We start from the raw sequence: 72,089 nt of genomic DNA, 5'->3' as shown, positions 1-72,089 counted from the left end.
GTTATTGTAGAACGTTTGACTGGGGAGTTCATTATTATTTCAAATGGTGACCGTGGATTTGTTTGATTGGCCTGGGACTCTGTAATGTTTTATACTGAAAAAAAAATGTTAAAACCGTTTTTTATATAAAAAAAAAAAAACTTGTGTTGTGGTTATTTTCTTGAAGTTAGAATATTTACTATAATACAAGTTTTTAAGGAGTTTTTTTGGTCCACTAATAAGGTAAAAACAGCTAAATGTGACATGGTGCTTTTTCCCTTTTTGACGTACTGTACTATTTTGAACTGCACACAGATAGTGATGTATTAAAAGTTGATTTTTTTTACATCGAAATGAAAACTCATCTGCTACAGTGTTTTGTGTTTATAGTACTTTAAGAAATGTGTTTACCTTGAAAAACCTAGTGATGAAGCAGTTTTTGCCTCATTATGAAGCACATATCTGTCACTCACTACTTTACATGTGGGAGACATGGCTTACTTTAAAAATGTATCATCCTTACCTAAATGTATGCACAAACTGAACTGTCCCGACCTTAAGTCCATTGAGTTTTTTTTTTTAGTAAAGAAGTCAGAGTTTTTAAAAAGAAGCTGTGTTCAGGGAAATTGCGTATTTTATCTTTAATAAATACCCGTTGCATGTTCTCCTTGGCTTGGTTTGAAACAACTACTTGAAATTATTTTTGCAGTTATGGTTCTAAGTCTTGTATGTAAGGTGCTACAACTGTCCAATAATACATTAACAGAACTGCAATATGTTTTGTTTTTTCTTCTTTGGAATATCACATTTTAAATATTTTAAGAAATGGTTCAGCCAGAGTTGCTGATTTTAATAATTTACAATGATTGCACCAAGTATTGTTGAAAAAGAAAAGTGCAGAATGAAGAATTTAGTTTTTTATGGAGTTTGTGTTTGACAGTATGCTTTATGTAGTTTGACCAAGTTTAAAAAAGACACAAAATGACAAAAAAAAAGACACAAAATAACTAAAAAAGACACAAAATGACCAAAAAAAAAGACACAAAATGACAAAAAACCCATAGAAGACAAAATTACTTTAAAAAGACTTGATTAAAAGACACAAAATGACAAAAAACCCACAGAAGACACAAAATGCCAAAAAAAAAAAGACAAAATTACTAAAAAAAAAAAGATTCAATGACTAAAAAAAGACACAAAATTACTTTTTTTTAAAAAAAAGACAAAATGACACACAAAAAAAGGCAAAATAGCTTAAAAAGACACAACAAAAGACAAAATGACCAAAATAAAATGTCAAAAAACTGAACTGTCCCGACCTTAAGTCCATTGAGTTTTTTTTTTTAGTAAAGAAGTCAGAGTTTTTAAAAAGAAGCTGTGTTCAGGGAAATTGCGTATTTTATCTTTAATAAATACCCGTTGCATGTTCTCCTTGGCTTGGTTTGAAACAACTACTTGAAATTATTTTTGCAGTTATGGTTCTAAGTCTTGTATGTAAGGTGCTACAACTGTCCAATAATACATTAACAGAACTGCAATATGTTTTGTTTTTTCTTCTTTGGAATATCACATTTTAAATATTTTAAGAAATGGTTCAGCCAGAGGAGGAGCTGGTGGTTTTAATAATTTACAATGATTGCACCAAGTATTGTTGAAAAAGAAAAGAATGCAGAATGAAGAATTTAGTTTTTTATGGAGTTTCTGTTTGACAGTATGCTTTATGTAGTTTGACCAAGTTTCTCCTGCACAACAAACATGAGCAATAAGAGGTTCAAGGTGCAATGCATACATCCTGGTGCAAAAAAAAAGATTCAAAATCACATTTTATTTTGGACTAAAGGACTAAAAAAGACACAAAATGACCAAAAAAAACAAGACAAAATGACCAAAAGACACAAAATTACTAAAAAAAAAAAACCAACAAAATTACTAAAAAAAACATCAAACGAATCGAAATGACCAAAAAAGACACAAAATTACTTTAAAAAGACACAAAATTACCAAAAAACCCACAGAAGACACAAAATTACCAAAAAAAGACAACAAAATTACTAAAAAAAACAACAAAATTACTAAAAAAAGACATCAAATGAATCGAAATGACCAAAAAAGACACAAAATAACTTTAAAAAGACACAAAATTACCAAAAAAAGACACAAAATGACAAAAAAAGACAAAATTACAAAAAAAAAAAGACTCAATGACTAAAAAAAGACACAAAATTACTTTTTTTTTTTTTTTTAAAGACAAAATGACACAAAAAAAGAGGCATAATAGCTTAAAAAGACACAACAAAATGACCAAAATAAAATGACAAATAAAATAGAGTCCCACTAGAATAAAAACCAGAGTTGATGACACGATCACACACAATCACAAGATCACATTTATGTTGGTTTTTCTTTGTTTCTTTTTTCAGAACTGCAATATGTTTATTTTTTTCTTTGGAATATCACATTTTAAATATTTTAAGAAATGGTTCAGCCAGAGGAGAGCTGGTGGTTTTAATCATTTAGAAGGATTGCACCAAGTGTTGTTGAAAAAGAAAACAATGCAAATGTAGTTTTTTGTGGAGTTTCTGTTTGAGAGGAAGCTTTATGTAACAAATTTAACCATCATTTACATGTTGGGCTGATTTCTAATGCACGTCAGAAAACCTTATGAATATTATGTCAAACGCCCCAAAATCAGAATCTGCTGCACAACATCCATGAGCAATAAGAGGTTCAAGGTGAAATCTAATGACTAAATGTACCAATTACATACATCCTGGTGCAACAGTAGATACTTAGTGAGGCCACAGAGATCAAACATCAGCAATCTGACATTTCAGCAGTCTGTCCTGCAGGTCTGCTGCCTGCCAGCAGAGGGAGACACTGGAAAATAAGACAATAACTAAAAAGACACAAAATAACTAAAAGACACAACAGAAGACACAAAATGACCAAAAAAGATTCAATATGACCAAAAAAAGACACAAATTGACTAAAAAAGACACAAAATTACCAAAAAAAGACACAAAATGATTTTAAAAAAGACACAAAATTACCAAAAAAAGACACAAAATTACCAAAAAAAAACACAAAATGAATTTAAAAAAAAGACACAAAATGAATATAAAAAGACACAAAATGAATAAAAAAGACACAAAATGAATAAAAAATGACTTCCAAAGACACAAAATAACCAAAAAAGACACAAAATAGCTTAAAAAAAAAGAAAAAAAAAAGACTGCAGGTCTGCTGCCTACCAGCAGAGGGAGCCACTGAAAAATAAGACAATAACTAAAAAGACACAAAATTACCAAAAAAAAGACACAAAATGACTTACAAAGACACAAAATAACCAAAAAAGACACAAAATAGCTAAGTAAGACACAACAAATGACACAAAATGACCAAAAAAAGATACAAAATGAACAAAAAAGACACAAAATGACTAAAGTTGTTACACTAAACACACAAGAGCCAAATCAAATAGAGTCCCACTAGAATAAAAACCAGAGTTGATGACAGGAGGACACACAATCACAAGATCACATGTATGTTGTGTTTCTACCAGCAGGGGGCGCCACTGACATTCACAATGGCCTCTTCCCTTCCCTCAATGATCAATCATTTCTATTTGTATTTATTTATTTGCACCATAGGAAAGGACAACTAGAAAATTTCCTCTGGGGAAATTTTGAAAGGGCCACGGGGGCTACTACCGGTGTGTGTACACTATGATGAGATTCTTCAGAGATTTATAACTATGCCCTTTAACCTCAAAATGTGTGTGTGTGTGTGTGTGTGTGTGTGTGTGTGTGTGTAGCGAAAATTGTATAAAGTTACCTGTGTGTGTGTGTGTGTGTGTGTGTGTGTGTGTGTGTGTGTAGCGAAAATCGCATAAAGTTACCTGTGTGTGTGTTTGTGTGTGTGTGTGTGTGTGTGTGTGTGTGTGTGTGTGTTTGTCTGTGTAATTAAAATCACATAAAGTTACCTGTGTGTGTGTGTGTGTGTGTGTGTGTGTGTGCGTGCGTGCGCGTGTTTGAAGCATGTGTATGCATGTGTGAGGAGTGTGAGCGCTTACGCACATGTGTGTGTGTATCTGTAACTGTAATCACATCAGATCAAAGGCAATCAACAGAAATAACTGACACCTGTGACAGCAGCCGGTGGACAGAGGTCCAGAGTTGGACTGAAATTTCTGGCCTCGAACAGAAAGCATTTTTGGCAAAACCATAATACCTATCATTGATCCGACTTCACTTTGAGCGTCCAAAGTTCTTCCTGAACGTCTACATATGTTTTTTTTTTAAGAAAAATGAAAAAATAGCTTTGTTAGAGCGATCTAAAAAAACAGTTAAATGTCAGACAGCTCAGAAATCTTCCTGCGTTTTTAATATGGGACCCAATGAGGCTGTTGGTGGTGGTGCCGCATCTGTGCGTCCTACGCCCAAACTATAACTCTGACAGCTTTACCAGAGGATTGTGAGGGAGAAGACTAATTTTCCTACGTTTCTATGTATAAATTATTTCTGTAGAGTGGAATTTGCGGCCTGGAGCGCAGTTTTCAAATTTATTTTTTGACAGTTTTTTCTCTCCCTCTACACTCTGGCGATGATGTCACACACTGTGACACGAACATTCCGTGCAATACACACCCATTATAATCTCAGAATTTCTCCAAAAATATCATGGTCATTGAACAGGGATTGATAAAAAACTATATGACCTATCGAAACGTGGATTAATACACCGATACACAAGACTTGTGTCTACTGTTTAAAGTTTAAATGGAGTCTCTAGGTGAAATTATGCCGGAGAAGTAGGCGTTTAAAAATCTCCAATTATTGTTCTTTTTCGCTCAGTTTTTTTTGGCCGTCCCATTCATTTCAATGCAAAATTTTGGGCAGTTTTTCGCGAAAATTCGTATGCTGTAGAGAAAAGTAATAGCACACCGATCCCGATCAAACCGCACGTTTTGATATATAATTTGTCCTGCAACTCTTCAAGTTGTAGGACTAGTAGCGGGACGAAATTGCGTCCGGAAGAGGAAGAAGAAGAAATCCACAGTATAACAGTAGTGCAGCACTGGTCCCTACAGATATTGCTGTATGGGACCAGTGCTGGGGAGATCGCCCCGAGGCCCTAATAATTCTCAGTAATTCAGTCACTAAGGCTAAACCCTCACAAACACAAGTTAGATTATGATTGTTTGAGTGTGAGGCCTTCAGGCTGTGTGTGTGTGTGTGTGTGTGTTATCTGGTTATATATCACATATTGATCGATGCTCTACTGAGCTTTGACGCTCTAACAGCCTCATATATAACATTGATCACATTCATCTGTACAAACTGTACATTCCCATGATGTGTATCAGAGTTATCAGAGAACAAGGACAGTTCACTCTCTGCTTCATCTATAATAATCTGTGTGTGTGTGTGTGTGACTCAAGGCTGGACCGTGTCAGTGGTGTTGTTGTTCTCTTATCGTTTCTTCTGCTGCCTCCCTGTCACATTTTATATATTTTATTTTGAAGGGCTCTGGTGCTGCTGCTGATGCTGTCATGTGTTTGTGGAAACACTTTGTTCTCCAACCTTTAATCCTCTTGAGTCAGTTTGTTTAATGATGATAACCAAAGTAAAACAGAGATAAGGTCAGACTTATTAAGTATAAGAATATAGAACTTATATGTTATATTTGCAACCTGTAAACACATTTGCAACATTTAAAAGTCATTGAGCGTTATTGTTTCAAAAAGGGGGGAAAAAAAACATGATTTTTTAAAATCAGATTTTAATGTTTGTTGTTTTTTGGTTTCCTTTGGGTTCAAATTGTTAATCCAGTAGGTCAAAGTGAAAAAAATAATTATCAGGTTGGTGTTTTTTGGTCATTTTGTGTCTTTTTTTTGGTTATTTTGTATCTTTTTTAGTCATTTTGTGTCCTTTTTTGGTAATTTTGTGTCTTTTTTTGTCATTTTGTGTCTTTTTTTGTCATTTTGTGTCTTTTTGTGTCTTTTTTTGTCATTTTGTGTCTTTTTTTGGTTATTTTGTATCTTTTTTAGTCATTTTGTGTCCTTTTTTGGTAATTTTGTGTCTTTTTTTGTCATTTTGTGTCTTTTTTTGTCATTTTGTGTCTTTTTTGGTAATTTTGTGTCTTTTGTTGTGTCTTTTTTAGTTATTTTTTGTAATTTTTTTTGGTCATTTTGTTTCTTTTTTTAGCCATTTTTTGTCTTTTTTTGGTCATTTTGTGTCTTTTTTAGTCCTTTAGTCCAACATAAAATGTGATTTTGAATCTTTTATTTTACTTTCAAAACACTATCATGCTCAATAAAGAATTTTAAATGAGTATGTTTTTTTAAAAAAAAGTATGTTATATATTATGTTAAATATGACTATTACACTTTTTTCCCAAGTGGCAGAATGAAAAGTATTTTAAAAAATGCACAAAATAGCCCAAGACTCCAAAGGGTTAAGATGCTTCACTCATAAAAATAAAATAAAAAATGACATTTAGGTTAATATTTGAGAAGGAAACAGTCGTGGAAGATGCATTGACATCCTTCACTCTGTGTTGTAGGAAAACTATTGATCTATTGACTCTTTATCTTGGCCGAGGTTGAAATATTTTATGAATACTTGTAGGAGGAGAATTAACAATCCAAGAGAAGAGAGAGCAGGCGAGATGTCCCTTCTGAAGACATTTCCATGGGTTTACAGAATGGTATTTAGGATAATGCTAAAAACATATTGTGAGGAGAGAGGCAGGCTGCAGCCAAGGTATAAAAACATTGATATTATGAGCAGGAACAGCCTTGGTTTGACTCTATTAGAGAAAGCTGGAAACAAACAGTGAATCCCTCAGTTAACCGGGTCAAAGGTCGACTATTAGATGCAAACACTTTGCAGTTTAACCCACTGGGGTCTGAGCCTATTTCGAATACTTTTGATTTTGCCCTTCATTTTAGTCATTTGTGGTCATTTTGTGTCTTTTTTGGTCATTTTGTGTCTTTTTTTTTGTTATTTTGTGTTTTTTTTAAGTAATTTTGTGTCCTTTTTTTGGTCATTTTGTGTCTTTTTTGGTCTTTTGTGTCTTTTTTGGTCATTTTGTGTATTTTTTTCGGTCATTTTGTGTCTTTTTTTGGTTATTTTGTATCTTTTTTAGTCATTTTGTGTCCTTTTTTGGTCATTTTGTGTCGTTATTTTGTATCTTTTTTAGTCATTTTGTGTTCTTTTTTAATCATTTTGTGTTCTTTTTTAATCATTTTGTGTCCTTTTTTGGTCATTTTGTGTATATTCTTGGTCTTTTTGTGTCTTTTTTTGGTCATTTTGTGTCTTTTTTGGTCTTTTGTGTCTTTTTTGGTCATTTTGTGTCATCTTGTGTCTTTTTTTGGTTATTTTGTATCTTTTTTAGTCATTTTGTGTCCTTTTTTGGTCATTTTTTGGTCTTTTGTGTCTTTTTTTGTCTTTTTTTGTCATTTTGTGTCATTTTGTGTCATTTTGTGTCTTTTCGGTCATTTTGTGTCTTTTTTTGGTTATTTTGTATCTTTTTTTAGTCATTTTGTGTCCTTTTTTGGTCATTTTGTGTATTTTTTGGGTCTTTTTGTGTCTTTTTTTTGTAATTTTGTGTCTTGTTTTGGTTATTTTGTGTCTTTTTTAGTCCTTTAGTCCAACACAAAATGTGATTTTGAATCTTTTATTTTACTTTCAAAACACTATCATGCTCAATAAAGAATTTTAAATGTTGCAAATGTGACCAAAGGTGTCAAATCTACCATATAAGAGGGTTCCATCCAGTTCTATCATTTGATACTAAATCTATTTGAGCTTGTCTCCAGTTTTACTTGGTATATCATCATCAAACTGAAACTGGCCTCATGGAGTTTACAGCCAGAACTTTAGAGGTAAATGTACAGTAGGGCTCCACGCTGCTTTGTTTTCTAGTCTGATGGAGGCAACAAGTCTGGATTATTTGGAGCTTTAGAGACTCCACAGGGTTAAAGAAATCTTCATGTTTTAATGGATTCACAAGAGGCCAAATTAACTTTTGTTCCCTCACAGAAACTTCCCAACAACACCTCGACGTCTCACTCATCTCATTATTTCTTTTGCAGTTACAACTGGCTGAAGTGTCAGAAAAACTCTTTATGTTATGAGCTGAGAATGATGACGAGTGAAGAACAAGCAGCTCTGAGGGCGAGAGGAACAGAAAACTGCTTTATTAGAGTTTTATTTCCTGCTGTGTGACTCAGAGGTGTGATGACTAAATGAAATGATAAAACATTCTGTTTCTGACAGACAGGAACTTATTACCACCTTTAACTCTATGGAGTCTTGGACTATTCTGTCCATTTTTAAATCCTTTTTGTGTCTTTTTTGTCTTTTTTGGTCATGTTGTGTCTTTTTTTAGTTATTTTGTGTCTTTTTTGTCATTTTGCCTCTTTTTGTGTCTTTTTTGGTCATTTTGTGTATTTTTGGTCATTTTGTGTATTTTTTGTGTCTTTTTGGTCATTTTGTGTTTGTTGTTGTGTCTTTTTTGTCGTTTTGTGTATTTTTTTAGTCATTTTGTGTCTTTTTTGGTCATTTTGTGTATTTTTTGTGTCTTTTTGGTCATTTTGTGTTTGTTGTTGTGTCTTTTTTGTCATTTTGTGTATTTTTTTAGTTATTTTGTGTCTTTTTTGTCATTTTGCCTCTTTTTTGGTCATTTTGTGTCTGTTGTGTCTTTTTTTGGTCATTTTGTGTTTATTGTTGTGTTTTTTTTTTGTCATTTTGTGTCTTTTTGTGCCTTTTTTGGTCATTTTTGTGTCTTTTTTTCTAGTCATTTTGTGTCCTTTTTTAGTAATTTTGTGTCTTTTTGTGTCTTTTTTGGTCATTTTTGGTCATTTTTGTGTCTTTTTTCTAGTCATTTTGTGTCTTTTTGTGTCTTTTTTGGTCATTTTTGTGTCTTATTTTTCATTTTCATGAAGAAGTTGTGCTCCGGCGCTTTCGTGGACTCCAGAGGGTTAACAGCAGTAATAACTCCAGTCGTCCCACTCTTCTTCTTTAAATGAGAAAAACTCAAATCTGAGTCACAGTGATATATTATTAAGGTTTTGTCCATTTATCATCCATTGCTGCATGTTTGTGTTTGCATTTGTAAATTTACAGCTGTTTGACTAAAAGTCGACAGATGAGCCTGCAAGGCACAACGCTGCTTTAACCTATCGATTAAAATGTATGTTTTCTTTAAAAGATCGCCAAAAATACAACGTTTATGGTAGAAAGAAACTGTAAAAACAGGCATCATCGTTGGAATTTGGACATTTCCGACAGTCCTTGAAATTTAATATCTTTTAGCTAAATATTCTGCCATTTGTTTATGCATAATGTTTTGCTTGACTTTGAACACAAGTTTTGTAAGTTATGTGATAACAAATATTCAGTGCAAACTGAAAATAAATATATTTAAATTCATATTGCACCGCCGGCGTCGCTCACTGCAAAAAAGCCAACTTGTATTTTTTGGCCTAAAACAGTGATTTAATTTGGTAAAACTTGGAAACATAAATTACTGATATTTAGGGCAATAATGTAAGTTAGCACAACAAAGGAAGCCAGTTGTCTGCTCAAAAACAAGTTGGTGAGTTGTTGTTACTTATATCTTTAAGTTGGGGTTCAAAACAAGGGACAATAGTTCTGATAACTCTTATTTCTTTGTTGGGAAATGCGGGAAAGTGGTGAAATTTGGCCATTAGCGAAAGCTAGAGGCTAACTGATGCTAGTGGCTAATTGATGCTAGCGGCTAACTGATGCTAGCGACTAACTGATGCTAGCAGCTAACTGATGCTAGCGGCTAACTGATGCTAGCGGCGCTGCTTGTTACAGCTACAAGAGTAGCCATTAGCGTATCAATGCTAACTCAAAATTGTGGTCGCAACATTAGCTGACATTTCATAGCGGCGTTACAATCGTGCCAATTCAGCACATTGCAGAAGTTAGCAGAAGTAAGGATTAAAAGTTATTACAATGTAAAATTATAAGTTAGTACAATTTACAGTTAATTTGACAAAAATCTGAATTTTGAGCAAACTCCAAAACAAAACTTAAAATATTTAGTTTAATTGTCCAACGAAATTTTGAGTTCACCCAACTTTTCTTTTTTTTTGCAGTGCTGTTTCTTCGCTCGCCATTTTTAAAACCTCCCGGTAAATCGGAGTGTGCAAGGCATTATGGCAACATGGTCTCACAGGAATCCGTGAAATAGCCACAGATTTCGCTTAACTCAAAATCTGTGGAATAGCCACGGAATCGCTCAAATTTCTGCGAAACTGACACGGATTTCGCTACAATGCAAGTTAATGACAGTCATATTTTTCTGGCGAGATCTTCACCACAAAGTGATTATGTACATTCATTGAGTGAATATTTAGAAAATAAAACATATATTTCTCGCTAGAAATGTGATCAAAATCCATTTTTATGCAGAAACAAAGTAAAAATATTAATTTTTTCACTAAAAATGAGAGAACTGTCCGCCATGTTTTTTGTTCTGACTGCCGAAACGTTGAAAGTCACGTGACTTGGAACAAACCAATAGCCACGGGATATGTCATTAACTTGCATTGTAGCGAAATCCGTGGCTATTTCACGGATTTCTGTGAGACCATGTTGCATTATGGGTAACAAAAGAAGGACTCTGTCCTCTGGATGATCCTGGACGTTGGGACAGTCCTCCGACGGATGTTGATGATGTAGAATCCTTCAAATCCAGCTGTTTGAGGATCCTTCCTTGACTTTAGGATCCAGCTGCTGTTTGACTGAGAGTGCAGCAGAAACACCATAAAACGTGACACCAACACAGAATCCTGCAGATTAATCTGAGAATGACTCCGAGACAGAAGTTGGTTCTGAAACTGCAGCAAAGTGAAGAAGCGACACATGAAGGAAGACGTCTCTGATTAAATGGGACATCAGGAGATGTTTTGTCCACATGAGTGTGAGCCTCAGTGGGAACACATGAAACAGCCTCACATCTTCAAAGAGCCACAGTCATTTATTTATTCTTACATCTCTCTCTCTCTCTCTCTCTCTCTCTCTCTCTCTCTCTCTCTCTCTCTCTCTCTCTCTGTCTTTACAATCTTCCTCTGGAGGACGGAGGGAGGGGGACAGCCAGAGGTCAGCCTTCAGCTCACATTCTCTTCTCAGACACACCACAAAACAGAGACAATGTTCAAGGTAATAATCCAGAAATGTTTCTTTAACCTTTGGGCAACCCTGAAAACATCTTCCTCTTGTTAGAAGACAAAAACGTCCCAAAAATACTTGTTGTTTTCCACTTTTCAAAATTTGAGAAGAATGAAGACATGTCGAACAAAAGCTCCACATTTTTCCCACATGCTCTCCAATCCTTTGATTTTTGATGGGAGCCACTTCATCAAGTTTGCAGGACGGAGATGTCAGCCATATAAAGTCTATGAGAACCAATATATCTTCCAAGCCACTCAGAAGGTCAATCTTGGTGTCAAAATCTACATTTTCTGTGTCAAGGAATCATTTAAAGTTATTGAGAATAATACTAGATGATTATTTGATCAAATAGAGATGTTCACTTAGCTGCCCCTGATCACCGATCAAGCCAGTATAAAGAAGGGAAGAGCAGATGGAGTAACGTTGCTTTGCGACATGTTGGAGGCAGTAAGACCTAAATCCTCCAAGGTGTGTGTTGTGTTTTAAAGTGAGGAAGGTAACGTTCCTCCAGTAGCTCTTCTGCTGCTGCTGTTTATTCCTTATCCAGCTTGACAAGCATGACGAGCTAGCATTAGCTCGTTAATAACAGCAGTAAAGCAGGCTGGGATAATCTACAAGACTAAAGACCCATTCATTTTTCAATCTGTTGTCATGTTTATATTCTGGTCTTTGTCCCATATCGGTTATTGTCGACAAATATATTTGTGTGTGTTGTACTTTTTGATTTCATCCAAGTTATTTTATTGCACTTGGTCATCTTAATCTGTGTTTAAATGTGTATAAATGAACTTAACTTGCACTTACTACAATGATGGTAATAATTGCAATGCAAAGTATAAGAATGTTCAGTTCTGTTTTTGGAATAAAGGGTTGGAAACTAATGCTTATTTTATCCGATTCATCGGCTAATCGAAAAAACAGATTAATTGATTATTAAAATAATCGTTAGATGCAGCCCTAGTTCACACTATTTTAAGCCCCTTAATCTTGGCATCTTATATTAGGTTTACAATGGAGTTAACCCTTTATCGGGCAAAGAACTATATTTGGTAACTTCAGTGGATATATAAACTGGGTCCCCGTGTCTCTGTTTGGTCGTAGAACCACATGGATTTCTTCCAGCTACTCAGCAAAGATCAGACTACGTCACAGACAGTGACACCATGACATCTGACCAATCAGTATGATAATAATATAATATTTCGATATTTAATATTTTGAGAAAAAAGTTGCAAATTTTCTAGATTAAAGTGGCTATTCTACAAGAAAAAAAGTCACAGACTTAAGAGATATAAAGTGGCAAATCTGCGCGAAAAAAGTCGCAGATTTACGAGAAAAAAGTAGGGGAAAAAGCAACTTTTGCGACCTTTTTTTCTTGTAGATTTGCCACTTTAATCTCATAAACTTTTTTCTCAAAATATTACCCCCCTCCCCCGGGTCTGTATGTTTTTTACACATTCTGGCTGTATGTAATATCCTCCAATATTCTCTTGGGTTGAAATTTGGAATTTGCAAGTATTTCAATGAGTGTCCTATTAAGGGTTAATGGAAATCTTGGTGCATACAGATGCTAAAGGTACACAGAGGAGACACAGAGACTCATTAAACTAAAGTAATGTCTGTGTGAATATCAGCCCTCTTCTCCTCTAATCCTCTAATTTAAACTTTCTCATGTCGACCCTCCAGATGAACTAAAGGAACTTCTGGTTCTGAAGAGAGAGAGAGGATTCAGACAGGCCTCCAGGTGACCCACAGGTGTGATTTGTTCCAGTGTGGTGGTGAAACTGGAGGTAACGCCTCGACAGAAATACCTTCACGATGAAAAGAGACGCAGGCGTCCTTTGATCCTCAATGCAAAGAACACGTTAGATAGACGCTGACAGAGAACATCTTCATAGAGAGGCTCTCAGAGAGCTGTCAGCCTCTCTGTGTCTTCCTGTTTGATGTTTCTAAAGCCATAAAACCTGGAAGCTGACGGGGAGCAACAGGAGACTGGAGGACTCAACACTTTTATTAGAAGGACGTCTTAAAAAAACACAAACTGGAGATAGTTCTACATGGCCTTGAAAGGAAAAGAACCAAAAAACGAGAAGCTACTTTCAAAAGCTTGAGATTGTGACTCTAAAAGTCAGCCTTCTAAAGTAACAAAAGAATGAAATAAAGAGGATAAAAACATTTTTTTTACTAAGACACAAACATGTTACAGCTGTTGATAAAAAAATCAAATCGTCTACATTGAACCTCAGTTGACTTTTTAAAAAAAAAAATGCATTTAAGAGTTCATAGTGCAACAATTCATTAATCCGACCATCTTTTCATCACTATTTCTACGTCTCTCTAACTTCTGCACATCTTCTTTTAAACCTTTATTGGGCAAAGAACTATATTTGGTAACTTCAGGTAATATTTCGAGAAAAAAGTTGCAAATTTGCTAGATTAAAGTGGCAAATCTACAAGAAAAAATGTTGCAGATTTAAGAGATTTAAAGTGGTAAATCTGTGCGAAAAAAGTCACAGATTTACGAGAAAAAAAGTGGCAAATTTACTAGATTAAAGTGGCAAATCTACGAGAAAAAAAGTCGCAGATTTAAGAGATTTAAAGTGGTAAATTTGCGTGAAAAAAGTCACAGATTTACGAGAAAAAAGTGGCAAATTTACTAGATTAAAGTGGCAAATCTACAAGAAAAAAAGTCGCAGATTTAAGAGATTTAAAGTGGCAAATCTGCGCGAAAAAAGTTGCGGATTTACGAGAAAAAAAGTGGGAAAAAAGCAACTTTTTTCTCGCAGATTCACCACTTTAAATCTCATAAATCTGTGCATTTTTTTCTCGTAGATTTGCCACTTTAATCTCGTAAACTTTTTTCTCAAAATATTATTTTCATATGTTTTTTTTTTACACATTCTAGCAGTATGTAATATCCTCCAATATTCTCTAGGGTTGAAATTTGGAATTTGCAAGTATTTCAATGAGTGTCCTATTAAGGGTTAAAGTGGTGAATCTGGGAGAAAAAAGTTGCTTTTTCCCCACTTTTTTCTCGTAAATCTGCGACTTTTTCGTGCAGATTTGCCACTTTAAATCTCTTAAATCTGCGACTTTTTTTCTTGTAGATTTGCCACTTTAATCTAGTAAATTTGCAACTTTTTTTCTCGAAATATTGCCTGAAGTTACCAAATATAGTTCTTTGCCTGATGAAGGGTTAACAACCCCATGAACAACGAGCACTAACGAGCAGTTAGTTTCCAGTTTCAAACTTTGCGTATGGCACAGTTGTCGTAGCTCCGTCAAGAGTTCGTCCCAGGAGGCACCAGTAAAGGTTCAACACGAGCAGTTCAAGTTCTCCACCTGCTGCTCACAGTTCTACCTGAGTAGGTATCCATCCTAGGGTTGTCACAAGTATCCATACTCAAAAAAGTATCGATACTAAAACGTTGTATCTGGATACGATACTCATTTTCAAAAGTATCGATACCTAGCCAAGGAATGAACACTTAAGTTAAGCTATTCTTTTGTTTTTTTATCAAGCTTTCCTAATATTGTGCACAGCATACAACCTCAAAATATTGTTCTAATTGTTATTGTTTATTATATTTATTTATTTATTGCACTACCTCAGACCTGAAGCTTGTTATCATAGTTGCAGTTTCTTTTTGCACAACTGTTTTTTATTATAAATATTTAACCTGTGGTTCTGTTCAGTTCTACATGTTGCATTTTTGTCTGAAATGTCATGTTTTGCATGAAAAACAACTAAAAGATCATCCAATTAGTTGCTTATAATCACTTATTTTCTATCAGTTGATTAACAGACTACTACTTTGAGCTGTAATTTTACATTTTTATATGTTTTGGGTGCAAAAAAATCAATTTGAAAAGCAACTACAGCCCTCAGATAAACACAGTGGAGTAAAAACTATAATACTTCCCTCTGAAATGTCATGTTTTGCATGAAAAAAAACTAAAAGATCATCAAATTATTTGTTGAAATACAATAATACAACCTCAAAATATTGTTCTAATTGTTATTGTTTATTGTATTTATATATTTTTGCACTACCTCAGACCTGAAGCTTGTTATCATAGTTGCAGTTTCTTTTTCCACAACTGTTTTTTATTATAAATATTTAATCTGTGGTTCTGTTCATTTTTACATGTTGCATTTTTCTTGTTAATAAAAATATGTCTGTTACATTTTGGGGTCTTTGTTTTTATCCTGGTGGTATCAAAAATGGTATCGAGTATCGAATATTTTCCTGAGTATCAGTTAGGGTTGTCACGATATTAAAATTTTCACCAACCGATACCAACATAAAAATGAACAGAACCACAGGTTAAATATTTATAATAAAAAACAGTTGTGCAAAAAGAAACTGCAACTATGATAACAAGCTTCAGGTCTGAGGTAGTGCAAAAAATAAATAAATACAATAAACAATAACAATTAGAACAATATTTTGAGGTTGTATGCTGTGCACAATATTAGGCAAGCTTGATAAAAAAAAAATAACAATAACTTAACTTAAGTGTTCATTCCTTGGCTAGGTATCGATACTTTTGAAAATGAGTATCGTATCCAGATACAACGTTTTAGTATCGATACTTTTTTGAGTATGGATACTTTTGGCAACCCTAGTATCGGTATCAAGTTGAAAATGTTAGTATCGTGACAACCCTAATCCATCCATCCATCCATTTTCTTCTGCTTCGGCCGGGTCGCGGGGGCAGCAGGACATTCCAGTATCGAGTCGGTATCGACAACAAGAAATGTTTATGACTGAACTAACATCTTTCCATCTACCTAGAAAATCACACAAACCACAGTTTTCTTTCTTTCCCCCCCCTCGCGTGTCCCTGAATGCATCGTGTTCTGTCGCCACAGTTAGTTTTGATCCGTTCTTCCTGGATCAGCACCAGGAAAACGACCTCCCGACCATCTCAAAGAACAACTTGTTGGGCTTCCTGAAGTAGCGGCAGAGCTTCCTGAAGGCCTGGCTGCTGAGCGGCGCGTGCGGCCGGCCCTTGGACTCGTCCAGGCACTTGTCGTGTCCGGCCGACAGCAGGCAGTAGAAGCCCTTGGTGCTGTTGTAGTAGAAGTTGTCGGGGCTGATTCTGGGCGGCAGGTCCAGGAACCTCTCGGCCTTCCTCAGCTCGGGGAAGGGGTCCCGGATGAGCGCGTCCCCGTCCACCACGTGGATCTGCTCCCGGGGGAAGAGCTCCAGCCAGCGGGCCAGGTGCTGGTGGTACAGGCTCCTCTGCAGGGCCTTGTATCCGGGGTCGATGTGGCCCTCCTGGATCAGCAGCTCCTCCAGCGGCTGGTAGGGCTTGTGGCGGGTCAGCCGGTTGTGGAGGACCTGGGTGTAGTCGGACACCAGCCGCTCCGCCGGGTCCCGGACGATGAGCAGCAGGCGGACGGCCGGGTTCATGTCCCAGATGCGAGCGGGGACCAGAGGGGCCGCGAAGTAGCCGGGGGTCTTCTCCACCGTCAGCTGGCCCGGCAGGGTGAAGGGCATCTGGGCCCGGTACCAGGCCAGGCCACGGCGGTAGTGCTCCTCCAGGTTAAAGTAGTGAACCTGACGGAGAGACAGGAGAAGAGTTAATGACAGAGGAAAGGAGGAACATGTGTCACTTCTTCTGTCTTCGAAAGGAGCAAATACAGTTTCTAAATCCACATTGTACTGCAAAAAACATGAAGCTTACCAAGTATTTTCTTCTTATATCTATCAATAATATCTTAATTATCTTGTTTTGAGTATAATTGACCTACTGACCATAGCTTTATGTGCTTATTTAATTATTAGTATTATTATCATGTGCTAAACCAGTAAAAAAGACCCAATTTGACCAAAAAATGACACAACATGACCAAACAAAGACACAAAATGACAAAAAAAAGACACAAAATGACCAAAAAAGACACAAAATGACAAAAAAAGAAACAAAATGACTAAAATTGACCCAAATTGACCACAAAATGACTAAAAGTTGACCACAAGTTGGCTTTTTTGCAGTGTGTGGAGCACCTTGAGCCGTATGAAACGTGTCTAATAATAACAGGAAGCTCTTCACTGACAGAACGTGTCGGGACAGGAAATGTTTCTCTGAGACTCTTTTCATTTAGTTCCCGTCTTGTCCGACCTGATCTCTTCTCTGTTCTCTGAGTCTTCACCTCCAGCTACCCTGATCAGGATTTCTCTGTGCAGCTTCTTTAGGACGAGCCTGTCATCGCTCATCATCATGTGAGTTCACTGTAAACCGAATATAAACTGAGTGACTTTGTTCTCGTTCTCTGTCTGCCTCCCTGCATCCATCAGGAGAGAGTTCACCTGGAGGGACACGATCACCCCAAACAGTTTTACCTTTATCAGTTCAAGTTTCCTACTGTCACTTTCTGCACTGTTCACCTGTTCAACTCTCCAAATACTGGAACATTTACTTCACATCATATGTGATATGTGTTAATATTAATCATATTGATATTATATTTATACAATATTCTTGTCCTTTTGCACATTCTACTTATTTGCATATTCTTATACTCTTAGTATATTATCTATTGTATGTATATCCTGTATAGTCAAGTATCTATATGCATATATAATATATATAATATATACAGTTGGAGGTAGTCTCAAAATGACAAAAAAAAAGACATACCATTACTAAAAAAAGACACAAAATGACAGAAAAAAAACGAATTAACTTAAAAAAGAAACAAAATGACCAAAAACACACAGAATTACCAAAAAAGACACAAAATTATTTCTTTTAAATACACAAAATGACCCAAAAAAGACACAAAATGACAGAAAAAACGAATTAAATTAAAAAAGAAACAAAATGACCAAAAAAGACACAGAATTATTCAAAAAGACACACAATTATCGAAAAAGACACAAAATTAAAAGTCACACAATTATTTAAAAAAAAAACACACAGAATTTTTTTTTAAAATATACAAAATTATTAAAAAATGACAGAAAAAACTAACTAACTTAAAAAAGAAACAAAATGACCAAAATAAAAAATTATTAAAAAAAGACACAACATGATTTAAAAAAGATACAAAATTACCAAAAAAGATACAAAATGACCAAAAAAAGACACAAAATTATTTAAAGAAGACACAAAATTATTTAAAAAAAGAAACAAAATGACCAAAAAAAGAAACAAAATGACCAAAAAAAGACACAAAATTACCGAAAAAGACACAACATTTTTAAGAAAAGACACAAAATGATTTAAAAAAACACACAAATTTATTAAAGAAAGACACAAAATGACCAAAAAAGACACAAAATGACAGAAAAAAACTAAATTACCTAAAAAAGAAACAAAATGACCAAAACAAAGACACAAAATGACCAAAAAAGACACAAAATGATTTAAAAAAGACACAAAATTACCAAAAAAAAGACACAAAATTACCAAAAAAAGTAATTAAAGGGACCTTCCACACACAACATGGTAAAGTGCCATTCATATAAAACTCACATTAAACTTTCATATCAAGGTGGGGGCCACAAAATATCATCACGAGGGCCACAATTGGCCCGCGGGCCGCGAGTTTGAGGCCCATTCTTTAACCCTTTGTTAGTTCCTGAAGTTAGACTCAGTAGGTCAGTATAGTAGTATATATATATAAATATATATATATATATATATATATATATATATATATTGGAGAGTGTTGTTTTTTACCTCGGCCTTGGCCACCTCCACGTCTGGGTGCAGGTTGAGCATCTCCAGCAGCGCTCTGGTGCCGCCCTTCCTCACGCCGATGATGATGGCCCCGGGCAGCCGCTGCTGGGTGGCATTATAGGAGGAGGAGGAGGAGGAGGATGAAGAGGAGGAGGAGGAGGAAGAGGAGGAGGAGGAGGATGAAGAGGTGAAGGCAGGGGAGCTGGAGCCCCCGCTGCGTAATTCCCTTAAGCAGACAGACAGCTGAGTCTGCAGCAGCAGAAGAACCAGCAGAGCCAGAACCACCGTCCACAGCATGGTGCCACACACACACACACACACACACACACACACACACACACACACACACACACACACACACACACAGGCAGGGGTGGATGGAGGTTATGTGCACACACTCATGAACACACTGTTGTTGTCAGTCAGCAGGAGGCTCTTCACCTGGACAACCTGTGAAAAAAAACAAAGATTGTTGTCAATTTTTGCTGTTTCATGATACAACTTTAGTCTTTAAGAGTAAAAATATTTTTTTTAAATCAGAAAAAAATTGTAAAAATGCATATTCTCAGCATATGGCATCAAATCTGATATACACTAAGTTGTATGAAGTTATATTTGAAAAGAAAACATCAGTAAAAATGTCAAAAAAAGAGGAATTTTAGCCCGCAGCTTGATTTTTGTATCTTTCTGAGTTTGTGAAATTTGATTTATATTCAAGAGGATCACCTATTGCTTGTTTATCAGCAGCATTTATAATTTTTCCACCTTGTAGAACCTGATAATGTAATAACTTCTCGGTAATGTAATACACTTTTTACCAATAATGTAATAAAGTATAACATTAATGGAGGTTATTACATTATCAGGTTAGCCTTCATTTCCCAAGTCCTGATAATGTAATAATTCCTCAATATTGTAATAATGTAACAGCAGACCACCCATTACTTGGGTTCAAGTGGTGATACTGTGTATCAACTCTAGCTCAAGAGCTCTAGCGCCACCAACAGGTCAAAGTTGAATATTTATTCACTTTTCACACGTTTTTCACAAACGAGGTATCGGGAATTTATTACATTATCAGGTTCTACACACCTGGTTTTTCTATCACAGGCCCAGTGTTAAAAAATAAAGTAGTATTTGTGTGTATTTTATTTGGCTGTGTTTTAAACCTGTGCATGTTTTTTGATCTTCCGCTTGCAGAAATGCAGAAATATGTTATGTAATAATCAGTTATAAAGTTATGTTTAAATAAAAAAAGGCCAAAAAAAGTTGCTTTTTAAATGTTAAAAAAAGAAGCTTGAGCTTGCAGCTTGATTTTTATCTTTAGTTTGTGTGTGTTGTGGTCTTTGCAGTGCAGCCAAACCAAATACAGTCACCAAACGTTCTGCACAGAAAAATCTGACCTGTTTCTTTCTTTCTTTGCTGCTGTAGCTTCATACTGTACGTCTGCTCTCTAATGTGCCATTTTACAAAGTCCCAGTCGTGGTTTTCAGCTCAGAATATAGGGCTGTGATGTGATTATGGCCAGAAGATATTGAAATATTAATCTACATCTAAAGCGCGCGGAGAGGAGATGCATTGAAAATTAATGCTGTTATGAGGGTGAGGGGCCCCCGAGGACCACCAACACCCTCTGAGACCAGCTCAACCAGTTCTACAGGAGAGGAGACACTCAATGCTGCAACATTTCTCATGCACTTTGGTGAGAAAACACATTTATTCACACAAATACTTTAAAATAATCAACTGCTCTTCATCCAAGACTGAGCAGCAAATGCAATGAATCAAACCTGTCAAACAAAAAACATAAAATAACAAAAAACACAGAAAAATTGAATTAAAAAAACCCAAAACAGATAAAAACAAACAAAACAAACAAAAAATACAAAAAACACACAAAAACACGCCAAAATTACCAATAAAGGCACACAGAACACATAAAAAACACCTTCTTTTTTTTTTTTTTTTTTAACAAAAAACACATATAATAACAAAAAACACAGAAAATTAAAAAAACAGATAAAAACACAAAAAATAAAATAATCAACTGCTCTTCATCCAAGACTGAGCAGCAAATGCAATGAATCAAACCTGTGATCAAGCAGTTTTTAAGGTCACAACATGTTTATTCAGAGTCTCTTTAACCCTTTGGAGTCACCAATCACACTATCACACACATTATCAAATCAAATGACTTCTTCATGATGTCATGGTTTAAAAACGAAGCAGTGTGTTTCCATCAACTTCCCTCTAAAATACTGGCTTTAAACTCCATGAGGCCAGTTTTTGTTTGATGATGATATATATCAAATAAAACCGGAGATAAGGTCAAATATATTTAGTATAAAAATATAGAACTAGATGTTTTATCCTCATTTTACTTCTGATACGCAACTTCTTGTCCTTTTGCACATTCTACTTATTTGCATCTTCTTATACTCTTAGTATATTATCTATTGTATGTATATCTTGTATAGTCAAGCATCTGTATTCATATATAATATATATATATAATATATACAGCTGGAGGTTAATATCAAAATGACCAAAAATACACAGAATTACCAAAAAAGACACAAAATTATTTTTTTAAAAGACACAAAATGACAGAAAAAAACTAATTAACTTAAAAAAGAAACAAAATGACCAAAAAAGACACAGAATTACCAAATAAAAGACGCAAAATTATTTAAAAAGACACAAAATTATTTAAAAAAGATACAAAATTAAGAAAAGACACAAAATTATTTAAAAAAGATACAAAATTATTAAAAAAGACACAAAATGACAGAAAAAACGAACTAATTTTAAAAAAAGAAAACAAAATGACCAAAAAATAAAAATAAAAAATTTAAAAAAGACACAAAACGATTTTTAAAAAAGACACAAAATTATTTAAAAAGACACAAAATTATTTTAAAAAAGACACAAAATTATTTAAAAAAGATACAAAAATTACCAAAAAAAAAGACACAAAATGACAGAAAAAACTAAATTACTTAAAAAAGAAACAAAATTACCGAAAAAGACACAACATTTTTAAGAAAAGACACAAAATTATTTAAAAAACACACACAAATGTATTAAAAAAAGACACAAAATTACCAAAGAAAGTAATTAAAGGGACCTTCCACACACAACACGGTAAAGTGCCATTCATATAAAACTCACATTTTACTTCTTATATGCAACTTGTGTCCACATTTGCATCATTTTCTTGTGTTTCTTTGGGTTCAAAGTGTTGATCCAGTAAGTCAAAGTGAAAAAATAATGATCAGGTCATAAAGGTGAGGTTGTCCTGATAAAAAAAGATACCGACATGACGTGGTAAACATTGTTTTAAGTGTTATATACAGGCAGAATGAAAAGGATTCAAACTCCAGAGGGTTAGAAGAATGACTTGCCCTTGAGCAAGGCACACAAAGCCCCATGTGCTCCACCACAGAGCAGAAGCAGCTCACAGTGTTACTGTGAAACATTAATGAGTTGATAAGAAAGGAGCTGTTTGTTTCAGTACGACAGGATTTATTCTGCAGGAACTTTTATTTTCTGCAGCGGTGTGGAGCAAGAATGTCACTCAAGAGTCTTCTTTGATTTCTTGCAGGGATAGACAATCATATCAAACTTGTTATATGTATATATATATATATATATATATATACACACACACACATATATGTATAATATTTAAGTCCTACAGCTTTATGGAATCAGCACAATCATGGCAAGTGGAAAAAGTAAAAAAAAATGTAGAATAACATAATTAGAATGACATAAATCTTTCTTCTTTTTTTTAAAGGAAAAGTTAAATATCTGATAAAAAATGTTTTTAAAAATTGGAATAAAATTTAATTTATATATACAACACTTTTGCAAGTGCCTACAAATCCTCTCCTCTCAGCTCTGTGTAAACAGATTCTCAGTGAATATTTGACCGTTTGTCTCAGCAGGAGACAAGGAGCAGAATTTAATGTTTTTAACAGGATCTGGTTATTATAAACAGTTTATTTTTGGAGACATTTTAAATGGGACATGTAGAATAAAGTGACTTTAACGGAAATGTCCCAAAATGTAAGCTTTGTTTTGGTGACTTTTTGTAATGGAAACTTTTGTAACATTTGATCCATTGGGTCTGAAATATCAAATTCTGACTTTAATGCCTGTTTTTATAGTTTCTTTCTACAATAAACTGTATTTTAACCCTTTGATGCACAACATGGGCCTAAAGTGACCCGGCTGAGTTTTAATATTCTATATCTTTGCAATAAATTAATTTCATCATTCAGTATTCCAGGTTTTCCTCAATTAACTTGCAGTTGATCATCATAGGTCCTAATTTCTTTGTTTCCATTTCTTACTTTTGGAATAAAAACCCTTTTTTTATCACTACGCTTTTGTTAAATTGGTGTTTTTCCAATGGAAATTATTATTTGGTGGCTCTAATAAGCCTCAAATGTTAAAATATGTGATTTTCCAATGTAATCTGGTGGTTCTAACAACTCTTTTAAAGTTAATTCTGTGTCTTTTTTTGGTCATTTTGTTTCTTTTTTTAAAGTAATTTAGTTTTTTTTCTGTCATTTTGTGTCTTTTTTGGTCATTTTGTGTCTTTTTTTGTGTCATTTTGTGTCTTTTTAAAATAATTTTGTGTCTTTTAAAAAAAAAATTTGGGGGCTTTTTTGGTCATTTTGTGTCTTTTTTTGATCATTTTGTTTCTGTTTTAAGTAATTTAGTTTTTTTTCTGTCATTTTGTGTCTTTTTAAAATAATTTTGTATCTTTCAAACACACAGTCAGTATGTTGTGCATTAGAAGGTGTTTATATGTTGTTCATCAAATAATAAGTTAGGAAAATAAGATAAGATAAGTCAGGAAATACAACACCAACATAAAAAATGTTTGAAAACATTTCGTGAGGATTTCTTTCACACAGTTGGAACTTGGCAGCAAAAAAAAAACAACACGAACGCCTCTTGTCCTCTTGTTCTCTTGTTCTTCTGTTCCTGTTATTGTTGTTACTGTTGTTATTGTGTCAAAGCCGCCCTGATGCGACAGAGTTATTAATTAGTGTAACAGTGGAACCCTGTCTCACGTTGTTCCTGTAGTGGAGCGTTAATTGGCCCTCCAGGGAGCCGTGGCCCCCGGCCCTCTGTGCTACCCCCGGCCTGGAGACGCTGGCGTCATCGCTGCTGCAGCCTCCACCTCCCTCGATGGCTGAGCACCGCTTCATGTAGAGTCCTGTTTGGTGTTTGTTTATGTGGCTCTTATGGGTGTGGAGGCACATTTAAATGTTTAAATATTATAATAATTGGCCTTCTTGTCTGCTGCTTTATCAGACAAGTTGATTTTTTTAAGCTGTTATAGTTCAAAGAGCTTTTCAGGTGATTTTCATGAAGCCAGTCTAAGTTCTGTCTGTGAAGATTATAAGGACATGCTTTATTAACCCTTAATAGGACATTAATAGCTCATTGAAATACTTGCAAATTCCAAATTTCAAAAGAATATTTGAGGATATTACATACTGCCAGAATGTGTAAAAAATCATTTGAGAAAAGAGTTTACGAGATTAAAGTGGCAAATCTACGAGAAAAAAATGTGCAGATTTATGAGAATTAAAGTGATGAATCTGCAAGAAAAAAAGTTGTTGTTTTTTTTCATTTTTTTCTCGTAAATCTGCGACTTTTTACTCACAGATTCACCACTTTAAATCTCTTAAATCTGCAACTTCTTTTCTTGTAGATTTGCCACTTTAATCTAGTAAATTAGCAACTTTTTTCTCTAAATATTACAAATCCATGTGGTTCTATGACCTCACAGAGAGACATTTTGATATCCACTGAAGTTACCAAATATAGTTCTTCGCCCGATAAAGGGTTAAACTAAATATATTTCACTTTTATATGAATGAACAATATAGCCATAACGAGGCACAATTCATTGTTTTGTGCTAAAAAATAATATTTTCTACATTTTTTAACATATTTTTGATTTACAAATTCATTACTGTAATGCGGCCAGATAACAATATTTATAATATACCCTTGAACGGATCACAAGTTACAAAAGTTTTCGTTCGAAAAAGCCACAAACGAAGCTTAAAATTGTGATATTTCTGTCAAAGTCATTGTAATAATCAGATCCTGTTAAAAACATTAAATTCTGCTCCTCAGAGACACTGAGGACATGATTGACACGTGACAAATATTCACTGAAAATCACTTTACACAGAGCAGAGAGGAGAGGACAGGAGAGGCTGCAAAAATGTGAATAGTTCAATAAAAATGTTTTCCAAAATTCGTGACACTTGGAAAAGTGTTGTGTATTTAAATTCCATTTAATCAAATGAAGAAATTATAATTTATCAGAGAAATGAAACTTGCTTTTTTCTTTTTTTTAACGATTGTTAACATCATTGTTAATGATGTCATAACTGTTAGATAGAGCTGCAGGACTTTGAGATATTGCAGTCAAATCATATACAGTCTATGAGTGAAATAAAAGGCCACAGTGAGTTAAAAAGAGCAGAAAAAAGCCCTCAAACTGCTTGTTGGGGTTCAGAGGGTTAACAACTTTAAACAAAGTGCATCAAAAAGACTTTTAAGCTGCTGAAAATGACTTCCAAAATATTTCAAGACGTCCCCAGCAGGCTTCTAACCTCACACAGTCGTCACTCGCTCCGAGTGGAAACCAAACCAAACCAGAATACTTTCATCAGTCAGTGTGGTAAAAACCAAACTGAATTAAAACCATCTGCAGCTCAGAGGCTGGAGAGGCTCTAGTTGGAGAACGTGTTTCTGGTTTTGTGCAAACTCCGGCAGACGAGCACGGTTTTTGTATTTGCAGAGAAAAACGATATTGTTTTCATTCTTGCAGTCACACTGCAAAAAAAGGTCTAAAAACCAGATAAAACAGTAAATCTGAGGGAAATGATCTTGCTGCATGGACAGATAATTTACCTTGACAAGATTTATTAAATTAAGATTATTGAATCTAGAAATAAGCATGTTGAACACTTAAAATTAGAAATTAACTCTTAAAACCAGATAAATTAAAGCTGCCAGCAGTGATGAACTGGCCCGAGCAGAGTGACCTGATGATTATTTGGTTCTTACCAAGATAAAAAAAAAAACGTATTGTCTTTTTTTGGTGGTTTTTTTTTGTCTTTTTGTGTCTTTTTTGATGATTTTACATCTTTTGTGCCTTATTTTGGGTGATTTTTCTGTCTTTTCTGTCTTTTTTTTTCTTTTTGTGTATTTTTTGGTCATTTTACATCTTTTTGTGTCTTTTTTTGGGTCTTTTTGTGTCTTTTTTTTTTTTTTTAATCTTTTTTGTCTTTTTTATGTCTTTTGTGTTTCTTTTTTGGGTCATTTTGTGTCTTTTTTACATCTTCTTTTGGTCACAAAATGACCAAAAAAGACAAGACAAGACAAGATAAAATGTACAAAAGAGATAAACTTTAACTTTAAGTGTTCAACATGCTTATTTCTAGATTTAACAATTGTAATTAAATAAATCTTGTCAAGGTAAATTATCTGTCCATGCAGCAAGATCATTTCCCTCAGATTTACTGTTTTATCTGGTTTTTAGACACAGCTTTTTGCAGTGTATTTGCAGAGTTGGCATGAAAAACAATATTATTTTCATTCTTGCAGTCACTGTTTTGTAAAAATATACAACCTGACGATAAACTGAGTGTTCAAATGTTACACCAGCTCTTTCTTCCTCCCTCAGAGAAACCCTCTCTCACAGAAATTACACTGTACTACATGTGTTTTTTGCAATTGAGGGGGGAAATAATTACTGCCTCTATTACATCCCCAGGCAAATTCATTTTTCTCGTTTTCTCTACATATACAGTATATAAAAGCAGTTCAGGTAAGGTCAGGAAAAGATTGTGTTTCCCAGTAAATAAATGCCATCATTTGTCTTGTTTCCCAACTTTAACCAAGTGGTGCAAGCATCTTAATGCACCATAGTTCAATAACAAGAAGTCCTCCAACAAAACCACCACATATGTCGTTTGTTCCTACGGTTATGCTCCCTATACATCAGAAGACTTTAAAAAGATTTGGAAAAGATTCCTGGAAAACTATCAGCTAACATCTAAAGACAAGAGTTTAGAGTTTCTAGTCTCACACTGAGATTTTAGACTGTCAAGCTATCAGGGAAACTATTTACAAGACTACACTGTAAAAAATGTTTGTAGAAATTACAGTAAAACACTGTCAAATTATATCAGAAATAGGGCGTGAAATTAAAAATTTAATATCACCGTAGTAGACACTTTTAATTACCGTAAATCAAAGAATAGCACAAAACTTTTACTTTTTTCTGTCATAAACTTTAGAAAACACAGTTTTGCTTTAAAAAATATTAGATTTTTCATTTAAAATGAATGGAGAAATACCATAACGTCACAAGGACATAACTACCCTAAAATAATAGCAGACCAAAGGACCTAACAAAGGACCTAAAATGACCAAAAGAGTCACAAAACGACCAAAAAAAGAGACAGAAAACGACCAAAAGAGACACAAAACCATCAAAAAAGACACAAAATGACCAAAAGAGACACAAAACTATCTAAAAAGACACAAAATTACCAAAAAAAAGACAGAAAACGACCAAAAGAGACATGAAATTATCAAAAAAAGACACAAAATGACCAAAAAGAGACACAATAGGGATAAAATGGCAAGTGATTTTTCAGTCTAAATGACAGGTTTAGCTGATATTTACATTTAAATTTACAGTAGAAACCCCACTCACTGTATTTTTTACGGTAAAGTTCTGGCAACCACAGCTGCCGGTATTTTACCGTAAATTAAACAGAATATTTTTTACAGTGTACAACTAGATTCTTTTAGCAGTTTTTCCCATCATGCTCTTAGTAAAAACTGACTAAATGGAGGAGAAGCAGCTTTTGGCTCCAGCTGCTCTAGTGTGTGTTCAGTGGTTTGTGTTGAAATAAACAACAACAAAAAGAAGAGAAGACGCCACAAAAAGCTCCTCACAAAGCTGAAAAAGGGTTTCTGTTTTTATCAAGTTGACTATTTTACAGTAAAAATAGATATAAGGAGAATAAAGGAAAGGAACATTTAGAAATGAATTCATGATATACATAACATCGGGCATTGAACGCCTCGTTTCAGGCTGCAGGAGTGAAAATGAATCCTCCTAACTTGTTTTTTCCCCGCTATCCGAGTGATGACAACAATTAGAAATAAAACAGGTTGTAGGCTCTACAGGAGGATTTTTTTTTTATTATGTTTTCCCCAAATGTTGATGCACATTTTAGGCTTGTTATTATCTGAATGACTTGGGAAATTGGTGCACATAGCTGGTATAAATGGGAAGAAACTCTCCCCGAGAGAGCTTCCTCCAGACCCCCCGAGGTTTCAGCTGAGCCCTGAATGTTCGTCTGGCTCCACACCTGTTTGGGAGCTTAAATAAATCTGAAAATGATATTTCTGCTGATGTAACAGGCCCTAAATAAGGCAACAAACATTGCAGGTAAAACAGGATTGATGTTTCGTTAGCTAGATTAATTTACATTGCAGCATAGAGAGTCCAGCTGCTAATGGTGCGTTCAATGTCTACATGAATGTCAGAAGTTTCGACGTTCCAAGCTCCAAGTTCCGACTTTCAATATAAATTAAACACACCATAAGGTGTTACGGTAATAACGTGTTAGACCCGCCTTCAAAATAAAAGCAAACACATGTAGCTTTTGAAATAAGAGCACATGGATGTGTTAGCAGAGTCCACCACAGAATTTACAAGATGACTGTCAAAATAAGAGCCTTAAATAAAACACAGAATAACCCTTATCGACTTTACAATAACTCATTAAAAATATGCAATGATTCAGATGGAATAGTGGCATTAGAATGTGTGAGAGGCACCAAATTTAGGCTTTTAGGGCAAAAAATTCTGACAAAAAAAATCCTGATGGAAACGCTAGTTCCCAGCAGTATGTTCAGGGTAATAAAGGAGGAGAGATGTTTTTGTGTCCTTCATTGAGTCAGCTTCAAGTCAGTTAATTTGTTTGGCTGCACTGGGAATTTCATGCACAAACTTCTTTTTATTTATGTAAATATGTTGGTTGTTGTTTACACTACAGCTCATTTAAAAATGTTTAACCTTTTGGAGTTTGGGACTATTTTGTCTGTTTTTGACTCCTTTTCATTCTGCCTGTATACAAATCACTTAAAAATATTTACCATGACATGTTGGTGTCATTTTTTTCAGCACCACCTCACCTATATGACCTGATTATTATTATTTTCATTTTGACTTACTGGATCAACATTTTGAACACAAAAAAAATTACAAAAAACACATAAAATCACACAAAGAAATTACAAAAACAAAAAACAGTAAACACAAAAGATTGCATTAAAAATGCTGAATGCACACTGCAAAATTCGAAAAATCTGATGCATTAAATTGGGCATGAAAACTTCTGAAAAAGCCAACAGAGCTTGATGCTGCCTCGTTTTTACGTCGTGACGTCATGAAGAAGTCATGCTCCGGCGCTTTTTTGGAACAAAACATATTGTGGTTCAGGCATGGAGTGGAAAAATAACTCATTGAGTTGAAATCATTTGCTGACAGCTTCGTCCCCCCAGTTCAAAGATCCCATCTGCGCCCCTGACTGTTTCTTGTTAATGTATATTTCAACATGTCGCCAGTACCGATGTATCTAACGTCTCCGTATGTCACTTAAATCTTCCTGTGAGAACTCGTCCAGCGTCAGATGTCCCGTACATGAACTCATCCTCGTCTACATGAGCTGCTGGCAGAGCGACGCCACATCACAACACCTGCAGCCATCAGGTTGATGTGAAGAGGCAAACTGGTGCCAGTCACAGGCTGGAGGGGGTACGCTTAGTGTGTGTGTGTGTGTGTACGCTTAGTGTGTGTGTGTGTGTACGCTTAGTGTGTGTGTGACAGAAACTGAAACAAAGAGGCAGATCTTCTGGGAGGTTTCTGTCTGTCTGTGTGTGTGTGTGTGTGTGTGTGTGTGTGTGTATGTGTGTGTGCCTGTATCTGTCTGTCTGTTTATGTGTGTGTGTGTGTGTGTCTGTGTGTGTCTGTCTGTTTGTGTGTGTGCGTGTGTGTGTGTATATGTGTGTGTGTGCCTGTATCTGTCTGTCTGTTTGTGTGTGTGTGTGTGTGTGTGTGTGTGTGTGTGTCTGTGTGTGTGTGTGTGTGTGTGTGTGTCTGTGTGTGTGTGTGTGCGTGTGTGTGTGTGTGTGTGCGTGTGTGTATATGTGTGTGTGTGCCTGTATCTGTCTGTCTGTTTGTGTGTGTGCGTGTGTGTGTGTATATGTGTGTGTGTGCCTGTATCTGTCTGTCTGTGTGTGTGTGTGTGTGTCTGTGTGTGTGTCTGTGTGTGTCTGTCTGTTTGTGTGTGTGCGTGTGTGTGTGTATATGTGTGTGTGTGCCTGTATCTGTCTGTCTGTTGTGTGTGTGTGTGTGTGTGTGTGTGTGTGTGTGTGTGTGTCTGTGTGTGTGTGTGTGTGTGTGTGTGTGTGTCTGTGTGTGTGTGCGTGTGTGTGTGTGTGTGCGTGTGTGTATATGTGTGTGTGTGCCTGTATCTGTCTGTCTGTTTGTGTGTGTGTGTGTGTGTGTGTGTGTGTGTGTGTGTATATGTGTGTGTGTGCCTGTATCTGTCTGTTTGTGTGTGTGTGTGTGTGCCTGTATCTGTCTGTCTGTCTGTCTGTCTGTCTGTGTGTGTGTGTATATGTATGTGTGTGCCTGTATCTGTCTGTCTGTGTGTGTGTGTGTGTGTGTGTGTGTGTGTTAAGTGCTTGTGTGAGTCCCTGGTGACTCGTCTGTAGCTGAATATTCCCTCGCTGTCGAGTCGTTTCTCTTCCACCTCTCGACCTCCTCCCCTCCTCCCGTCCTCCCTCTCACCTCTCCTCGTCCTCTTCAACCCTCACCTTTTGTTCTCTGCTCCTCCTCCTCCTCCTCCTCCTCCTCATCTTCCTCCTGACTCGTTTGAATCCGTCCCTGTTTACTGTGTTTCCGCGGTAACGAACCCCCGGCTCCATGCTAATGGGGATGATGCCCTGCAGCAGCCTCTCAGCTGCTCATAAATAAAACACAACGCACCTTTCTGCCCCCAAATATTTTTGGGCGAATGAACTTTTAATCTTGACGAAGTGGGAATGAGACAGCGGTGGATTTTAGAGTGAGAACGTGTCCTCTGACACAAATTCTGCTGCACTTGAAACTTTTCTGGGGATATAAACATACATTTTGTACGACTTTCTTCACCGTTTTAAAAAAATATTCTGATCTAAATGATGACTCAGGTGATTATTTCGGTCGTTTAACGGCTCAATTCAGATTATTAAATCTAGAAATAAGCATGTTGAACGCCTAAAATAATAAATTAACTCTTAAAACAAGATAAATTAAAGCTGCCAGCAGTGATGAACTGGCCCGAGCAGAGTGACAAAAAGACAAAAGACCAAGATAAACACAAACTTTTTTTCAATGATTTATATTATATATTATATATAATATTTTGTGCCCTTTTTGGGTGATTTTATGCCTTTTGTGTGTTTTTTTTGTCTTTTTATGTATTTTTTGGTCATTTTACATCTTTTTGTGTCTTTTTTTTTGTCTTTTTCTGTCTTTTTTTGTTTTGTTATGTTTTTTAAATCTTTTTTGTCTTTTTTATGTCTTTTGTGTTTGTTTGTTTTTTGGTCATTTTGTGTCTTTTTTTTTTTGGGTCATTTTGTGTCTTTTTTACATCTTTTTTTTGGTCACAAAATGACCAAAAAAGACAAAAAATGTACAAAAGAGATAAAAATTAAAGCTGCCAGCAGTGATGAACTGGCCCGAGCAGAGTGACCTGATGATTATTTGTTTCTTACCAAGATAAAAAAAAAACCTTATTGTCTTTTTTTGGTGTTTTATTTTTGTCTTTTTGTTTCTTTTTTGATGGTTTTACATCTTTTGTGCCTTTTTTGTTTTTGTTTTTTGTCTTTTTATGTATTTTTTGGTCATTTTACGTCTTTTTGTGTCTTTTTTGTGTCTTTTGTGTTTCTTTTTTGGGCCATTTTGTGTCTTTTTTACATCTTCTTTTGGTCACAAAATGACCAAAAAAGACAAAAAATGTACAAAAGAGATAAAAATTAAAGCTGCCAGCAGTGATGAACTGGCCCGAGCAGAGTGACTTGATGATTATTTGTTTCTTACCAAGATAATAAAAAAAAACCTTATTGTCTTTTTTTGGTGTTTTATTTTTGTCTTTTTGTTTCTTTTTTGATGATTTTACATCTTTTGTGCCTTTTTTTGGTGTTTTTTTTTTTGTCTTTTTATGTATTTTTTGGTCATTTTACGTCTTTTTTGTTTTGTTTTGTTTTTTAAATCTTTTTTTTTTGTCTTTTTTATGTCTTTTGTGTTTCTTTTTTGGGTCATTTTGTGTCTTTTTTGCATTTTCTTTTGGTCACAAAATGACCAAAAAAGACAAAAAATGTACAAAAGACATAAAGTAAAGCTGCCAGCAGTGATGAACTGGCCCGAGCAGAGTGACCTGATGATTATTTGGTTCTTACCAAGATAAAAAAAAAACTAATTGTCTTTTTTTGGTGTTTTATTTTTGTCTTTTTGTTTCTTTTTTGATGATTTTACATCGTTTGTGCCTTTTTTTTTGTGTTTTTTTTTTGTGTTTTTCTGTATTTTTTTGGTCATTTTACGTCTTTTTGTGTCTTTTTTGTTTTGTTTTGTTTTTTAAATCTTTTTTTTGTCTTTTTTATGTCTTTTGTGTTTCTTTTTTGGGTCATTTTGTGTCTTTTTTGCATTTTCTTTTGGTCACAAAATGACCAAAAAGACATGCAGCGATGAACTGGTCCGAGCAGAGTGACCTGATGATTATTAGTTTCTTACCAAGATAAAAAAAACTTTAGATTTAAAAGTGTTAAATAATTTATCTTGTTTTAAGAGTTAATTTCTTATTTTAAGTGTTCAACATGCTTATTTCTAGATTTAATAATCTGAATTAAATAAATCTTGTCAAGGTAAATTATCTGTCCATGCAGCAAGATCATTTCCAGATTTACTGTTTTATCTGGTTTTTTAGACTAAACACCTTTCCTGCAGAGCACGAGTCATTAGAACTCCTTGTTTCTCCCTCTCATTGCTCCTTGTGATTCACATTAGCCAGCGTGGATAGAGGGGGGGGGGCAAACAAAAACAACAACAATGCCAGGATTGTCAACGATGCGTTCATTCTCCATATTGACGAACACGAGTATCCATCCAGGCTGCAAAACACGGAGACGAGGAGAAAGAAACGAGGGGAGGGTGGAGTGTAATTATCTGTGAAAGGCAGATGCTGCCATCTGAATACTGGGAGAGTCCCACAAGTTTTACTGTGTGTGTGTGTGTGTGTGTGTGTGTTCTTGTTCTTCCTACATAGTGAGGACCAGAACACGTTTTTAACCAACAGAGTGAGGACATTTTTGCAAAGTGAGGACATTTCGGCCGGTCCTCACTTCTTTAAAGGCTTTTTTTTTTTAGATTTCAGACTTTGTTTTAAGGGTTAAAGGTTACAAAAAATGATAATTAACTGAAACTGTATTGTGCGGTTACAAAACTAAAATTATAGTGAAAATGTCCTTCGTTTTCGTCTTTGTCAACTTTTTTCATACATAATGAAGATGGATCAGACAAAGGAAATAAAGACAAAATTTACTGTGACCTCTTTTAATCTCCCACCCAACAAATACCCCATTAGAAAAAACTAAATACTAAACTAAAACTAATACAATCTAAACTAAAACTAGCAAACTCAGTCTGAAAACTAATTAAAACTAACTGAATTTGAAAACAAAAATTGACAACGAAAATTAAAACCAAAACTAATGAAAAATACCAAACTATTATAACCTTGCCAGGGAATTTACTATTCCAATGAGGGACCTCACAAAGATAGAAAAACAAGAATGTGTGTGTGTGTGTGTGTGTGTGTGTGTATCGTCTCATCTGCATGTGTGCAGCCTTTTGTGTGAGCGTGCATCCAGACCCGGCCCCTTGGAAACATCTTTCTACTGAGCGCTGGTATTTGTTGGGTGGGGGGAAGGATTATCCTGCAGGAGGGAGGCTGAGGTGGAGTGTGTGTGTGTGTGTGTGTGTGTGTGTGTGTGTGTGTGTGCCCTGCAGGAGGGTGTGTGTGTGTGTGTGTGTGTAAGGCAGAAGGAAGATTGTCCCTGGTAGGGGGTGTCATGGTGGAGCTGTGGATTGCCAAGCCTATCATATCAGCGAGGCTGTGAGAGTCAGATAAAACTCTTCAGTGAACCTTTTTATTTGTTGGCTCTTGTAGTATATTTTACGTTACATGTTGTTTATTTTACGTTACTTTAACCCTTTGATGCACAACATGGGTCTAAAGTGACCCGATATGTATGAGTTTTTATGTTCTATATCTTTACAATAAATTATTTTCATCATTTTTTTTGTGTGTTTTTATGGGTGTGTTCTGTGTGGTTTTAAAAAAAAAATCATTTTTGGTGTGTTTTGTATGTTTTATGTAATTTTTTGTGTTTTTATGTTTCTTTTTTTTCATTTTTTGTGTGTTTTTTTTGTATTTCCTTGGTGTGTTTTTTTGTGTTGTTTTTTTTCATTTTTTGTGTTTTTTTTTATGTGTGTGTTCTTATGTGTGTGTTTTTATGTGTGTGTTCTGTGTGGTTTTTAAAAAAAATCATTTTTGGTGTGTTTTGTATGTTTTATGTCATTTTTTGTGTTTTTATGTTTCTTTTTTTTCATTTTTTGTGTGTTTTTTTTGTATTTCCTTGGTGTGTTTTTTGTGTTGTTTTTTGTGTTGTTTTTTTCATTTTTTGTGTTTTTTTATGTGTGTGTTCTGTGTGTTTTTTTAAATCATTTTTGAGGCATTTTTGAGGCTGTGAGAGTCAGATAGAACTCTTCAGTGAACCTTTTTATTTGTTGGCTCTTGTAGTATATTTTACGTTACATGTTGTTTATTTTACGTTACTTTAACCCTTTGATGCACAACATGGTCTAAAGGGACCCGATATGTAGGAGTTTTTATGTTCTATATCTTTACAATAAATTATTTTCATCATTTTTTTTTGTGTGTTTTTATGTGTGTGTTCTGTGTGGTTTTAAAAAAAATCATTTTTGGTGTGTTTTGTATGTTTTATGTCATTTTTTGTGTTTTTATGTTTCTTTTTTTTCATTTTTTGTGTTTTTTTTTTGTATTTCCTTGGTGTGTTTTTTGTGTTGTTTTTTTCATTTTTTGTGTTTTTTTATGTGTGTGTTTTTATGTGTGTGTTCTGTGTGGTTTTTAAAAAAAATCATTTTTGGTGTGTTTTGTATGTTTTATGTCATTTTTTGTGTTTTTATGTTTCTTTTTTTTCATTTTTTGTGTGTTTTTTTTGTATTTCCTTGGTGTGTTTTTTTGTGTTTTTTTTGTGTTGTTTTTTTCATTTTTTGTGTTTTTTTATGTGTGTGTTCTGTGTGTTTTTTTAAATCATTTTTGAGGCTGTGAGAGTCAGATAAAACTCTTCAGTGAACCTTTTTATTTGTTGGCTCTTGTAGTATATTTTACGTTACATGTGGTTTATTTTACGTTACTTTAACCCTTTGATGCACAACATGGTCTAAAGTGTGTGTATGAGTATGAGTTTTTATGTTCGATATCTTTGCAATAAATTATTTTCATCATTCAGTATTCCAGGTTTTCCCTCAATTAGTTTGTTTTTGATCATCATACATCCTCATTTTATGTTTTCCTTCATTCATCTTTGAAAAAAATCTCTTTTTGTGTCACTACTCTTCTAATGCACAACATGGGTCAAAAATGACCCGTATCCATTTTTTAGCTAAGTAGCCTGCTAAGCTAAATACTTTGCTAACTTCTTGGCTAAGTATTTAGCTAAGTAGCTTGCTAAGCTAACTGCTTAGCTAACTTCTTGGCTAAGTATTTAGCTAAGTAGCTTGCTAAGCTAACTGCTTAGCTAACTTCTTGGCTAAGTATTTAGCTAAGTAGCTTGCTAAGCTAACTGCTTAGCTAACTTCTTGGCTAAGTATTTAGCTAAGTAGCTTGCTAAGCTAACTGCTTAGCTAACTTCTTGGCTAAGTATTTAGCTAAGTAGCTTGCTAAGCTAACTGCTTAGCTAACTTCTTGGCTAAGTATTTAGCTAAGTAGCTTGCTAAGCTAACTGCTTAGCTAACTTCTTGGCTAAGTATTTAGCTAAGTAGCTTGCTAAGCTAACTGCTTAGCTAACTTCTTGGCTAAGTATTTAGCTAAGTAGCTTGCTAAGCTAACTGCTTAGCTAACTTCTTGGCTGAGTAGGGTACGATCAGATCTCAGTCTGATCTCAGCTCGTCTGTGCAAATCTGAGTCAGCAGGAAGTCCACACGTCTGAGTCTGAAAATTGCGGCCCTCGTGATGATGTTTTGTGGCCCCCACCTTGATAATTTTGTGTCTTTTTTTTTAGTAAATTTGTGTCTTTTTTTTAGTAAATTTGTGTCTTTTTTGGGGGTAATTTTGTGTCTTTTTAAAATAATTTTGTGTTTGTTTTTTTTAAATAATTTTGTGTCTTTTTTAAATAATTTTGTGTCTTTTTTGGTAATTCTGTGTCTTTTTTGAGTCATTTTGTGTCTTCTTTAAAATAATTTTGTGTATTTTTTGGTAATTCTGTGTATTTTTTGGTAATTTTGTGTCTTTTTTTGTAATTTTGTGACTTTTTTGGGTCATTTTGTGTCTTTTTTTTTGTAATTTTGTCTTTTTTTTGTTATTTTGTGTCTTTTTGTAAGTACTTTTTTTCTGTCATTTTGTGTTTTTTTTTTGGGTCATTTTAATATAAAGGTAATTAGAGTTTGAGACCCCTGCCTTAAGACCTCCTGCTGTACCGAGGCAGTCTATTCTGATGTCTGATAATAAAGAAAAGGAAAAGGAACATGGACATGCTCTTTGATTCATCCTCACCTCAAGTCTTCACCTTCATCTCCTCTTCGCCCTTTTTTTCTCTTTCTTCACCTACAAACTTCCGCCTCGTCCCGTTTGTCTCCTCGCTTCCCGTTCCCGCTCCGACCAATCACGCTCTCTGATCACAACCAAGGGACGCGATTGCCTTTCAGTGTAAAATAAAACCCTGAGATGTATCAGGTCCTATTTCCCATTATTCTGTTGCCATTACCCGCCTGGAGAGAAGACGGCCAGCGCTCTGCAGGAGGTCTGTCCTCACGACGATGAAGCCATGTGAGGAAGACGGGAATCAGTCACGCTTCTCCCCGTGTCCCTCGGAGATATCGCAGGAAAGATGGAGGATTGGAACGATTGCTTAAGATGTTTGATGAATAGAGAAACTCCAGAGACTCTACTAGTCCAGTTTCCTTCATCACAATATGATAGAAAAGCTTCCGATCTGCTGCCAGCTCTTTTTAAAGTTCACAGATAAGATGAAAGAGAGAGAAAACAACTCTCCCTTCTCTACTGAAGTCAACGAGTTTCTCCTCTTCCAGGCTCTCTGTCCAATTTAACGCATCAACTCTTTTATAGCAATGGTTAAAATCACCACCACCAAGTGTAACTTTTTTTGCTGAGATGCAGTGAGCAATTCAACATTTTTAATACAATCTTTTGTGTTTACTGTTTTTTGTGTGATTTTTGTTTATTTTTTGTGTGTTTTTTTGTTTTTTTTTGTGGGGTTTTTTTGTTTGTTTTTTTCATTTTTTGTATGATTTTTATGTGCGTGTTCTGTGTGTTTTTTTAAATCATTTTTTGTGTGTTTTTGTCATTTTTTTGTGTTTTTATCAGTTTTTTTTATTTTTTCAGTTTTTAGTTATTTTTGTGTGTTTTTTGTATTTTTTATGTGTGTGTTTTTGAGTGTTTTTTTATGTGTTTTTTTGTTTGTTTTTTTTTTATTTTTTGTGTTTTTTTATGTGTGTGTTCTGTGTGTTTTTTTAATCATTTTTTGTGTTTTTATCAGTTTTTGTTTTTTTCTAGTTTTTGGTGTGTTTTTGAGTGGTTTTTATGTGTGTTTTTTGTGTATTTTTGTGTGTTTTTTGTGTTTTTTTTCCAATTTTTGTGGTTTTTTTATGTGTGTGTTCTGTGTGGATTTTTAAAAAATCATTTTTGGTGTGTTTTTGTCATTTTTTTGTGTTTTTATTTGTTTTTTTCTAGTTTTTGGTGTGTTTTTGAGTGGATTTTATGTGTGTGGTTTTTTGTTTGTTTTTTGTGGGGGAATTTTGTATTTTTTGGTGGGTTTTTTTTTTTCAATTTTTGTGTTTTTTTATGTATGTGTTCTGTGTGGGTTTTTAAAAAATAATTTTTGGTGTGTTTTTGTTATTTTTTGTGTGTTTTTTTTATGTGTGTTCTGTGTTTTTTTTGTTGTAATTTTCTGGTGTGTTTTTGAGTGGTTTTTATGTGTGTTTTTTTGTGTGGATTTGAACGATTGCTTAAGATGTTTGATGAGTAGAGAAACTCCAGAGACTCTACTAGTCCAGTTTCCTTCATCACAATATGATAGAAAAGCTTCCGATCTGCTGCCAGCTCTTTTTAAAGTTCACAGATAAGATGAAAGAGAGAGAAAACAACTCTCCCTTCTCTACTGAAGTCAACGAGTTTCTCCTCTTCTCCTCTCTATCTATCTATCTGTGGGAGGAGGCTCCAGGTACTGGGCCTGGGGAGAGATGTGCTCCGTTATCCACATGAGGGAAGATTTGATCTTCTCCTGAGAGATTCAGAGTAAAGAAGAATGCTTTAAGAGGCTAAAAACAGAAGTAGGTCCTGACAAGAGCCTCTTTATCTCTCTTTATCTCTCTCTCTCTGTGTGTGAGGCCAGAATATTGTGTGCACCAGTGAGATAGAACCAGTATAAATGCATATAGAGAAACTCTTGAACCAAACAGCCTGATAAATATATTATACATGCTGTCCATGAAGTCTCTTTACACTTTAACCCTCTGGAGTCCAGAGAGCTCCGCAGCACTTTGACTTCTTCATGACGTAAAAACGTTCAGCAGCATGTTTCCTGCTGTCAGCTCTAAAGTTTTGGCTTTTATAGGAGTTTCCATGTCTAATTTAGTGCGTCAACTCTTTTTCAGCAAAGGTAAAAATCACCACGACCAAGTGTAGTAACATGATTTTACATTTTTACATTTTTTTTTTTTTAAAACAATCAATTGTGTTTAATGTTTTTTTTGTGTGATTTTTTGTGTACTTTTGTATTTTTGTGTGCTTTTTTTGTGTGTGTTCTTTTGTATGATTTTTGTTTATTTTTTGTGTGTGTTCTTTTGTATGATTTTTGTTTATTTTTTGTGTGTGTTCTTTTGTATGATTTTTGTTTATTTTTTGTGTGTTCTTTTGTATTTTTATCAGTTTTTTTATTTTAATTTTTTTGTGTTTTTGTGTGGTTTTTTTTGTATTTTTTATGTGTGTGTTCTGTGGGTTTTTATTTGTTTTTTTTGTGATTTTTGGTGTGGTTTTGTGTGGTTTTTATGTGTTTTTTTTACTAAAAAAAACACTAAATGACTTAAAAAAGACACAAAATGACAAAAAAGACACAAAGTGACAAAAAAAGGACACAAAATTACTTTAAAAAGACACAAAATTACCAAAAAAAAAGACACAAAATTTCTTTAAAAAAAGACACAAAATGACCCAAAAAAGATACACAATGACAGAAAAAAACTAGATTACTTAAAGAAACAAAATTACCAAAAAAAGACACAAAATTAAAAAAAAAAAAATTATTAAAAAAAGACACAAAATGCCAAAAAAAGATAAAAAAAGACACAAAATTACTTTAAAAAGACATAAAATGACCCAAAAAAAGACACAAAATTACAAAAAAAGACAAAATGCCAAAAAAGATACAAATTGACTAAAAAAAAGACACAAAATGACTTTAAAAAAAGACATAAAATGACCCAAAAAAGACACAAAATTAATTAAAAAAAAGACACAAAATGCCAAAAAAGACACAAATTACAAAAAAAAAATACAGAATTACAAAAGCCCCACAAAATTATTAAAAAAAAGACACACAATTATTAAAAAAAGACAGAGTTTTGTGCTCTCAAATTATGTTAAAATGATCACAAAAATCTTCCACATTGTTTTCTGATGGAGTAATTATCCAGAATTTCAAAGTATCAGTGAGTGGATTATAGTATTTATCTAAAACCTTTTTTTTTTTTTACTAGTTGTCCTCTCTCCGTTTATCTCGTCTCTCTCTGACCTTCGCTGAGATCTGTCCGTCTTTTACCCATCAGCCCCCTGCTGCTCTTCAAATTAGACTCTTTGGAAGAAGAAAACACCTCCTCCCTGAGCGACCCACCGCCCTTTCACCCACTCATCATCTTGTTCACTCACACATGCATAACACACACATACACACACACACACACACACACATATACCCCCCCCTTCAGCCGTGCACGTTCCCAGATCTGGGTCAACCGTATCAAACACCAAACTGAGCTGCTCCCTCTCCTCTCTGCTGTGTGTTTAGTGTGTGCATGGTGCACGGTTGTTAAGCATGTGTGTGTGTGTGTGTGTGTGTGTGTGTGTGTGTCTGTGTGTGTGTGTGTGTGCAGGAGAGAAAGTGGGGGTGCTGTTGTTGTTTTATCATAAAGTGCTCTGGGGCGCCTGATTAAGAAATCCAGTTTCATCAAGGGGATCTTTGTCTGTCTGTGTGTGTGTGCATGCATAAAAAAGCAAGCTGTTTCTGTAATAATTGCATATCAGTGTGTATGTGTGTGTGTGTGTGTGTGTGTTACAGAGGGAGAGAGCCAAATAGAAAAGCAAAGCATGCTGAGAGTGTGTGTGTAAATTTTGCTCTAATTAAAAGAGGTTTTGGCCTCGATGTCTGGACGTACAGTCCACTCTTATGTCTGGTGTGTTTGTGTGTGTGTGTGTGTGTGCGTGTGTGTGTGTGTGCGTGTGTGTGTGTGTTAGTTCCCAAATAGTGAGGACTGGAACACGTTTTTAACCAACAGAGTGAGGACATTTTTGCAAAGTGAGGACATTTCGGCCGGTCCTCGCTAAATTGTTCTTAAGATAAAACTTAAGAAAATTCTTAAGTAAAAAAAAAAAGATGTTCCTAAGAATGTTTTCTTGAGAATTGTCGTATGTATTAGTAACTTTTTAGTTTTCTCACTCAGGACGTTCTTCGATTTTTAACTTAAGATCACTTGCATGTGTTCAGTAACATGGCCTCCTTAAATAATATGTTCATAGTGATTCATTTTGTGTCTTTTTAAGTAATTTAGTGTTTTTCTGTCATTTTGTATCTTTTTTTTAGTAATTTTGTGTCTTTTTTGGGTCGTTTTGTGTCTTTTTAAAATAATTTTGTGTCTTTTTTAGTAATTTTGTGTCTTTTTTTTGTAATTTTGTGTCTTTTTTGTAATTTTGTGTCTTTTTTGTAATTTTGTGTCTTTTTTAATAATTTTGTGTCTTTTTTGGGTCGTTTTGTGTGTTTTTTAAATAATTTCGTGTCTTTTTTTAGTAATTCTGTGTCTTTTTTGGGTCGTTTTGTGTCTTTTTTAAATAATTTTGTGTCTTTTTTAGTAATTTTGTGTCTTTTTTTTAGTAATTTTGTGTTTTTCTTAATAATTTTGTGTCTTTTTTTGGGTCGTTTTGTGTCTTTTTCTTAGTAATTTTGTGTCTTTTTTTAGTAATTTTGTGTCTTTTTTGTAATTTTGTGTCTTTTTTAATAATTTTGTGTCTTTTTTTAGTAATTTTGTGTCTTTTTTTAGTAATTTTGCGTCTTTTTTAATCATTTTGTGTTTTTTTTTAGTAGTTTTGTGTCTTTTTTTAGTAATTTTGTGTCTTTTTTTAGTAATTTTGCGTCTTTTTTAATCATTTTGTGTCTTTTTTTTAGTAGTTTTGTGTCTTTTTTTAGTAATTTTGTGTCTTTTTTAATCATTTTGTGTCTTTTTTTTGTAATTTTGTGTCTTTTTTCTGTAATTCTGTGTCCTTTTTAGTAATTTTGCGTGTTTTTTAGTAATTCTGTGTCTTTTTTTGGTCATTTTGTGTCTTTTTAAAATAATCTTTTTTTGGTAAATATAACATACAGTAGAATGCCGTAACTGACCAATCGGAATCGAGTATTCAACAAAACTGCAACAACATGTATTGACTGAAAATCTGAGGGTTAACACATGATTTTAATCACTGCAGCTCCACGGGTCATACACCCCCCGTCCCCACCCTGCTGCCAATATCCTTGTTTACACGCTCACACACACACACACACACACACACACACACACACACACTTGCAGACATGACATATGTGCTCTCTCTCACAGTGACAGTGAGAGGAGACTGACCCGTCAGAGTGGATTTAACCCGGCTGTCACTGAGACTGACACCCGAGGGCTGCTGGGTGTGTGTGTGTGTGTGTGTGTGTGTGTGTGTGTGTGTGTGTGTGTGTGTGTGTGTGTGTGTGTGTGTGTGTGTGTGTGTGTGTGTGGTGTTTGAGGAGGTCAGCAGCTCGGGGCCAACAGACACCACAACTTCATCTGTTTAAAATTCTATGATACGCTTTATGATGCCAGTAAGGAAAGAAATGTTTGGAGTGTTTTTTCGTCTTAAAATAGACTAAATAAACATATTCTGAAGACATTTTATAATTATTTTTATTTGGAAGTTTTTGGGTTTTTTTTTGCCCGTAGCAACATTGTACCATAATGGTGCACAAGTGAAAAAGAAAGTTTTTAAAATTAATTTTAACATTATTTATTTAATAAAGATTCAGTAGCTTCAACAGGGAACAATACATAACATTTTAAATTTTAAAACATCATAAAAGGAACTTTTTGAACCGGTTTCTTGTCTGAATGTTGCCTGTAGGAAATATTGAACCAACAACCCATTGAAATGAATGTCTTCAACAGTCTAAGTGGATGAAACTGTCAGAAATGAAGGTTTACTCTCCTATCAGTAGGAATAGATTTTTTTCAAGAAGGAAAAGGGCCAGGAAAGTATGTTATGCCATTTTGCGCCACAAAAAAATCTCTCAAAACGGCAAGTTTTGAGAGATTTTTTGTGGCGCAAAATGGCAAAGCTGTTTCCTTTGGAAAAGTCTGCAAAATAGGGTTTTAATATGGCCTCAAGTTTCAAGGAGAGAGGAGAAGGAGGAGGAGGAGGAGGAGGAAGACACGGAGAAAGGAGGAAGAGGAGGAGAGAGAGAGAGAAGGAGGAGGAAATTTGTTTTGAGTTTATTTTTGACGTTTTGAGTGTTTTTTTTGTGGAGCAAAATGTCAAAGCTGTTTCCTTTGGAAAAGTCTGTAAAATAGGGTTTCAATATGGCCTCCTGGAGGTCATGTGACAGATTAAAGCATTGCTATTGGTTCCCTATACTCTTCCCTCTTTTTAAAGTATCGCATCACTCAAAAACATGCATTGTAGAAATCTGACAGGACAGAAATGGATCAACAGCGACCACAGAGGGTTAATTCAGTGTGGTCTGCTGTTCGTTTTGAGGGTCACACTTTGTGTACATATGGGCGTCTGACGCGATGGCGAGCCGACAGATGGGGGCGGGACAGTTGTGTCTGGTCAATATCATCACGGGCCACTGAGCCCAAATATCATCCAGTCCAGTCCTGTCCTGGACTGAGATTTTTCTGGGTTACATGAAGGAAAACAGAAAGGGAGAGTAACGGAGGGACCAGATGGTGTTTATGAGGAGTGAGTGACGGATAAACGGAGAGAAAAAGGGACAAAGAGTTGCTGCAGCAGCATCACCAGGTGTGTTTGGGCTCCTGCTGCGAGGTCGCCGTGACAACGATTGTTTAGCTCACCTGGGCAGTGGCCCCCGGGGGGCCGGCAGGGTGGAGGAGGGATGGAAACAGAGGGAGGAGGAGGTTACAGATGATGCCACAGTTGGTGTGTTTAACGGCCAAACGGAGCCCTACGGCCACAGGAACACACACAACCTGCTGCTGCTGCTGGCTGCGTGGGCCAAAAGGACGATTAGTCTGATTGGTGTCTCGACTGTTCATCAAGTCAACAGACTCACGGGGAGGCAGAGAGCCCGAGCCGGCAGCTACCATCTATTTAAAGCTGCACCCGTCAAGACGTTTCTTTAAAATAGACGCCACACTGCAGAAAAGCTGACTTGTATTTTTTGGCCTAAAACAGTGATTTAATTTGGTAAAACTTGGAAATATAAATGATTGACATTTAGGGCAATAATGTAAGTTAGCACAACAAAGGAAGCCAGTTGTCTGCTCAAAAACAAGTTGGTGAGTTGTTGTTACTTATATCTTTAAGTTGGGGTTCACAACAAGGGACAATAGTTCTGATAACTCTTATTTCTTTGTTGTGAAATTCGGTCATTAGCGAAAGCTAGCGGCTAACTGATGCTAGCGGCTAACCGATGCTAGCGGCTAACTGATGCTAGCGGCTAACCGATGCTAGCGGCTAACTGATGCTAGCGGCTAACTGATACTTGTTACAGCTACACGAGTAGCCATTAGTGTATCAATGCTAACTCAAAATTGTGGCCACAACATTAGCTGACATTTCATAGCGGCGTTACAATCTTGCCAGAGAAATTCAGAGTTGAGCAAACTCAAAAACAAAAATTAAAACATGATATATAATAATAATATTTATAATGATTGACATTTAGGGCAATAATGTAAGTTAGCACAACAAAGGAAGCCAGTTGTCTGCTCAAAAACAAGTTGGTTGTTACTTATATCTTTAAGTTGGGGTTCAAAACAAGGGACAATAGTTCTGCTAACTCTTATTTCTTTGTTGTGAAATTCGGTCATTAGCGAAAGCTAGCAGCTAACTGATGCTAGCGGCTAACCGATACTAGCGGCTAACCGATGCTAGCGGCTAACTGATGCTAGCGGCTAACTGATACTTGTTACAGCTACAAGAGTAGCCATTAGTGTATCAATGCTAACTCAAAATTGTGGTCGCAACATTAGCTGACATTTCATAGCGGCTTTATAATCGTGCCAGAGAAATTCAGAGTTGAGCAAACTCAAAAACAAAAATTAAAATATTTAGTTTAATTGTCCAACTTAAAATTTTATCGAAGTTTGTTGCCTTGAAATTTTGAGTTCACCCAACTTTTCTTTTTCTGCAGTGCAGTCTCTAAAGTGTGTGTAGTTCTGCTAGGGAATTCTGTGTATTTATGATGAGCTGAAATATAACAAGGCGAGATTTAAATGTTGTCGTCCTGCAGCAGAAGTAAAATCCATGTGAAGCAAACTAGAGTTGTTCCGATTCCGATACCAGTATCGGAAATTGCTCCAATACTGCCGAAAATACTGGCATCGGTATCGGTGAGTACTGGAGTCCAGGCACCGATATTTATATATATAAAGTATAACACCAAGCACCTTTAGATTTCAAGAAGCTGTTGAATGCATTCGTGTGTCGTCATGGATACCTCGTTTGTGAAAAACGGATGAACGGGTCAAAAGTGAATAAACATTCAACTTTGACCTGTTGGTGGCGCTAGAGCTCTTGAGCTAGAGTTGATACACAGAATCACCACTTGAACCCGAGTAATGGGTGGTCTGCTGTTAAATTATTACAATATTGGGGAATTATTACATTATCAGGACTTGGGAAATGAAGGCTATCCTGCAACATGATCTCACAGGAATCCGTGGAATAGCCACGGAATCACTCAAATTTCCGTGAAACTGACACGGATTTTGCTACAATACAAGTTAATGACAGTCATATCCCGTGGCTATTCCAACATACAAAGTGATTATGTACATTCACTGAGTGAATATTTAGAAAATAAAACATATATTTCTTGCTACAAATGTGATCAAAATCCATTTTTATGCAGAAACTAAGTCAAAATATTGATTTTTTCACAAAAAATTAGAGAACTGTCCGCCATGTTTTTTGTTTTGAACACCCGGACCTTGATAGTCACGTGACTTGGAACAAACCAATAGCCACGGGATATGACTGTCATTAACTTGCATTGTAGCGAAATCCGTGTCAGTTTCACGGAAATTTGAGTGATTCCGTGGCTATTCCACGGATTTTGAGTTAAGCGAATCCGTGGCTATTTCACGGATTCCTGTGAGACCAGGTTCCTAACCTGATAATGTAATAACCTCCCATTAATGTTATACTTTATTACATTATTGGTAAAAAAAAAAAAGTGTATTACATTATTGGGAGATGGACTTTATTACATTATCGGGAATTTATTACCTTATCAGGTTTTATTACATTTTCAATGTACTCAAGTGCAGATTTTTATTACATTATCGGGTTATTACATTATCAGATTCTACAGACACCCACGTGGAGGGCTGGAAAATGAAGAGGGCCGGGGTCAGTCTTGGTCTCCGCACGTGTGACATGAAATAATTTAAGTGCGCGTATATGTGTTATCGTTCGCGCAACTTATGACTCAAATATGAAGCCATAACGTTTTACTCCAGAATTCCTTCCAAAACATAACCCTGCCTCCTCCACTGTAGATATGTTTCTCTTTTCTTTAAAAGTTTAATTGTTTTGAACAAGGAGCTGATGTCATTTGCCAAAGAAAGCTCCAGTTTTGACTCATTTTTGTAAATCCCTCCGGGGTCTTCTTCCACTTTCACTGAAAAACACCGGATGGTGCGATCAGACCTCAGAGTTCAGCTTGAGTCTCTTTGGCAGCTATCCTTTAGTCGTTTTTCTTCCATTCTCGCTTTCCTTCTGTTGATTTCTCTCATGCAGAGTATTGGACTTAGATGGACAGCTGATCTGATGGATTTGTGTTTATCTGTCAAATAGTTTTCTTTTCTTTCCCCTTGTGGCAAATACTTGCTTCAAATCTGTTGTGTGTCAGTAAAATGTTACGGTTAATAACTCTGCAACATAAACCGCTAGAGTTTAACAGACAAGTGTATTTACACTCATGGAAACAATTATTTGACCCTTTTTTCTTTGATTTCTTGTTCATTTTAATACCTGCTACAACTAAAGGTACATTTGTTTGGACAAATATAATGATAACAACAAAAATAGCTGATAAGAGTTTAATTTATGAGCTGATATCTAGACATTTAACATTAGTCAGGAGGCGGAGCTAAATAAAGGGGACATGCCGGACAAAAGCACCACATTTTTTCCTTTTCCACATGCTCTTTAACACTATAGGTTTCAATTTTTGGTAGGAGCCACGTCATCAAGATGGTGGATCGGAGATGGCACCCATATAAAGTCTATGAGAACCAATATATCTTCCAAAGCCACTTAGAAGGTCAATCTCGGACTGTATGACGAAGATATGTTTGCACAGTGTAACTCGCAGGCCACTTTATATTCTATAATTTTATATTCTATAATTTGACCCCCCATCTCCCACATATTCTTCTTTTGTAGGAAATATAAAACAATGGCTCAAATCACATCAAAAGTGTGACCACTAACTGGACTTCAGACTACTTGAACATTTCTTTTTATTGCAGTTATATCCTGTCTGGGTCTGTATGTGTTGTGTTGTCTTGTGTTGTGTTGTGTTGTGTGTGTGTGTGTGTGTGTGTGTGTGTGTGTGTGTGTGTGTGTGTGTGTGTGTGTGTGTTGTCTCCTCTATTTGTATTTTACCTATGTACTTGCTGTCTTTTATACTTGTACTTCTTTTTATTTCATTTTTATTTCTTTAGGGACTACGGATGCAAACTAGCAGCTTTGCTATAATTCGGCACATTTACAAAGATGTTTATGGATGTTCATTAATGTGCACTGTCCCTATCCAAAAATAAAGTATTCATTCATTCATAAATCTGTTCATGTTGTGAATTGTATTATGCCTATGTTGCTGAGGGTTTTTTTTTCATTGTTTTTTCCTCCTTTCCTCTGTATTTCTCTCTCTTCAGACTCTGTCTTCCTGTCCTGTTGTGGGTGTTTTATACGTTTGGACGGGTTGATGACTAATTTACTTGTACTTGTTACTCTGTGCAATGACAATAAAGGCTTTGTGATTCTGATTCTGAAATTAGGCAGAAAGTTTGACTCACAGGAGCGTGCACGTACATGCAAATGCATGCACATGTATTTACACACACAGACACACATTGTGATGCAGCCGCACTAATGACACTCTAATCACTGCATCCTATCGGGGGGTTATTTCACAGAGCTCTACTGGTGGTGCATCCTTTCTTTCTTCCTCTCAGTATCCCACTGACTCTCCACACACACACACACACACACACACAAATGACACGCCAACACACACACACACGGATGCACAAACTCGCCCATCCACTCTGTGGCTCTTTTTTGCAGCGGAGGACATGAGGTTCCTAGCAGGGGGCGGTTTTGATTGACCAAGCACTTTATGACTCTTAAATGGCTTTATTGCCTTCGTACTTAACCCTCACACACACACACACACATTCTTGTACTATCTTTGTGAGGACAGTGAATTCCCTGCCAAGGTTATAATAGTTTTGGATTTTTCATTAGTTTTAGTTTTAATTTCGTTGTGAATTTTTGTTTTCAAATTCAGTTAGTTTTAGTGAGTTTTTAGAGTGAGTTTGCTAGTTTTAGTTTAGAATTTATTTTTTGAAATGCTTTAGTTTTAGTTTAGTATTTAGTTTTTTGTAATGGGGTATTTGTTGGGTGGGAGATTAAAAGAGGTCACAGTAAATGTTTCCTTTATTTCCTTTGTCTTATCCATCTTCATTATGTATGATAAAAGTTGACAAAGACGAAAATGAAGGACATTTTCACTATAATTTTAGTTAGTTTTGTTACCACACAATACAGTTTCAGTTAAATATCATTATCATGTAACCTTTAACCCGTAAAACAAAGTCTGAAATCTAAAAAAAAGCCTTTAAAGAAGTGAGGACCGGCCGAAATGTCCTCACTTTGCAAAAATGTCCTCACACTGTTGGTTAAAAAAGTGTTGTGGTCCTCACTATGTAGGAAGTACAAGAACACACACACACACACACACAGTCCTCAGGCCGACAATGCGACTGGGAATTAATGAGACCCATCACTACCCTCTCTCACACACACACACGCACACATACACACACATTCCCACCCAGCGTGCGATCTGAGCCCCCTCTGACTGTCTGGGATCCATCAAGGTCACCCCGCCGCTCTAAAGCGCCGCTCCTCCCTCTGGAGTCGTTCTGTTTGCTCCCTGTGACCTCACTTTGATTTCTTTCTTAATTTTGGGAGCGCGCCAGGATTCGTGTCTAATGACTTTGTTACTGTACAGAGCAGCTCGATATGGGAGATTGGGTTGATTGATTTTAATTGACAGGACACCAGGAGGCGGGAGGGCGCCGGACGTGGAGGCCATCAGTCAGACGGGACGAGAATTCACCGATATGAGAGTTTGAAGGCTGTTTCTTATCTCTGATATTCAGGTTTGACCTCTGCGATGAATGCCAGAATGACATAGAGAGGGAGAAGTGTTTTGTGTGCCATAATTCAGATGTTTTGTGCTTTGGAGAAGCATTAAAATGCACTACAAAAATTGTAGTTCTCCTCCAGACACATTTGAACCCATTTTAACATCAGATTTCCTCAAAAGATCGCCCAAAATACACAATTTATCATAGAAAGAAACTGTAAAGACAGTTCACAGCAGACAGAGTGTAGGTTAGCTTGTTAGCAAAAGTTATTAGCCCTCATTTATCAATCAAACGTAGAAACCAGCGCAGAAATCTTCTAATGACTGGGTTCACATGTGCAGGGCCGGCTCTAGCCCATTTGGTGCCCTAGGCCAGATCCACTCATGTTGAACAGCTCCGCTAGCTGTTTCACGGAGGGTGGAACTCCCGTTTTTGTTTGCCCATGGTGCCAACCAGGCTATATAATACAACTGTCTGTCTATATAATTATTCACTTACAAGTAAATTTGCAAAGAAGCACAGCTGGAGACGCTAACAAAGTTAGAGACAAGAGAGACAATGAAAGTGCAAACCGCGCAAAAAATTTGCTTAACTGTGTTAAGCTAGCGTTGCTTTATTTCAACATAGCTAGCAAGCTAATACAAATGAAACGTCTTCACACAAAAAGGCATTTTAAAAAAGATTGGGACTTCTTCTACTCCTCCTCTTTCTTCTCTTTCTATACTGAGCACCGGAGAGCTTTGACGGTGTTTCATCTTGCAAGATTTATCAAAACATAACGTGTCTGTCACTTGAAGTGACCTGACCTCTGTGACAGCGGTCTGACCGTCTAAAGGGGGGCAAGGCAATGACCACACGTCACGTGACTCAGCACCACGAGTGACAAAATGTCATTGTTTATCTGTTTCTTTGTTTTGTTAATAATTATTATTTTCAAGACAGAACACAAAGGGAGGGCGACAATGGGCATCGAAAATTATTATTGTTTGTGTTTTTTTCTCCCTCGAGGGTGACTGGCGGCGCCCCGGCGCTCTAGGCGACCGCCTATGTCGCCTATGCCTCGAGCCGGCCCTGCACATGTGATTCATGAAACATTCGTAACTCGCCAATCACAGTGTAAGAATGATTGGGCGTTGATAAATGGGGCGGCTGAAAAGAAAAGCGCCATTAATATATCATATATACTCAGCTTAGAGGCCTCGCCCCGATAGTTTACAACTTCAAAAGACGCAAAAAGAGAGTTAAATGGTTTTCACTGGACAAGAAGGGTCTGAAAATCTAAAAAGTAACTAAAGCAGCAAGACAAACGTACCTTATTTGCCTCAGAGATGTCGTTGAGTAGAGGTATAAAGTTGTATCAAATGGAATTTCCTGAACTACCATTTCGAGAAAGTTGTTACAAGTCAAAACAAATGTTGTGATCATGAAATGCAGATCATTGCAGATTGTGTAGGCAAACAATCCAGAGAGCGTTTAAACCAGCAGCTCTGTTAATTACATGATAGTGCTCCGATCCCTGGAGGGAGTTTTCCTTTGGCCTGCCGCTCTGCACGCTGAGCTCAGAGGTCAGCTGCAGGCTGGCCTCGTTTCAGCGTCTGGCTCAAGGGCACAACAGCAGGAGTAGATATCTGTCAACACACTGGGCTGCAGCCAAAGGACTCAGACTGAGGGATGATCTTCACACTCGCCGTGAACGGGAACATCATCGTTCCACCTGAGAGGAATACTGATCCAGGAGACTGAGAGAGGACCGTCGTTACAGTTTCATCAGTTTATGACGTGATGATGTTGTAACCCTGTTGACAAGTCCATATGTTGTTCTTTAATATGCTACAACACACACACTGTAAAAAAAACACTGTTTTTTACGTAAAAACCGGCAGCTGTGGTTGACAAGATTTCTTAAATTAAGATAGTTAAATCTAGAAACAAGCATGTTGAACGCTTTTAATAAGAAATTAACTCTTAAGATCGCTAAGTGAACACCTCCTGCAGCAGCAGCACATACACACTGTACTGCTACAGCGCTAACTGTTAGCCTGTTAGCACATACACACTGTACTGCTACAGAGCTAACTGTTAGCCTGTTCGCATATACACACTGTACTGCTACAGAACTAACTGTTAGCCTGTTAGCACACACACACTGTACTGCTATAGAGCTAACTGTTAGCCTGTTAGCACATACACACTGTACTGCTACAGAGCTAACTGTTAGCCTGTTAGCACATACACACTGTACTGCTACAGAGCTAACTGTTAGCCTGTTAGCACATACACACTGTACTGCTACAGAGCTAGCTGTTAGCATGTTAGCAATATGCAGACTGGATGCTAAGGGGTTAACATCCCCTCTGGCTCTGCAGCTGGGAGAGACTGCTGCAGGAGGACTGGGCCGTTTTGACTCGTTCTTACTCTTCTTAACGAGCATAAAGAAGAGCCGAAAAGTTGCTAATTATAGCAACAAAGTCGCTAAGTTGGCAACACTGCTTGGCCGGCTTTTACAAATGGCGCGTGTTGTTGTGGCGTAGAGTACTACGTCACATCCTGTTTAGGTTTCTATCCAATCAGTAACCAGGCTTTTTACAGGGGAGAAAAAAGACCCTGCTCTTCTACAGGGACTGAAAAAGTCCCGACAAAAGACGGCTAGGACGACTCATAATCAAATTAGGTGTATTGACATGACAAATTAAAGCATTGTAGAAATTTGACAGGCCAAAAATGGGTATGTTGCCTGAAGACGCAGCTCTTCTCCTCGCGCCAAATGACAACTTGCTGCACTAACGTCTCTTATCGCACTATGCCTTGATTGTTTCCTTTTTTCTGTTAGTCGCCCTGGTTAAAAGCCTCTGCTAAATGACTCAATGTTAATATAAATACCACCGTTTTTAGAAGCAGCTGCAGCCTGAAAATGTTCGATAAAAAAACGATAAAAAGATATGAAACAATGATGAACTCCTGAGACAAAATATAAGATCCTCTCTGTCTCTCTGGGGTTAAAGTGTGAGTGAAGCCACTGTTGGTTTGGCTGTCTGTCCGAGTCTGCAGGTTCTGGCCCGAGAACAAGGTGGGACCGTAATAACACAGAGGTCGTGCTGGCTCCCTCCATCTGCTGCCCACCAGGAGATCTTGTCACCTCGGAGCTGCTGAGGTGTGACGGCCTTGACAGAGAGTGTGTGTGTGTGTGTGTGTGTGTGTGTGTGTGTGTGTGTTCCCTGCTAAGCTGGAGCTGCTGTGAACCTTCACCCTGACAGAGCGAGCGGCTGCCTGGCTGATGAACCCCGACACCGAGGTTTTACAAACACAGTTAACCCTCTAACCTCCTGAGTGTTTTGCCTCCCAACAACCACATTAAACCTGCAGAACCTCCACAGCTGCAAAGGAAAGATGGCCGAAATGTTTCGGAAGTTTTTAAATAGTAGCTGTAATGTTACACTGTAAAAAAGAAAAAAAAAGTTTTGTTTTCACGGTAAAAAAACAGCAGCTGTGATTGCCATTTTATTCCATTTTTTACCGTTAAAAAAAAGAACGTTTTTCCATCAAAAGAAACGCTGTTCTGTCATATAATTGGCCAGAAAATACTTTATAAATGCTGCATAAATTAAAGATTTTACCATTAAATATTACAGTATATTATAGTATATTATAGTATTAGGATTGTGCCTTAACCCTCTGGAGTCCACGAAAGCGCCGGAGCACAACTTCTTCATGACATCAAACTAAGACACAAAAATGACCGAAAAAGACACAAAATGACTAGAAAAAAGACACAAAAATGACCGAAAAAGACACAAAAAGACACAAAATGACTAAAAAAGACACAAAGTGACTAGAAAAGACACAAAAATGACCAAAAAAGACACAAAAAGACATAAAATGACTAGAAAAAAGACACAGAAGACAAAAAACGAAAAAAAGACACAAAATGACCAAAAAAGACACAACAACAGACACAAATTAACTAGAAAAAAAGACACGAAAATGACCGAAAAAGACACAAAAAGACACAAAATGACTAGAAAAAAAGACACGAAAATGACCGAAAAAGACACAAAAAGACACAAAATGACTAGAAAAAAGACACAAAAATGACCGAAAAAGACACAAAATGACTAAAAAAGAAACAAAAGACACAAAGTGACTAGAAAAAACACAAAAATGACCGAAAAAGACACAAAAAGACATAAAATGACTAGAAAAAAAGACACAGAAGACAAACAACGAAAAAAAGAGACAAAATGAGCAAAAAAGACACAAAATGACCGAAAAAGACACAAAAAAGACACGAAAGACATGAAAAGGATTAAAAATATATTTCTGTCAGAGATATGGTGTTTAGTACATTTAACAGTGAGAAAAAGTACTTTTACAAAAAATAAATGCAAAAATTACAGTGATGGCTTATATATATATATATTGCCAGTGTATTTATAAATCCTGTTCTGGCTGATATATACATTGACAGTGTTTCATTTTTACTGAAACTGAATTAACTCATTTATCATTTTACGGTCTTTTATGTCATGGTTTAGCAGTTTTTCACTGTAAAATCAACAGACTTTTTTTTTACAGTGTACCTCATATTCATTTGTCAGTTAAATAAAAGTAGTTGTTTTAAAGGCTGGTGATGTGAGTCTCACTTTCGTGCCTGCAGTAAATCTTCCGTGAGCGTAGAAGTCGAGCGATATCTCACTCTGGAACAAAACTGTTAAGTAACGGATGAGGATGGAAAATTCAGCATGCAAAGATAAAAACTGTGAGAGGAGCCAGTCGTAAAAATGGCTCTTAAAACTTTTGATCGTCGGAAGTCATCTGAATATGACTCCCTTGTAAGTGCATTGTGTGTGTGTGTGTGTGTGAGTGTGTGTGTGTGTGTGTTAATGGGATGACTGGCTGCTCTGTGAGACCTGAAGATCGTTCAACGGAGCACAGCGCCTTCTTTTTGTGTGCGTGGAATTTGAAAGTGTCTCAAAGATATTGTCAGTTATACACTTAGCTGATCACACACACACACACACACACACACACACATACATACATGTCTTTAATAGTTGTGAGGACCACCACTTCCCCTAGCCCAACACACACATTTCAGGGTTTACCATCTCTGTTAGGACCTTCCCTGAAATTCATACAGATGATTAATTAAGGCCTTTAGAGGCTATCCTAGCATTTTCTTTGTGAGGACTGGAAAAAATGTCCTCACAACTACAAATGTCCTCACAATGTTGGTATTCTGCCATGGGTTGGTCCTCACAACTATATGAAGACAAACACACACATACACATACATACATGTCTTTGTGTAGTTGTAAGGACCACCACTTCCCCTAGCCCAACACACACATTTCAGGGTTTACCATCTCTGTTAGGACCTTCCCTGAAATTCATAAAGATGATTAATTAAGGCCTTTAGAGGCTATCCTAGCATTTTCTTTGTGAGGACTGGAAAAAATGTCTTCACAACTACAAATGTCCTCACAATGTTGGTATTCTGCCATGGGTTGGTCCTCACAACTATATGAAGACAAACACACACACACACACACAGATGTAAGCATACGTATGTTGTCAGTTTGCCAAATTTTGTGATTTTGAGAGCATGTTACAGGGTGACATGAGTGAAAAAGAGGACTTTCTGTATATGTGTGTGCTTATGTGTGTGTGTGTGTGTGTGTGTGTGTGTGTTAATGGGATCACTGGCTGCCCTGTGAGACCTGAAGATCGTTCTTCTTTTTGTGTCAGCATGCAGGAATTCGGAGGTGTCTCAAAGATATTGTTAGTCATACACTTAGCTGCTCACACACACACACACACACACACAGTCTTGCTTTCTCACACACAGATGTAAGCATGCGTATGTTGTCAGTTTGCCAAATTTTGTGATTTTGAGAGCATGTTACAGGGTGACATGAGTGAAAAAGAGGACTTTCTGTGTGTGTGTGCGTGTGCTTGTGTGTGTGTGTGTGTGTGTGTGTGTGTGTGTGTGTCCCGGTTCAGTGCGCTTCAGAGGACGTATGCACTCTGCTCATAAATAAAGGCCATGCATTATTCAAGGCTGCTCCTCCAGCTAATGCCCCTTAATGTGCCCAAACAGCCATAATGTACTCTGCTACCAAGGTGGCAGAGACCCCCTCACACACACACACACACACACACACACACACACACACACACACACACACACACACGTCAAACCTCCACCCCTAGATTTGACACAATGTCTTTGTCAGTGACTCTCAGGCTCTTATCTCCCTCTCAAATCGTCCCATGTTCCCAATTTTCCACCTCAAAAAAAAAAAAAAAAAATCCATTTTGCTGTTTGATCCAAACTGCTCTTGCTCACGCTGTCTCGCCATATTTCCATCCAACTTTGCTCGATTTGTCCCTAATTCCCCATCGTCACTGTCCTCATCTCTCACTCCTCCACACTGTCTCTTTTTCTCTTTGTTTTTTTTTATAGTAATAATACCAGATATATACACCTGAGTAGTGTCCCCCCTCCTCTGCTTTCAGCAGTATTAGGATTGTGCCTTAACCCTCTGGAGTCTACGAAAACGCCGGAGCACAACTTCTTGATGACGTCAAAATAAGACGCAAAAATGACCAAAAAAAGACACAAAATGACTAAAACAAGACACAAAATGACTAGAAAAAAAAGACACGAAAATGACCAAAAAAGACACAAAATGACTAAAAAAAGACACAAAATGACCAAAAAAAGACACAAAAGACACAAAATGACTAAAAAAAGACACAAAATGACTAGAAAAGACACAAAAGACACAAAGTGACTAGAAAAGACACAATAATGACCGAAAAAGACACAAAAAGACATAAAATGACACAAAAATGACCGAAAAAGACACAAAATGACTAAAAAAAGACACAAAATGACTAGAAAAAAGACACAAAAATGACTGAAAAAGACACAAAAAGACACAAAATTACTAAAAAAAAGACACAAAAATGAATAGAAAAGACACAAAAATGACCGAAAAAGACACAAAATGACTAGAAAAAAAGACACAGAAGACACAAAATGAAAAAAAAGAGACAAAATGATGAAAAAAGACACAAAATGACTAAAAAAAGACATAAAATGGCCAATAAAGACATAACAACAGACACAAAATGACCGTAATAGACACGAAAAAAGACACAAAATGACCAAAAAAGACACAAGACACGAAAAGACATGAAAAGGATTAAAAAAATGGACAAAATAGTCCAGGACTCCATAGGGTTAACAGGGATTTGTAGCTGTGAGGCTCCGGCAGCGAAGCTTCCTAAGTGCGTAATCTTAATCAGTTTTTTTGGTGGGGGGTGAAATTAAACAGATTAAAATCTGAGGTAAACAGGAAACGTTTGGAGCAAAGAAAAACGCCATAAAAACCCATAAAATGGGTTTAAGGAGAAATGTTTATCGCTGCTGCTTTGCTTGTCTGCTTTTTATCGACAGTGTTTTATGTTCTAATCACTTTGTAATTGATTCACTTGTTTACCGTCTTTGCTTTTAATTGCTTTGGCGGTTTGTGATCCTCTTTTGTTCTCATCTTTGTGGAGCACTTTAACTCTTCTGGAGTGTAATATAACTCACCAGATATATTTGTTATCAGGAGTAATGGATGTATGAGCTATGTTTGATTTTCTCTCTTAAAGAGACACTTAAAGGTTTAAAGAGGCTCGGCGCTCCTTCATAACGCCTTTTTATATCTATATAACGTTCTGTATAACTTGACACGTTGCCATGGATACGCATTGTTCTGCTTCTCTCCTGATGACGGCTCGCCTCGTTAGTGACCTGTCAATCAAAGGTAGCCCCGCCCCCAAATCATACGATTCTTTATCTTCTATTTTCTTCTAAATGGGGCCATTATTAGAACTATTTCACAAAATGACTGAAAGAAGACACAAAAGACACAAAATGACTAGAAAAAAGACACAAAAATGACTGAAAAAGACACAAAATGACTAAAAAAAGACACAAAAATGACTAGAAAAAAGACACAAAAATGACAGAAAAAGACAAAAAAAGACACAAAATGACTAGAAAAAAAGACACAGAAGACACAAAATGAAAAAAGAGACAAAATGACCAAAAAAGACACAAAATGACTAAAAAAAGACACAAAATGACCAATAAAGACACAACAACAGACACAAAATGTTTTTCAGTGAATATTTGACCGTTTGTCTCAGAAAGAATCAATCAAGTCTTCAGTGTCTCTGAGGAGCAGAATTTAATGTTTGAACAGGATCTGGTTATTACAAAAGGTTTATTTTTGGCGACGTTTTAAATGTAGAATAAAGTCATTTTGACAGAAATATCACAATTGTTCTGGATACTTTTTCTAACACAATCTTTCATAACTGATGATCCATTCAAGGACTGTCCCCCCAAAGACATTTTGCATGATTTTTTTATTGGATTTTGGGTTTCTGACAGTCAGTTCTTCTTCTACTTTTTAAAAAAAAGAGAAACACATGACTCCCCTGTGAGCCAGCGGACTTTTCTGGGAAAGCCCTGGATCAAAGGTTGAACATTTATTCAGAAGATTACTGAGAAACATTTATTTAACCTGATCTCTTTGTTTACAGGACGCGCCACATCTCGGTGTAACATTAACCTCTCACATGACTCACAGTTTGTTTTGAGACACACGAAAAAAAACACACCCCTCCCCTCGACCAGCACACACACACACACACACACACACAGACTTGACAATGACTCCATTCATCCCGTTGCTCTCTCCGTCTCTTCTCCCATCAGCTCTGTATAAACACAGCGAAGGTCAAAAACACAAAACACGCCTCGTCTGCCCCTCTGACCTGGATCTGCTGCGCTTGTTTCGTCTTTTGAGCGCTCTGTTTGTCTCCAGAGTGGGTTTTTGTCTTCTTCATGGTGCAGACTCACTTAACCAATTAGTCATGTGGGAGTGTCCCGATGAGTGCTGGTGATTAGCGCCTTGTTTTAGCTGTCATGTGTTTGCGGTTTGTACGGTATTATTAGAGGAGAGACGTTAAGGCAGGGGTCTCAAACTCGCGGCCCGCGGGCCAATTGTGGCCCTCGTGATGATATTTTGTGGCCCCCTCCTTGATATGAAAGTTTAATGTGAGTTTTATATAAATGGCACTTTACCGTGTTGTGTGTGGAAGGTCTAATTACTATTTTTTTTTTTTATTACTATTTTTGGTAATTTTGTGTCTTTTTTTAAATAGTTTTGTGTCTTTTTAAATAGTTTTGTGTCTTTTTTGGTAATTCTGTGTCTTTTTTTTTGAAATTTTGTGTGTTTTTTTAATAATTTTGTGTCTTTTTGCTAATTCTGTGTCTTTTTTTGGTCATTTTGTGTCTTTTTTTAGTATTTTTTTCTGTTATTTTGTGTCTTTGGTGTGTCATTTTGTGTCTTTTTTGGTAATTCTGTGTCTTTTTTGGGAAATTTTGTGTCTTTTTTAATAATTTTTTTGTGTCTTTTTGCTAATTCTGTGTCTTTTTTTGGTCATTTTGTGTCTTTTTGCTAATTCTGTGTCTTTTTTTGGTCATTTTGTGTCTTTTTTGGTAATTCTGTGTTTTTTTTAATAATTTTGTGTCTTTTTTAATAATTCTGTGTCTTTTTTTGGTCATTTTGTGTCTTTTTTGGTAATTCTGTGTCTTTTTTTGGTCATTTTGTGTCTTTTTTGGTAATTCTGTGTCTTTTTTTGGTCATTTGGTGTTTTTTTTTAGTATTTTTTTCTGTTATTTTGTGTCTTTGGTGTGTCATTTTGTGTCTTTTTTGGTAATTTTGTGTCTTTTTTTAGTAATTCTGTGTCTTTTTGCTAATTCTGTGTAATTTTGTGTCTTTTTAAAAATAATTTTGTGTGTTTTTGCTTTTTTTAAAATTTCTTTTTAAGTAATTTTTTCTGTTATTTTGTGTCTTTTTTGATCATTTTGTGTCTTTTGTGTGTCATTTTGTGTCTTTTGTGTGTCATTTTGTGTCTTTTTTAGTCATTTTGTGTCTTTTAGAAATTTTGTGTATTTTTTGGTCATTTTGTGTCTTTTTTAAGCATTTTAGGGTTTTTTTCTGTCATTTTGTGTCTTTTTTGTTGTTGTAATTTTGTGTCTTTTTTTGGTCATTTTGATACTGCGCCCAGTGGCCCCCAGGTAATTTGAGTTTGAGACCCCTGCGTTAAGGCAAACACAACAAAACGTCACAAGAAAATCAAAGGCATGACCTCCGAATGACACGCTCAATTAAGTTGTTTGTCTCTGTTTTTCAGCCAAGATATTCTCAGGAACGGTTTTGCATGAACCGGGTTTGTGTCCCATGTAAACGCAAAAAATACACAGCGTGATTTAACCCATTGACGCCTAAAACGCCCGTAAAACCTCTGGGCGATTTTAAAATAAGCCCCTAAAACCTGAAGTTTTTCTGTAAATTCAACAGAAGTGTCAACTCTTCCTACTAAATAATAGATTTTTCAGCCTCTGTAGCAGATGGAAATGAAATTCAAAAAGTATTTGAGAGCTCATACAAATACTACAAAACGACGTATCCTCTTTCCAGGCTTCAATGTGATTTAAACATCACTGAACTTCCGTACCTCACATTTTGTGCATCATGTTTTAACGTAACTATGTCTCCTCCGGTCGTCACCTCTCCTTCGTAGCTAGCGTCACTGAATCCCACACAGCTATTGGCTAGCATTCTATCAAAATTTTGGGAAAAATTTACATTAACTACTAATATAAGGGCTGTTTCCACTACCGGGCAATACCTGGAATGAATCAGGTCTCACTCACCGAAACGCCCCTATTTTGAATACGAGCCGTCCAGAGTGGGCTTCTGTCGGGACTTTTTTTTCGTCCCAGTAGAAGAGCAGGGCTGTTTTTCTCCCCTGAAAAAAGCCTGGTTGCTGATTGGCTAGAACACTAAGCAGGATGTGACGTAGTACTCAACGATACAACAACACGTCACCTCCGGAGTCTCTAAATCAATAAAATAAAGGGAATATTGTACCGAACGGTGGCACTTCCAGCATTTAGATAGATTTATTTACTTCTTATTTTTATCTTATAACGCCTAACCAGGGACTTTTTTGCACTAAACCCAAATCAGTGGTTTTGTAGCTAAATTTAGCGAAAATGCAGCCTTACAAAAGCGAACATCACATGCATGTATAATGACATGTGCACTATTTTTAGAAAGCTTCGCTACATTATTCTGTCCCGCAAAACATTCCTGTGGGTCGTTTTGGGTGGTATTGACCTATTCTGTCATTTAGGCTGGAGATCTTATTGGACGATCGGACAATTTAAACACATCAAAAACGTTGTGACGTTGAGAACTGCTTGGTGAGGTTTAAGCAACAAAACAAAGTGGTTAAAGGAACACTCCACCGTTTTTTCATATTAAAACATGTTATTCGGTCAAGTAAGACGAGTTGATACAGACCTCTTGCGTCTCAATGCGTGCACTCAATCGCCCTGGCGCGCGGCGCCACTTGGCTAGCACTTAGCTTAGCCCAGTTCATTCATTAGGATCCAAACAGATGGACAGTTAGAAGCGACCAAACTCCTCCACGTTTTCCCTATTTAAATACAGCTACACGAGTAGTTGAACGACCAAGTATGGCGACACAAAATAAAACGTGGCGCTTTTCGAAGCGGATAAAAAGGAGAACTATAATGTATGGCGGAATAGCACTTGGGAGCACTTCGACTTGGCGCAGTAATATCATCACTCCTGAGGGGAGAAGATTTTTCAGGAGTGATGATATTACTGCGCCGAGTCAAAGTGCTTTTGTGTCGCCATACTTGGTCGTTTAACTACTCGTGTAGCTGTATTTAAATAGGGAAAACGTGGAGGAGTTTGGTCGCTTCTAACTGTCCATCTGTTTGGACCGTAATGAATGAACTGGGCTAAGCTAAGTGCTAGCCAAGCAGCTCCGCGCGCCAGGGCGATTGAGTGCACGCATTGAGACGCAAGAGGTCTGTATCAACTCGTCTTACTTACCCGAATAACATGTTTTAATATGAAAAAACGGTGGAGTGTTCCTTTAAGGTTTGCAAAAAGAGAACAGGGTTTAGATTTAAATGACTACTTTTGTACTCAAACTTCTGGGCGTGGTTGCGTAGATCACGTAGGTGATGTAGAAGGTGACATAGTCATGTCTGCAAGTTGACTTTTAGTTTTTCAAACGGGACACGATCAGTGGTCTCCAGGGGTTTGTTTGTCCTCCTAACACCCTCCTTAAAAGGATTTTAATCTGTGTTTGTATCTACGACAGTAGCTTCCGAATCCTCACAGTGATCTCTGCAACTGCTTCACGCCCGTCATATTTACTACGGCCACTAGAGGGCAGCACCTGACGGCAAATAAACAGCTCCTCCTGGCTCACAATAACATGGCTTTCCTACAAATTTCAGTGCATTATTTTTTGTTGGTCACCTACAAACAGTGGATGAGAACAGCCTGAATGTTCTGATCTGCCTTTTACAAAAACGCTACAAATTACCGTTCAATCGGATTAATGATGCGACTACGCCGTAGTCATGGTTTGGTTACGTTTTAGCCATTTAAAAAGCCTCCTGGTTTGGGCTGAAACATGTATTTCATTCAGGTTAGGAGACTACCAGCTTCATTGTTGCAATAAAAACCACATGGTTATGATTTGGGAACAATCATTGTAATAAGAAGCCAATGCTGTCATCAAACTCCCGACTTCACTAACGGGCAACCAAGGCTTTTCAACTTGAAACTGCAGCCCAGGTGGATAAAACACACATAAAATATGGTAATTATTACCTATAAAGACACTTAATCTCATTAACCTATCCGCAAACTATAAGAAGAATACGCTTTGAGCTCCATATAGGACAAACTTTGACCTTCTTTCTAAAGATAGAGATTCAAAAGTAATTTATTCTGATTCCCAGCTTCACTAAAACTTACAAATCACTGTTACATCAGTTTTATGATGCGACACAGAGAGGTTATGGTTCGGTTATAGTTTGGTCTTCAACACCACTTGGTAAAGATTTATAAAAGCCTCTTAGTTTGGGCTGAAACAACGTTTAGGTTTCGTTAAGGTTAGGAGACTACCAGCTACATGGTTAGGGTTGGGGAACAATCATTGTTGCTGGTCTTCCTCCCTCTGTGGACTTTGTGGCTCGACTATAACGTCATTAAACTCCTGATTTTCGCTTACGTGCAAGAGTCACAATCACAAAGCCACTCAACTGGCTTTTCAACCTGAATTCAAACAGATGTTTAAGTGAGACGTAAAAAATGCAGCCCAAGTGGATAAAACAAACACATAAAATATGTTAATTATCACCAATAAAGACAAATAATAAGACTTATCTGCAAACTATCAGTAGAATAAGCTTTTACCTCAATATTAGTAGAACAGTGAGGTTTTTTAGAGATGCAAAAGTAATTTATTCTGATTCCCAGCTTTCCTTGAACACCACTTGGTAAAGATTTTAAAAAGCATCTTAGTTTGGGCTGAAACAATGTTCAGGTTTAGTTAAGGTTAGGAGACTACCAGCTACATGGTTAGGGTTGGGGAACAATCATTGTTACTGACTCCAACCCCGCTGACAACAGCCGTAAACAGCAGTAAAAATGCAGCCCAAGTGGATAAAACAAACACATAAAATATGTTAATTATCACCAATAAAGAGAAATAATAAGATTTATCTGCAAACTATCAGTAGAATCAGCTTTTACCTCCATATTAGTAGAACAGTGGGTTTTTTTTAGAGATGCAAAAGTAATTTATTCTGATTCCCAGCTTCACTGAAAGTTACAAACCACTGTTTCATCAGTTTTATAATGCGACGCAGAGAGGTTATGGTTCGGTTACAGTTTGGTCTTGAACATCACCTGGTAAAGATTTAAAAAAGCTTCGTGGTTTGAGCTGAAAGCTAACCGCTAACAGACAAGAGTCACAACCACGACTCAGGGGCTTTTAACTTGAATTCAAACAAATGTTAAGGTGAGAGGGAAAATGCAGCCCAGGTGGATGAAACAAACAGATAAAATATGGTAAAAATCACCAATAAAGTCACTTAGTTAGAATTATCTGCAAACTATATACAGAATAAGCTCCATATAAGCTGAACTTGAGCCTTCTTTCCAAGACAGTGGTGCTTTTTTAGAGTAATGTATTCTGATTTCCGGCTTCGCTGACAGTAAAGAAGTGCTTGTGTTAGTTTTAAACCTCAGCGAGCAGTGTGACGAGTCCAAAGCGCTCTTTGAGACTCTCTTTTCTTAGATTTCAAAACTTCCTCCTGAAGCGTTTTCCTCCTGCTCTCACTTCCCTCATATCTCACTCCGTCTCTGATTTTTTTTTTTTTTTATATGCATACACCCAGCGTACGCTTGGATGCTCATGCACAAAAACAAGACCTCAACCTCCTCAACTTCATCTGCACAGATGAATGAACCTCACATTTCCTCATGCATGGGACTTAAAAGCACCACGAGCAACTCTTCTTCTTCTTCTTCTGCATCTTTATTGTAATCTCTCCAAAACAAACGAGCCTCCAAAAGAGAGTGAATGAGGTAGACGAGGTTAACTTGCCACAGATATAATAATAATCATAATAATAATATAGGTGTTTTTAATTGTAAGTTGCCAGTGGGCTAAATATTACCTCCATTATCGCATCAACTCTTTTTCAGCAAAGATTAAAACCACCTCGACCAAGTCTAACACGATTTTACTGAAGTTTTTAAGAGATTTTTTTCTTATTTTGCAGTGTGCATTCAGCATTTCAATGCATTTTTAATGCAATCTTTTGTGTAAAATGTTTTTTGTGTGTTTTTATGTGTTTTTTGGAAAAAAAATTGGGATGGGACTTAAAAGCAACTCTTCTTCTTCTTCTTCTTCTGCATCTTTACTGTAATCTCTCCAAAACAAACGAGCGTGAATGAGGTAGACGAGGTTAACTTGCCACAGATATAATAATAATCATAATAATAATAATAATAATAACATAGGTGTTTTTAAATGTAAGTTGCCAGTGGGCTAAATATTACCTCAGCCTAGTAAGAGGATTTTATAAACAGATTAATATAGCGCTTTTATCATAACACCCCCACCTCGGAAACAATCCCATAAAACTTTGGTAATGAATATTTACGTTTTACTCCACTAGATTTAACTGGCAGCTTCAGTTACTTTTCAGGTGGAGATGTAACGTAAAAAACATGGTAAATTTAAAGTGATTAGACTTTTTTATAACAGTATAATAAGTCATTAAATGAATTTTTTTGTTGTTGCTTTGATGCTCATGCACAAAAACAAGACCTCAACCTCAACTTCATCTACACAGATGAATGAATTTCCTCATGCATGGGACTTAAAAGCACCACGAGCAACTCCTCCTCTTCTTCTTCTGCATCTTTATTGTAATCTCTCCAAACCAAACGAGCCTCCAAAAGAGAGTGAACGAGGCAGACGAGGTTAACTTGCCACAGATATAATAATAATAACAATCATAATAATAATATAGGTGTTTTTAAATGTAAGTTGCCAGTGGGCTAAATATTACCTCAGCCTAGTAAGAGGATTTTATAATAATAATAATATTAACTTAAAGACTTAAAAAAGACTTAGAGACTTAAAAGCACCACGAGCAACTCCTCCTCTTCTTCTTCTTCTTCTTCTGCATCTTTATTGTAATCTCTCCAAACCAAACGAGCCTCCAAAAGAGAGTGAACGAGGCAGACGAGGTTAACTTGCCACAGATATAATAATAATCATAATAATAATAATAATATAGGTGTTTTTAAATGTAAGTTGCCAGTAAGAGGATTTTATAAAAATAATAATAACTTAAAGACTTAAAAAAAGACTTAGAGACTTAAAAGCACCACGAGCAACTCTTCTTCTTCTTCTTCTTCTGCATATTTATTGTAATCTCTCCAAAACAAACGAGCCTCCAAAAGAGAGTGAACGAGGCAGACGAGGTTAACTTGTCACAGATATAATAATAATCATAATAATCATAATAATAATAATATAGGTGTTTTTAAATGTAAGTTGCCAGTGGGCTAAATATTACCTCAGCCTAGTAAGAGGATTTTATAATAATAATAATAACTTAAAGACTTAAAAAAAGACTTAGAGACTTAAAAGCACCACGAGCAACTCCTCCTCTTCTTCTTCTTCTTCTTCTGCATCTTTATTGTAATCTCTCCAAACCAAACGAGCCTCCAAAAGAGAGTGAACGAGGCAGACGAGGTTAACTTGCCACAGATATAATAATAATCATAATAATAATAATAATATAGGTGTTTTTAAATGTAAGTTGCCAGTAAGAGGATTTTATAAAAATAATAATAACTTAAAGACTTAAAAAAAGACTTAGAGACTTAAAAGCACCACGAGCAACTCTTCTTCTTCTGCATATTTATTGTAATCTCTCCAAAACAAACGAGCCTCCAAAAGAGAGTGAACGAGGCAGACGAGGTTAACTTGTCACAGATATAATAATAATCATAATAATCATAATAATAATAATATAGGTGTTTTTAAATGTAAGTTGCCAGTGGGCTAAATATTACCTCAGCCTAGTAAGAGGATTTTATAATAATAATAATAACTTAAAGACTTAAAAAAAGACTTAGAGACTTAAAAGCACCACGAGCAACTCTTCTTCTTCTTCTTCTTCTACATCTTTATTGTAATCTCTCCAAAACAAACGAGCCTCCAGAAGAGAGTGAACGAGGCAGACGAGGTTAACTTGTACAGTGACCCTGCACAGCATGAAGTAAAGGGACTTTACTCTTCTTCTACGGAGGTTACAGTCTGTAAATACTGTCTGTGATGCACACAGTGTCACAACCATGGAGGAGATAAGCAGTGAGAGGATGAAAGAGAGTAAAATAGAAAAAGCTCCTACCTGATTGATGTTTGTCCCAAAATGTGTTAATTCTCTTCTTCTTCTACTTCTTCTCTTTGCCGGCGTCTCTCTTACTCTCCTTCCTTCCTTCCTTCCTTCCTTCTTTCCTTCCTCTCGTTAGTTTTGCTTCAGCTCCCCGGGCGTCACTGACGAGGTGTGTGTCGAGTGTCTGACGTGTGTCTGCTGGTGTGTGTGTGTGTGTGTGTGTGTGTGGAGTGTGTGTGTGTGTGTGAAGAGCTGGTTAGAGAGCGACTCTGCTTTGTGCTGCCGACCTCGCTGAGCGTGTTGTTGCAACTGACTGAGTGACTGGGAGAGAGGGAGGGAATGTGTGTGTGTGTGTGTGTGTGTGTGTGTGTGTGTGTGTGTGTGTGTGTGAGAGAGAGAGAGAGAGAGAGATTAGTTCACACACAAACACATCTCCGCCTCAGGGAAACACCCCACTCCCTCTCCTCCTTCCTCCCTTTTTTTTCTCCCCTTCTTGTCGTTTTTATTCCTCTCACATCAGGTGTTTTATTTTCTTTCATCTGATTACCTTGAAGCAGCAGAAACATTTCCACTCCTCCTCCTCCTCTTCATCCTCTTCCTCCTCCTCCTCCTCCTCCTCTTCATCCTCTGCTCCTGGTCTATCCTCAGTTTTTAACCTGCTCTTTTGTTGTCTCACCTCTTCATATTTTACTCTTCAGTTTTGCTGTTGTGAGTCCCCAGAATCATAAATAAGTTTGGAACACAACAACACAAACCTCTCTCTCTCTTTCTCTCTCTCTCTCTATTTCTCTCTCTCTCTCTATTTCTCTCTCTCTCTCTCTATTTCTCTCTCTCTCTCTATTTCTCTCTCTCTCTCTATTTCTCTCTCTCTATTTCTCTCTCTCTCTATTTCTCTCTCTCTCTCTATTTCTCTCTCTCTCTATTTCTCTCTCTCTCTGTCTCTCTCTCTATTTCTCTCTCTTTCTCTCACTATTTCTCGCTCTCTCTCTCTCTCTCTATTTCTCTCTCTCTCTCTCTCTATTTCTTTCTATCTCTCTCTCTCTCTCTCTCTTTTAACATATCTAGTAAAAAGTTATGAAAGAATATGTAGAAAAATTGTTTTTTGCAAAATCAAAAAATCTCTCTCTCTTTTCTCTCTCTCTCGTTTCATGTTCTGTTGTAGAGAATGAGCTGATTTTTGGACTTGTTTTGAGTTAAATTATATATTTTTTGGTTGTTGTTGTTGTTGTTTAATTTCTTCTTTTTATTTATTTATTTTTTTCGTTTTGGAGAATGCAATGTGATTGTATTTACAAATTGCGTTAAGCAAATAAAGAGGTTTTGAAAATTTAAAAAAAATTCTCTCTCTCTCTCTCTTACGGTGGTCCTGAAGTGCAAAACACACCAGCAATCCACACGGGTTGTGTTTTTTTTTAATTTATATAAATCTCCTACATCTGTCTACTTTTTATTTTGTTTTATGTTCAAAATGTTCAAAAAACACAGTTAAGTTTCCTGTAGCTACCTAAAATCAATAAAAAGAGTTGGGAAAAAAAGAAAGTTAAGACAAAAAAAACAGATTTCAAGCACTCAATTAAAGACAAAAATAAAAGAAATTTTTCCAGATTTGCCATCCAAATCAATACCTTGCAGAGGAAGAAACAGAAAGCTGAGTGGCTGAATGAGCACTGACAGCTGATGGAAAGAGACAGCAGCAATCAGTTTAACCTTGAGCAGACCCCCACTCAGTTCTGTTTAAGCCCATCACAGCGATTACAGAATTTAGCTTTAGCTGCTAATCTGCTCTGGATCCACATTAAACTTCTCCTCAGGAGGCTGAGCAGGGAGCAGAGGGGGGGGGGCTCCTCATCTATCTTATCGTCTCTTATATTGATGCAGAATTAACAAGAATACTGTCGACTTTTATCCTCCGTTTCTAAAGGTTTGTGTGTCTGAAGGAATCAAGCTGTACACTGCAAAAAAGGTGTCTATTAAAACCAGATAAAACAGTAAATCTGAGGGAAATGATCTTGCTGCATGGACAGATAATTTACCTTGACAAGATTTATTAAATTCAGATGATTAAATCTAGAAATAAGCATGTTGAACGCCTAAAATAAGAAATTAACTCTTAAAACAAGATCAATTATCTAACACTTCTAAATCTAAAGTTTTTTTTTTTATCTTGGTAAGAACCAAATAATCATCAGGTCACTCTGCTCGGACCAGTTCATCACTGCTGGCAGCTTTAATTTATCTGGTTTTAAGAGTTAAAGAGAGTTTTAAAGAGTTTTTTTTCCATTGTTTTTTCCTCCTTTCCTCCCCTCATGTTGTGCTGTATTTCTTTCTCTTCATCTGTCTTCCTGTCCTGTCCACCTCTGTCATATTGTTTGTGTGTTTTTATACGTTTTTGGACGGGTTGATGGCAAATTTTGTTGTACTAGCCTGTGCAATGACAGTAAAGGCTTCTGATTCTGACTCTGATTCAATAAAAGACAGTTAAAAGAGTAAATAAAGGCTGGAAGTGAAGTAGTTACGAGGATGACGTGACTACAGTAAGTTACGTAAAAAGTTACTTTCACACGGGACACGAACCTCCTCAGGTAAAAGTCCATCGTTTGTTCGACCCTCCCACCCCAGTGTGACATCCGTCTTTTAAACTCTGCATCATCATTACTTCTACGTCGGCAGGATATCGGTGGAGGACAGTCTGAAACGTAATTATGGGTCATATTTTGCTGCCTGTACAAACGCTCTATACTGGTGTCAGATCCCTATATTCAGATTCCTGTCCGTTCCTGATACACGCCACAATAGCAGTGTCGTCGGAGTACTTCTGGATGTGGCAGGACTCAAGATTTGTATGTCAAGTCCGCTGTGTACAGTGTAAACAGGAGTGGAGCCAGAACAGTGCCTTGTGGAGCCCCTGTGCTGCTCCATCGTTGACGTTAAATCTAATAAAATGATCTGATCATTATTTTGTAGCTTTGATCCTGTTGCACACATATACTGTACATTTTTTATTTTGGTAAAACTATATTGTTCATATTCTAGATGTATTTATTTGTCCCTGAAAATTATAAACGTAATTTATTAAATTATTTAAAAAAAAAACCTTCAATACATGCTTGAGCACTCATGCAGGAAAAATATTTACGTGTCGTAATTTGTGGTACTGACACACGACCTCTTCTGTCTTGACTTGACTATGACGGCATATTAGGGCAAAAAAGTTGCAAATTTACTAGATTAAAGTGGCAAATCTACAAGAAAAAAAGTTGTAGATTTAAGAGATTTAAAGTGGCAAATCTGCGCGAAAAAAGTAGCAGATTTACGAGAAAAAAGTGGGATGAAAATCAACTTTTTTCTTGCAGATTCACCACTTTAAATCTCATAAATCTGCATATTTTTTTCTTGTAGATTTGCCACTTTAATCTCGTCAACTTTTTTTTTCAAAATATGACCCCCCTCCCCCAGGTCTGTATGTTTTTTTTTTTTTTTACACATTCTGGCAGTATGTAATATCCTCCAATATTCTCTAGGGTTGGAATTTGGAATTCAAGTATTTCAATGAGTGTCCTATTAAGGGTTAAAGTGGGAGAAAGCTAATGATTGATACGAAAGTTCTACTGTCTGTTGTGACACAAAAATACACAAAAAAGACACAAAATGAGAAGACAGAATAACCAAAAAAACACCCGCAGAAGACACAAAATGACAAAAAAGACACAAAATAACTAAAAAAAGACACAAGAACAGACACAAAATGACCAAAAAAGACACAAAAATACACAAAAAAAAGACAAAAAATGACAACCAAGTGGGCTTTGATTTCATCAATAGATCCACAGAAAACTGCTTTTTTAAAATATAAATATACATGTGCGTGACAGCAGAAGGAAGGAAACACACTTTAATTTAAACTCTGATGCGTCGGAGTAAAAACGGAGCAAAAACAAGGAGAAAACGTCCCTGCGTCATACTTACAGAGAGCATATTTTCATATTTGTGTGTTAAACTTGTGTGTGTAGGTGGGCAGGGTGTGAGTGTGACTGTGGGGGTGGGAGATGAGTAACTGAATTAAAAAAAAAATCTTTTTTTTAAAAAGCCCCCCGCCCCACTAGTCTGAACAAAGCTGCTCCAGCAGCTGAAAGATGGAGGACGAGCCTCTCTATCACCATGTTGCTATCAAGGAGGTTTTCTCTCTTTCTTTTTTTATTTCTTCTCTCCGAAACAAAACAGCTGACCCCCTGTTGAGTTTCTCTGCGGGGGGCACACTCGCCGAGCCATCTTCCTCTCCCTCCGAGACCCCTGGGAGACGCTCCGACGCTCCTCGCCTCCTCCTCGCCTCCTCCCCTGTTAGTTTCCATCGCTCCAGCCCTCCCCCAGCCTCTCCTTTCCCTCCCTCTGAGGCTCCAGTTAACTCTGATCGCTCCCCCCATCCAAAAAAAAAAAACACAAACTATTTCCCTCTCCCTTCTGTCATCTTCCCTTTGTGTTCAGGTCTTCATCTCCTTCCTGTCTCTCTCCCCCCACACACACAAAATGACCAAAAAAGTCACAAAATGACAAAAAAAGACACAAAATAACTAAAAAAGACACAAAAAAGACACAAATGACCAAAAAAACACAAAATGACTAAAAAAGACACAAAAATAAACAAAAAAGACACAAAATGAGAAGACAGAATAACAAAAAAACCCAGCAGAAGACACAAAATGACAAAAAATGACCAAAAAAGACAAAATAACTAAAATAGACACAACAGACACAAAACGACCAAAAAAGACACAAAATGACTAAAAAAGACACAACAACAGACACAAAATGACCATAAAAAAATACAAAATGACCAAAAAAAGACACAAAAATACACAAAAAGACACAAAATGAGAAGACAGAATAACAAAAAAAAACAGCAGAAGACACAAAATGACAAAAAATGACCAAAAAAGACACAAAATAACTAAAATAGACACAACAACGACACAAAATGACCAAAAAAGACACAAAAAAGACACAAAATGACTAAAAAAGACACAACAACAGACACAAAAAGACCATAAAAAAATACAAAATGACCAAAAAAGACACAAAAAAGACACAAAATGACTTAAAAAGACACAACATCAGACACAAAATGACAAAAAAGACACAACAACAGACACAAAAAGACCATAAAAAAATACAAAATGACCAAAAAAGACACAAAAATACACAAAAAGACACAAAATGAGAAGACAGAATAACAAAAAAAACCCAGCAGAAGACACAAAATAACAAAAAAAAGACACAAAATAACTAAAATAGACACAACAACAGACACAAAATGACAAAAAAGACACAAAATGACAAAAAAGACAAAAAATGACCAAAAAAAGACACAACAACGGACACAAAATGACCAAAAAAGACACAAAAAGACACAAAAAGACACAAAATGAGAAGACAGAATAACAAAAAAAAAAAACACAGAAGACACAAAATAACTAAAAAAGACACAACAACAGACACAAAATGACCAAAAAAGACACAAATTGGCAAAAAGACACTGTAACCAATTGGGCTTTGATTTCATCAGGAGTTGTTTTTTTTACATGGAAACTGCTTCTTTCTATAAATATATATATATATATATATATATATATACACACACATGTGCATGACAGCAGAAGGAAGGAAACACACTTTAATTTAAAAAAAAAACGTTCAAAGTTCCCCCTCCCCACGACCCCAACCTGTAATCTCCCTCCTCTTATCTGTCTCTTTTACAACTTCTGGGAAAACACAACCTTTTCTCTCCCGTCTCCCCTTTTTATTCCGAGCCATTTTTCTCTCCTTCCAAGCAGCAAAGTGATTTGGCGCTGGCTGGCGGGGCCCGAGGAGAGAAGACCCCGGGGGCCGGCTGCTCTATGAGGCCACATCTCTGAATAAATAAGCATGGGTAATTTGCTCCGAACCTGCAGCCCCTTATTTCTTCTCTTCTCTCCTCCTTTTCAAC

General features: G+C 36.3%; 2 protein-coding genes across 2 annotated transcripts in view; one reads left to right on the top strand and one right to left on the bottom strand.

The window, feature by feature from the left end:
- The window catches only part of LOC131974558 (histone H2A.V), a 7,656-nt gene extending 7,512 nt beyond the window's left edge, over positions 1–144 (top strand). Inside the window, exon 5 of the mRNA XM_059336915.1 lies at positions 1–144. This exon is cut by the window's left edge and continues 259 nt beyond it. The gene's annotated coding sequence lies outside the window, so the exon portion shown is untranslated.
- Positions 145–13,182: 13,038 nt separating this feature from the next.
- On the bottom strand, positions 13,183–66,688 carry hs3st1l2 (heparan sulfate (glucosamine) 3-O-sulfotransferase 1-like 2). Its single transcript, XM_059336911.1, has 3 exons — positions 66,125–66,688; positions 18,885–19,334; positions 13,183–16,756 (listed from the first exon to the last, which is right to left on the bottom strand). The coding sequence occupies exons 2-3, from the start codon at positions 19,179–19,181 to the stop codon at positions 16,091–16,093; spliced, it is 963 nt and encodes a 320-aa protein (XP_059192894.1). The 5' UTR covers positions 19,182–19,334; positions 66,125–66,688; the 3' UTR covers positions 13,183–16,090.
- Positions 66,689–72,089: the final 5,401 nt, after the last annotated feature.

Source organism: Centropristis striata, chromosome 7 (assembly GCF_030273125.1).
Source record: "Centropristis striata isolate RG_2023a ecotype Rhode Island chromosome 7, C.striata_1.0, whole genome shotgun sequence".
Lineage (NCBI taxonomy): Eukaryota > Metazoa > Chordata > Actinopteri > Perciformes > Serranidae > Centropristis > Centropristis striata.
This window is presented reverse-complemented; position numbering and strand designations above follow the sequence as displayed.

What these genes read in the sequence shown, in the direction of transcription:
- hs3st1l2 (XM_059336911.1), bottom strand. Translation starts at nt 19,181, where the DNA reads ATGCTGTGGACGGTGGTTCTGGCTCTGCTGGTTCTTCTGCTGCTGCAG. An exon ending in TGGAGGTGGCCAAGGCCGAG is followed by an intron (nt 16,757 to 18,884) that starts GTAAAAAACAAC and finishes TCTCTCCGTCAG; the next exon opens with GTTCACTACTTTAACCTGGA.